The sequence below is a fragment of the Ascaphus truei genome, chromosome 20 (genome assembly GCF_040206685.1).
Source record: "Ascaphus truei isolate aAscTru1 chromosome 20, aAscTru1.hap1, whole genome shotgun sequence".
Classification (NCBI taxonomy): Eukaryota; Metazoa; Chordata; class Amphibia; order Anura; family Ascaphidae; genus Ascaphus; species Ascaphus truei.
The window spans coordinates 1625974-1698062 of record NC_134502.1 but is presented as its reverse complement, the minus strand read 5'-3'; the positions used below and the strand labels follow the sequence as shown (position 1 = coordinate 1698062).

The 72089-nt window shown below is 43.9% G+C and overlaps 1 protein-coding gene and 2 long non-coding RNA genes across 3 annotated transcripts; all 3 read right to left on the bottom strand.

Moving 5' to 3' along the window:
- Positions 1 to 12551: 12551 nt before the first annotated feature.
- Positions 12552 to 14852, bottom strand: LOC142471344 (uncharacterized). The gene is made up of 3 exons (XR_012789412.1): positions 14775 to 14852; positions 14332 to 14417; positions 12552 to 13440 (listed from the first exon to the last, which is right to left on the bottom strand). It is a non-coding gene; the product is annotated as an uncharacterized LOC142471344 (long non-coding RNA).
- Positions 14853 to 43487: 28635 nt separating this feature from the next.
- Positions 43488 to 54634, bottom strand: LOC142471441 (uncharacterized; the record flags this gene model as incomplete). The annotated part of the gene is made up of 6 exons (XM_075578244.1): positions 43488 to 44001; positions 45059 to 45135; positions 45901 to 45975; positions 48154 to 49773; positions 51197 to 51305; positions 52715 to 54634. Coding segments are annotated over 6 exons (4065 nt in total), but the record flags the coding sequence as incomplete, so codon positions are not given.
- A 21-nt stretch (positions 54635 to 54655) lies between these two features.
- LOC142471343 (uncharacterized) lies at positions 54656 to 59133 on the bottom strand. Its single transcript, XR_012789411.1, has 3 exons — positions 58999 to 59133; positions 55601 to 55621; positions 54656 to 55383 (listed from the first exon to the last, which is right to left on the bottom strand). It is a non-coding gene; the product is annotated as an uncharacterized LOC142471343 (long non-coding RNA).
- Positions 59134 to 72089: the final 12956 nt, after the last annotated feature.

The following is a 72089-nucleotide window of genomic DNA, read 5'->3' as shown; positions in this document are numbered from 1 at the left end:
AAGAACCGTTAAAACAACCTAAAATATATTACATTTGTAATTAAAATATATTATCTCTACATTACCTTTCATATTAACCGCTAATGTGGCCAAGGGATTGACTTATCCCACCTCTTTCCCCCCACACCAAGGGGGCTGCAACCCCTCCCCTGGGACATTAACCCCATCTCCCACCCTCCATTCCCCAACAAAACAACCCCGCCCCCTCCCCCTTAGTAATGAGCAATAGCCTTATTAGCCAAATGTGGCTAATGGGGGTATTGCCCATAGAAAAGCATTAAAAACAATATATGCCCAACCGTAATAAAAACAATCCTTTTTCACGTGTGTCACAGTGAAGTGCTAAGTACATGGCTACATACAGGCGCATCGGAGGAATATAGAGAGGGGACGGGGGAAGAATGTTGTTTTATACTGTTATAGTTCAATTAATATATGTAGAGAATGGTGAGAGACACTCGCATCTGTTTATCTTGTTGTTGCCTTACATAAGGACTTTCTATTCTTGTAGATTATTCCCCGCACTCGACAGCACTTCCCGTGCAACAGAGAAGTGGACTAAATATTCTGAAAAACAGTTTATTTATGAGAATAACATCAAAGAGATTCACTCACAAAAGTGTTTTTGTTTAGTGCATATAAATATTTTCCACAAGTCCTTTCCCATGTCACCATTAATCTGCAGCAGAGGACAAGTGCCGCGCTGTCCCCAACGCGTTCCAAGGCCTCTTGGTGACATCACACTCTGATCTGTATGGCAGCTACGGAAGCTTGACTGGCTCAAAACCCAATGGTGTCTCTTTTTTTAATCATTGTGTAAATGGTATATACCATCCCACTCATTTAAAACGAGTCATCATACACATACAGGCTATAAGATATCCCTGCATATAATCTGACACTATAGATAGGAACAGACACGTGACAACCCTGATTGAATCCTTCAGACAGAAATTATACAAGCTAGACAGTATCACCCAAATTATCACATCTGCACGAAAAGCCCCAGGAGAACACCTACTCCAATACAAGAAGGAAAAAAATAAACAATATGTATACCACTGGTGGTCATATACAACCCTAAGGGGAATAACCAAACAAAGATCTGCTACCCATACTGACAGAGGATGACACATTAAAATAGAACTTGCCCAAACCTCCCATCCTTGCATTCCGGCAAACGCCGAACCTCAGTAAGAAGTTTGTCAGCAGTAAACGTCATAACAAACTCAAGGACACTGAGAACGGCACAAACCCTGTCAACATCCCACGCTACAAACGTTGTACTCATATTAGCCAAGATCCCCCAGCCAGTCACAGACATCGCACACTCAATGTTAAAGGATCATTCTGCTGCATATCCAGAGATGTGATCTACATTTGTTTAATGCAACGCAAAGAAAAGAAAATGCACACACAGCGCACCACGGATCAGTATAAAAAATATATAACGATGGTAATATCTGGTCAAATGACCACACATATTCAGCGACTGAATAACGCAATTACAAAAACAACAAATAATAATAAAAAAACAATATAACAATTATATTAAATACCAGAACTCTCCCCCACGAGGATACTAAACTGGTTCTATGAAGCCTACACCATAAATCAAATGTATCTAAAAAAAACATCAATATTAGAAGTTCAGGCTAACAACAAGATTCAACAGCCGGTAGCCATGTCGCTTATGGTCAGCATCTGTCCCTCCTCATTGTGGCTTTGAATCAGGTTGTTACAGTAGGCTGAACTTCTAACATGAATGTTTTTTAGATCACTTTGATTCATGGTGTCGGCTTCATAGAAGCCCACTATTTATTACAGAGGCTCTCTGTGCCCCCCTTCTCCTCCAGTCACAATGATGTAGCAGCAGTTAATACAGTCTAACAATTGATGCTGCCCGACTAATATGTTTGTAAACCTGTGACTGAATTACTATTTGGACGTCGGAACGCTGACCCCAATTAATCAACTAGTGGGAAAGTAAATGATTTGTTTCCTTATGTGCTCTTATCTTTGCATATTTTTTCCAATACTTTAGCTGTTAATCCTCTCCGCCCCAAGGAGGGTTTTAAGTTCTCCTGATTCGGCTCCTGATACACATGGAGCAGAGAACATTTCTGTGACTTATTTCCTGTTCACCAAGGACTGACCTGGGTCAATATATTATAGCACTATAGCCAGGAGTCACTGCCACGGGAGACCAGGACTAATACCCGTGATCAATATCGCCAGACAGAACCCGAGAGTTTATAAAACTAATTTATTGGAAAAAGCATATCCACAACTATACAAAACACACAAACATCACACATACCAAACTGGGGAAACTGGGGGATACCCTGCCTAACTAGTCGCAGGGACCGACTTGCAGAGATTTCCCCTGTTCTTTCTTTGACCAGTGCCTACAGGACTGGTTTTCAGACCTGAGTCCAGCACTGGAGTGGACAAACCAGTTTCTCCCTGTGACAGTAACACCTCTGTAACTCTCTGCAGGCTCTGTCTGCTAAGGATCTCCCTCCCCGTCTGCTAAGGATCTCCCTCCCTGTCTGCTAGGGGTCGCCCTCCCTGTCTGCTATGGGTCTCCCTCCCTGTCTGCTAGGGGTCTCCATCCCCACCTTTTTTTACACTTAAAACATAATATTGCAACACTCAGAGCCAGGAGCTGCCTATATGCCCAGGCCCTGATTGGTGGGTAGGACTGCAACATAACATTTGCAACATAACAAGGATGCAGGGAAAGGTCACAGACCAAGTTGCAACAATTCTCCTGCAAACATATTAACCCCTGATTCCAGAGGTGCAAGAACCAATCAAAGACATACACATATACATTACATATAATACAGTACCAATGTATTACTGACAGGGGTATTGGCAAACTTAACCTTAATTAACGGCAGCCATATTTACCACTACCGTCACACCTCCCCCCTTAAGCAGAGAGCTCTGGGGTAGAGACCCCATCGGGTTCATCCCCAAGCGTGACACCTGAAGGTCAGAGCTAAGCCAGCCCTGGATCATCCTCCGGGAAAGTCCATCAGCATTGCCGTGCTCACTCCCTTTTTTGTGCTGTACAGTATAGTCATATTCTTGGAGGGTCAGACTCCACCACAGCAGCTTGATGTTATCCCCTGACACCCGCTGCAACCAGCTCAGGGGATTGTGGTCAGTAATGACCGTAAATGGACGGCCATACACATATGGTTGAAGCTTCCCGAGGGCCCATACTATAGCCAGACACTCTTTCTCAACCGTAGCATAAGCAGCCTCCCGATCTAATAACTTGCGGCTCGGGAACACAATTGGGTGTTCCACTCCATCGGCCCCCACCTGACTCAACACTGCACCAATGCCAAAGTTAGAGGCATCAGTTTGAATCAGGAACCACTTATCATAGTCGGGAGCTGCTAGGATCGGAACGCTTGCCAGGGAAGCTTTGAGCGCTGAGAAGGCACTCTCACACTCTGCTGACCAGGTTAACGTGCGAGTGAGCCTCTTTTTAGTCAGGTCAGTCAAGGGTTTGGCCACAGCACTGTAATTGGGTACCAATTTGCGGTAATACACGGCAGTCCCAAAAAAGGCTAGCACTTGCTCCTTAGTTCTGGGGACCGGACACCCCACAATGGATTCCACCTTGGCGGACTCAGGTTTGAGATGCCCCCTGCCTACCCTGTGCCAGAGATATACGACCTCTGCTATCCCTATCTGGCACTTAGCTGGCTTTAACGTTAGCCCGGCCTCCTGGATGCGGGCTAGGACTGCCCCTACATGAGTAATATGGTCAGCTCAGGAACTACTAAAGACTGCCTGGTCATCTAAGTACGCCATAGCATACTCCTGCATTCCGTCTAGCAGGCGGTTGACCAGACGCTGGAAGGTAGCCGGTGCATTCTTCATCCCAAATGGCATGACGGAAAACTCATACAAGCCACTTGGGGTGATGAAGGCCGACTTCTCCCGTGCCTCATGGGTCAATGGGATCTACCAGTACCCCCGGCTCAGATCCATGGTGGCTCTTGCCCCAGCGAGCTTGTCTAACAGCTCATCCATCCATGGCATGGGATAGGCATCCAACACTGTCTGGGTATTTAACTGCTGGTAGACTATGCAGAACTGGGTGGTTCCATCCTTTTTGGGAACAAGGACCACTGGCGAGGCCCATGGACTTTGTGACCTGGAGATCACTCCCATCTCCAACATCTCCTCAATCTCCTTCTCCATGCTCCGCTTTACCTCCACAGACGCTCGGTAGGGGGACTTATGAAGGGGCCTCTGATTACCAGTGTTGACCAGATGATCAGTGAGGTGAGTCCATCCCATGTCCGTGGACAGACTCCCATACCTATATGTAATAAGAGAGAAACTCCTGACGAAGCAGTAGTGAAACGCGTTGAGTCGGCGTTTTAGGAGAACCAGAGATTTGAGGAACTGGAAACCCGAGTTGAATTCTATGGCAGGACGCTCTTCCGCCCTCACCTGTGACACTGCACCGGAAGTGGCGTATGCGGAAGCAAAGGGGGCAGATGCGAGTTAGACGCACAAAAGTCCTTCCACTTATCGGCAGGTTCTCTCCAACGTGTGCTATTATATGAAAAATGTGAGTGAGATTACTCGTATTCTGTATTCTTTTAATACAAATGGTCATATAGTGTACACTATTGTGGCATTTCTCTCTTATTACATATCGACGGTATCATCATATATTGAGGGATTTCCTGAGATTTACAACATCTAGACATCCAAGGGCTCCAGTCAGAGAGAGAAGAATCTCTGACACATCTTTAACATCTGGAAGTTTTGTGTGTGCAACTATTTAAGAGCCTACAGATTGATATATTACTATCACTTACCATCTGCACTATATTTGCTCTTTTTTTGTATTTTACATATCACTGGTCACACCAGCGCTCCTCCTCTCTTAGAAAAAAAAGAAACTGTTACCATTGGGACACAGAACAGTCCCTTTTGAGGGTGTCGAGCTGCTTCACCTTGTATATATATTTTTTATTATATTTTTTATGTTTGGTTGGTGAAGGAAATGTTATTCCATTCTATTTCACAAATTGAAGTATATTCACTTTTCATTTTATTGTTATTTATATTATCACTTAAGAAGCGCCCAGTCCACCCCCCTCCTCACTTATACACCAGCGCTTCTGCCTGGTCTGAGCTCCCTTGAGGTTAGCCTGCGCTAAGCCCATCAGATCTGCCAACCGATCTCTGAGCTCCACCACATACTGGAGCACCGTCGCATCCGTCGTGGGAGTCTCCCCCTCCCATCTCTCCCGTAATAGGTCGAGCGGTCCATGGACCCAGTGCCAATATAGAAGCTCGGAGGGTGAGAAATCAGTAGACTCCTGTGGCACCTCCTTGTATGCAAGCAGTAGGGTGTGTATCCCAGTCCCCTCCTTCGGCCTCCACAAATGCCCCCAGCAACTGCTTCAGGGTGCCATTGAACCGCTCACACAGTCCGTTGGTTTCAGGGCGATAGGGGGCTGTGCAGAGAGAGGTCTCTCCGCACGTAGCCCAGAGACTTTGGAGCTGCTCACTCGTGAACTGTGCTCCCTGGTCAGTCATCATCTCACTATGAAAACCTTACATAGTAAAAATATTTTTCAGCGCCTTGGCCGCCTTCCGGGTGTCAATGAAGGAAAAAGCTACCACCTCCGGGTACCTGGTCGCAAAGTCTTCGACCGTTAAAATATATCTTTTCCCTGACTTAATAGGAATCAACAGAGGCCCGATGATGTCTACCGCTACCCGCTGAAATGGTTCCCCTATCACCGGTAGCGGCTTCAGGGAGGCTTTTGCCCGATCACCTTGCCTCCCCACTCGATGACAAAACAAACAAAGATTCCCCAATGAATGCACTCCAATAAAGTAGTGAGAAAATGTTGAATCAGTTAAAAATACTCTTTAATCAAAATATATAAATGCTAAAATATATTGTACAGAGGGATAAGGTATAAATGTCCTTGACCACTCCCTTATGACACACCAATTCCTAATCACAAAATAATGTCTTACAAAATGCCCTTAGAGGACAGAAATCTCATATACTGTATCTACAATAGCTACTATAATATCCAATTGAGTAGGACAGCTCCAAACTAGATACACAGCTTAAAAGCTATTTTACACCTCTGAAGAGCCACATACAATGTACAGACATAGAGGGCGGACAGTCATGGTAACTGTCTAACCGGGGGACATTGCGAACTACTCACAGAGAAAGACCCTACAGTACAAAATAGATGAGTATACACGATACATGCGTCCCCTGTACTGGAGATACACCACCTCTTCAGTCACTTGAATATAGATGTGAATTACTGAGGTGGACGCTCTGCATACAATTGCACATTAAATAACATGATTGCTGCAATGTGCTGATTATGTGTATAAACTCTGCCATAATTGAATAATGTTAATATTGTGTATGTATTCTAGCCTTATGTATTTGTGTTAGGCCTTAAATACAAATAGACATCTACAGGTGATCCGACGAGTATTCTAAAACTTGCCTTGGAGAATCCGGGGCTATCACCAACAAGACCCAGGTACAAGCTGGGTACATGCTGGGTACATGCTGGGTACATGCTGGGTACATGCTGCAACATTTCAGTGACATTTCTGCAGACAGACTAATGGCCCATCGGATTAACACAGCAGGGGTCCCTGGCAGTCCCATTCAGTTTGAATGTGTCTGCCAGGGACCCCCGCTGTTAATCCGATGGGCCATTAGTCTGTCTGCAGAAATGTCACTGAAATGTTGCAGCATGTACCCAGCATGTACCCAGCATGTACCCAGCATGTACCCAGCGTGTACCCAGCGTGTACCTTGATCTTGTTGGTGATAGCCCCAGATAAGTTTTAGAATACTCGTCGGCGCACCTGTAGCCCTGTAATGTTTTTAGGGATTCAACATTTCATTGTGCTCCATACCACTAATAGAAGCTGGATTATCTGCTCTTGAGTGTCGCCTAAGTGTACTGTATATCCTGGTCTATTATATATTATACATTGTATACTATGACGTGTTATGCTGACCTCATATTTCTATGAGTTTGCTGTCCAGCTCATTCAGATCCAGCAGTTAATGTCAACCCCTGGAAATTAGCACAGACATACCAGGGTAGTTACATTAGGTTTGATTGTACTGGCTATTTAAAGATAGCGATGGGAATGAGACTCCACACTCCTGACGAAGCCGACGCTATCACGTGGTGAAAACGCGTTGGGTGGGAGTCCTTCTACTACACGGAGCACTTTGGAGAAGAGCCACAGGCTGCGAGGTTGCTACCGGAGTTAAACCGGATCTGACGTCAGACGCCCAGACCCGCGGAGACGCGACGGACCAGGGGCTGGAGACAAACAGAGATCTAACGGCGGCTGCAGGACGGTGAGCTGGCGTGCTGAGCGGTCTCTCCAATACACTATTGCAGTGTGACATGACCGTTTTTTACTGATAAATTGTAAGTGCAAATTTTACATTTAGATTAAAACTTTTTTTAAACCTGGTTGATCTGTGCTATGTAGTTTTTTGCTCTCTCTCTACATTGGGGCTACATCTCCTTGAATACTGGGGTCGCTTCTCCCTCGAGTCGTGCTGAGCTGACACTCACCTTGGATAGACTGCCCAATCCTTGATTACACACTGCTGTTGAAACTCTTACAGTTTGTAAGTAGGCCTTTCACATGAGCCAAGATTGGAGCTGACATTTGTTCACACAGCACTTCTCCTGCACTTAGATTCTCTGTTCTTTTGTGTTTTTTTCCTCTCTGCTCCCCCTGGAATCTGTGAATCTACTACAACACTGAGGGTCAAGTGAAGACATATCCCACCAGTGGGTTCGAGCAGGGTGTTAAAATGTTATATTTATTTCATCACCAATTTGGTTTCCAAAATTTACACTATTTTCACAATATTTATGTGTAATATATTTTATGTGCTCCTTATATTAATTTGATTACGAGTGTTTTATTCACTTCACTGAATTTACAGTGATCACCTATTAAGTTTGTTGCGCCTATTTGTCACTTTCCATATAAATAACTAGGTATTAACAAATGTCTATGATTGACAAATGAAATTAGATGCAATTTCACAAATTGCGTATTAATTTCGATCAAAAAAGGCCATTAACACCTTGAAAAAACTAAAACAACGATTGAAAGTTTATAAGTAACAAAGAGTAGCAATGACGATGTCTATGATTGACGATAAATTATAGTAGATGTTATTTGGCCTGTTGCATATGAATGTGAAACAAAGGCCAATAACGCAGGCGTGAAATCCAAAACTGTGAATAGTCTGTGGTACAAAGAAAAAACGAGGTGTTATTATTAACTATGTCCATGATTGATTCAAATCCTATTCATGTGCAATATGACAAATTGCACCTCATTTCATTTATCATCAAAGGCCGTGAACGCAGCTTTGAAATTGAAAAGCTGCGATTAAGCTAATGTGACAAGTAAAAACTAGTGGTAATTATTAAATATGTCTTTGATTGATGATACACGAAATTAGATGCAATTTGTCATAGGGCATACTGTATGGATGTGATTTGAATCACAGGCCAGAAACGCAGCCTTCCCTTAAATTGTAAAAGTAACCATGATTAACGTAACGCAATAATTTTAATGTAACTAACTTTTTCAAAACATAACTATCATTTTTAAAACTATGATTTTAACATTTTAAATTAACTTATTTGCTTTGGCAGTAATTATTTTTTTTTTCAGATAAGAAGGTGGTGTGTAAGTAAAGACGGGCAATTTTGGGGGCTTATTTGGATCCCCCTCGAATCACCTGGTTCCTTTGGTCATCGGATTTCTGCGGATCAGTCAAAAAACCTCCAATCTGCAGATATTTCTTTTCGAGAGCAATCCGAAATCCGTGGCCGGACATGGGTTAATCCAGGGGTGCGCAAACTTCTCTTGCTGTGCCCCCTGCTCCCACTCCCGCGGTGATAGCCCCCCTTACCTTCCTGTCAGCGTCAAACGATGACGTGGGGTGACGTGACATCACGTGACCGCGTTGCCATGGCTGCAGGCATCAAATGACACCACGGCGTCATGTGACATCACCTGCCATGTCAACGCATCATGTGAAGCCGGCTGAACCTCGGTAAATTCAGTTACAGAGGCCTCACGCGATCAGACGGCATTTAATTTAAATGATCCGGGGAAGAGCACAGGGCCTCTGCCCCCCCAAACAAATCATGCCCCCCCCCCAGTTTGCATACCCCCTGATTAATCCACTGGGGGGGGATATCTCTCTCCGTGGATTAATCAGTGTCTGGAATTTGACCAATCCGACCATTGATTGTGGTGTCCGCAGGTCAGATCCAATGAAGGATGTGAATTTAGCCGCAGGGAAAAGGACGAGTCTCAGAAAGACAAAGCAGTTAATAACGTATGAGGGACAGGCTCCGCAATGTTTGCACTCATGATCTGGGGAGATGACTGAGTTAAAACGTAATCTTTATTAGGTAATACAAGAAAAAAAAGCTGTTTACTGAACGGCAGCGTATAACTTTAGCGTCAATTAACCCTTCAGCTGCTGGATTTACTGTTTAACAGCAAGGCGCCACTTCTCGGCCCTCCGCTTTTTGGCGATCCGCTGATACGGCGGTACCTGGAAGGGGTCTGCCATGTACGTGCATGCGCAGAACGGGCAGGTCCAGGGTCGTGCATGCGCAGAATGGGGTTTTTTGCCAATGTTGCGCATGCGTAGAACGGCACTTTGCGGCGGGTCCTTAGAACGGAACCCGCCGCATGACAGGGGCCCTGCTGTACTAGCAACTGACTTAGATTTCGTTCTCTGAAGGATTACCACTATGTTCCTGGTACCTAGAGTTTATATTATTCTGCTACTTCTTGCTCACCTAGTTATAGATACTAGGTTTCTGTCTATACATACTGTAGTGAATTGGCACAGCCTGAATCAATTTCAATAGACAAGAAGGACACCTGTTCTACACTATAGAGTAGCTATATAGGACTTTAAATAAAAACTGCCTTGTTTAGGCCAGGATATGGAAGAATGCGTTTTCTGAAGGGTATATCTATACCTTCATCTATTTATGCGCTTATCTACAAGCTATATATTGTAAAAACTTTGGCACACACGATCGGCCGCTGTCCTATGTCGATTTTGAACCCCCGGAGCCTCCGTACAGCCCCGATGATGCGACTTGAGTGACGTCACTCCAGGAAGTGAGTCTGCGCGGGATTCGGAGCAGGGATAGCCACGGCGCTTCAGACGGCTGAAAAATCGTAGGAACAGTGACTGAACAAGATAGAGGGCACCAGGGATTATAATACCCTACCCAAGCTGTTGGTGAACTCTCCATATCTTTGCAGTCTGGACAGATGCGGATTCGTGCTGGTAACATATGCCGAAATTCATGTATTGCCTGACTATATTGATTTTTTGTGCGTCCATATTTTACCATTTTCAATTAATCAGTTTATAATATATTGATTTCACTATGAGTTGTGCGCTGTGTTCTCTTCTTTCTGTTTACTAGCTTCAAGGGGTGCCGAGCCATCTGACTATACACAGCAGCAGACTCTTTTTGGTTAAAGGTTTTTTATATTAATTATTGATATTCACTATATTTTATCACTTGATTACTACTAGCAATCATTTTCACATTTTGGTGGGTTGTAGGTTATAATACTACATATATATTATATTTTATATTTATTTAACAATTAGTAGCGCGAATTATCACTCCTTTTTTCACTTGTTTAGGCTATATTGGATGATTGTAATTCGGTGTCACTAATTATTGTGAATAAACAGCATATTGTCTATAGCCACCATATCCAGCCTCCTGATCAATACACTGTGTGGTCCAACCCTGGATTAGTTTTAATATTTTTGTATCTAGTTCATTTTTTATTGCGTTACCTAATAAAGATGGCGTTTTAACTCAATCATCACTACAGATCATAAGCACAACATTGCGGAGCGTTTCGTTTGTTTGCCTCCGGTTGCCTAAATCCTGTATGCACCTTCATCAAACACCACCATTTTCACTTACGGTATTGCTGAGCATGAGTTGTTCTCTGCACTATAGAAAGGCAAAGTAGGCCTGAAAAAAAAATCTGAATTGGCATTCCAAAATTGCATTCAGTGTGAGGATGGAGAGGATGAAGGATCCCCACTGCCATGTACAGTACGGTAATTGAGGAGGCGCAATAAAAGGGACAGCATCTTTAACTCGCTCTGAGGCTAACTGTAAGGGAGTCAAGAAGTTAAACTCCCTTTACAGGGCAAGAGAATGAACTAGGTGTCGGGGTTTCCTGCAGGTGATGTGTAAAACTCCTGATTGAACAGGGGATAAAAGGCAGGAAGTAGCCGCTTTTCAGTGTCTCTGTTGGAGGTTCTGTGAGAGGATCACAGAGCTCCCGGCAGCAGGGATCCAGGCTTGTTGACCAGAGGGTTTTGCCTGGCAACAGTGGGGAACTCAAAGCCCCACATAGCAGAGAAGCCTGCACATATAGGGCTTTAGGACTTACTGGGAGCAGCAGAGCTTCACCGCCTGCATCTTAAAGTGCCTGGAGAAATCAGAGACGCTTGACCAGAACCACAAATAAGACTTTCTATATTGTTTCCACATTGTTCCCTGTCTTGCTAATATTGTTCATATGTTTGGGGGTTGGTAACCAGCTTAGCTGGCGACTCGGTTAGAAAGGACCGGAGAAACGTTTATTTAGTTTCCCTAAAGGGAATAGGTGTTTCTTTTATGATTTATGTTTTGCCTTAAAGGGGCAGTAGCCCCAATGTTTAAGCTGTTTTTGTGGAGAATAAAACCACTTGTGCCCCTAGCCAGGAACTGCTACACAAATCATTGTGCTCACCCACTTGCATGCATGCAGGGGTGCCCAGAGACTTTGTTTTGTTCCAAGGAGAATTGATTTTCCCCCCCATCCCAGTAAGTGTTTTATTGAGTGTATATTGTGAAGATTTGTGTGTCTGTCTGAAAAAAAAAAATTACAATTTATGTTACCCAACTTGTGTGCTCAGGGCAGCATCCCGGTATCAATTTGTCTATAAGTCTTGGTCTCCCATGACAACCCGACAGAATTCTACCCAAGAAGGTGATATATCTTGCAGAGATGGCGATGAACCTCACAGAAATGGCGACGATTAATTGGAAACAATAAAAAGGAAAAATAAGACTGCCCAAAAAAGCTCATCTGGAACAAAAACTACAACAACGGAAGATAATCAAACTGTCTCAGAAGAAATCTCGCTGCACAATACATATGAGAAAAAAAAGTTGGAGTGAAAAGATGGATGACGCAGACCCCGATATGTCGGACAATCAGACCCCGCAGCAGTCTGGATCTATTCAAGACATTGAGATGGCCGGACCATCAAATAAGAGAAATCTGCCGTCAGAGAGCCCCCCCGGGAGAAAGCGTACGGCCAAGAAGGAAAAGTGTTAATAAAAAGAAAAAAAAATGGTGATTAATACACTAAATATGCCATAGTGCCCCTCTCTGCTGAAAGTGGCAACTATTAATGTGAATAGTATGAAGACAAACAAAGACACAGACTCAAGACTTTTTTTATTCTATAGGACTTTAATGATTAGATTTTTTTTTGCAGGAAACTTACTTGACCACTTTGTGTTAATTATCGATCAGATATAAAGATTATATAACAGAGGGGAATCTGAGATGTTGGTGAGATACGTTTACATTTCTTTGGAAGGGAATCTCTATAAAATAAAATGCAACGTTTGCGATTCTCGGGATGCTTTTTTAAAAATATTTGAGCGTATTTGTAAATAATTGTATTTTCTATTTAAATAAATAAAAGATTCCCCTCACACAATGCTTAACAAATAATTAAAACAAATCAGGAATGGGATTTTTGTGTGTCAATAATTTATAATAATAAAGTTAGGAATAAATTTAATACGTTTCATACAAAGCAAATTCTATGTGACTTTTAGAAGATGTGGGTTTTAGTTTTTATGCTGATGTAGAAAGACTTTCTATCTCCCACGCCGTGTTCACAAAATGTGAAAGTCCACGGCGTCCGAGATAGTGCCTGCTGCAGTCACGCTGCTGGGGTCCCTGCTTCCGATTGAGACCCACATAGTTTACAATCTAGGTATTAGTAGAAGTAGGATATTAGCCGAGTCGTCAACAGGACGATCCTATACAGGATTTAGAGTAGAACCATGGGGTTTATTGGTGACTTTGTCCCGATTGGGAAGGTTTTGGGCGCATCTCATGCTGCTCTCTGGTTGACGAGGGTCTCCGGTTAAAGTTTTCTCCCGGCCGTGAACCCCCCTCCGGGTCATGGTGTACGTGGGGTCTTCCAGAGATGTTCCCGTCCACGTAATCGAAGTACGAAGGATAATTGTTTAGGTTGTACATTCGAGTTCTCCCACACTTCAGTACCTGCAGAGGAAAGAGCTCAGGGTTACATTTAGTTATAGGGTTAGTGGCATGGGAAATGTATTAGGGTGTATGTATTAGGGTTTATGTATTAGGTCAGTGTATGATGGATAGGGTTAGTGGTAATTAGATTAGTGTATTAAGATTGGTGTAAGAATTGTTGTTTAAGTTAGAAACCCTAAAACTAACCCTATTACAGGATTGGTCTGTTGGGTTAGAGTTAGTGTTAGGGATCATGTTTGGATAATGTACAAGGATTAGTGTAAGGGTAGTGGTAAGGTTAGGGTTAGAGTTGGTATTGTATGCTTATTGGGTTGGGTTTGAGTAAATGTTAGGGTTCCCGTTAGGCTAATTTACAAATATTAGTGTATAGGGTTTTGTTAAAGTGAGGGTTAGGTTTAGGATTAGGGATGCAATCTTATGTTTAGATTTTGGGGGTTTATTATTTTTTAAGGTTAGGGTTGGGTTTGGTATTTATTATTTGGGTGTTATATATTTAGTGTTTTTGGTACAGTATTTATTACTATTCACGCTAGGCTAATTATGTTAGGATTAGTGTAAGAGATGATGTCAAAGTTATGGTTAGTGAAGTATTAGGGCAGGTAATATAGGCTTAGTGTTGGCTTAGGGTACGTGTATTAGGATCAGTGGGCAGGTTTTTGTTAAGGATAGGGTTGTTAGATTTGGTATTATACAGTATGTGGTTGTTCTAGTTGGCAAGTATTATTTTAATAGGGTTGGGTTTGGAATAGGGTGTTATAGTCAGTTTTAAGGGCAAGATCAGGTAATTAGGGTTAATGTGTTATGGTTAGGTTATCTGTGTTGGGATATAACATGGAAGACGGAACATTCCTGTATATGGTGTTTAGTAATGTTTATAAGGCAAATACTCACTACAAAAAGCAAAAAGAGCAAACCCAGGAGTAGGGCAGCAGCAAGTGCAGCAACCAGTGCGAGAAGAATAATACCCCAGATTGGCACTGTAAGAAAGCAAGAGAGTATGTACTGCAATCTATTATGATGCTGAGTATCTCTATACACAGATAATGAACACACTGCGCTGTATAATGATGTTGAGTATCTATACACTGATAATGAACACACCACACTGTATAATGATGTTGATTATCTATACACTGAAAATAAACATGATAAACATGTCACACTGTATAATAATGCTGAGTATCTATACACTGATAAGGAACACGCTGTTCTGTATAATGTTGATGAGTATCTATACACTGATATGAACATGCTGTGCAGTATAATGATGCAGAGTATCTATACACTGATATGAACATGCTGTGCAGTATATTGATGATGAGTATCTCCCTTACCTGCTGAAATGGCAGACGATGCTTGAGTTGTGCTTGTGGTACTCTGTATCACTGTGCTGCCGCCTCCTGCTACAGATAAAACAATGATATATAATGGAATAATTTGTAATTTATTTGCATAAATTTGCATACACACAGAGAAACACAAAATACAGACGAAAAGCACACTTACTGGGGGTCTGGGGGTCGAAAACTAGACTGTTCTAGGTGCAGGGAACTCTAAATAAGAGTATATATATATATGAGTTTTACTTAGGGGCCTCTGAATGGGGCCGTATTTGTCAATCAAGTGTTTTCCTTTCCCTTACCCATCCCTTTTCTTATCAGAGACACATTACAGATAAGGGGAAGGGAAGAGGGGGAACGGGAGGAGGGATTTGCCTGTGCAAACTCTTGTTGAACTCACAGTGACATCAGACTAACAGAAACAGTCGGAGGTAATCAACCCCCCCCCCCCCTGTCTCTATTCACAATGTTTACAAATTCATTTAAACATTTTTTTTTTTAATTACTTAATTATGTCATATTTTGGTAACTAAGACATCAGTCACCCATATGTGTCCCATTAAACATATTATTGCCATTAGTACACTTTGCCCCTATGAGGGACTGACCCCTTAACCATGTCACTGCCATTAGTACATTTGCTCCTAGGAGGGACTGACCCCTTAACCATGTCACTGCCATTAGTACACTTTGCCCCTAGGAGGGACTGACCCCTTAACAATGTCACTACCATTAGTACACTTTGCTCCTAGGAGGGACTGACCCCTTAAATATGTCCTGTAATTTGCGTTAATAAAGAATTTTTGTGTTTTTACCATTCCAGGGATGCCAGCGAGCAGGGATTGCTAGGGCATGGGTTTCAAGGGGGATTTTGCAGAGGAATTGTTGTCAGAATGTGCCTAGGTAGTTGGGGTCCGGAGTTGTCGGTTCCTCTAAATGTGTACCCAGGAATCATGCCTGATTCTCGGATACAGGACATTGTTCTGGCAATATCTCCCCTTGAAAATGCTTGCACGACTCTGCGCTAGGGTTCCCTGCTTCAGCATAGCCCAGAAAGGTAAATGGAGCAAAGGAAGGAAAAGTGTCCCTGTAACTAAAGGGTCCCTAGGTTAAGGGGGATACCCCAGTTAAGGCCCATGTAGCCCAGAAACTATATTGGGGTTCATGGGTGCTCCAACCATATCTAAGGTTGTGAGTGGATTCACAGAGTCCAGTCTAAGTCTAAAGATAGTATGTGGGGAATAAGGGCTGATAGAAATAAATGAGCATCTTTCTAATCTCTTCCCCATACCCAGAGACGTAGGAAGGTTTTAAAGCATATTTTTTATTAATACTGTGATACTGCTGTGATGTACAGTACTGTGGTGCACTGTATATGAGCTGGGACTTTCGGGACCAATGACCACACAGGTTGTCAGGGCTACCAAGTTGGTGCCAGTAAGTCTGCTGGACATCGGAGTTCAACGTTGCCAGATGTGGAGGAGGTGTGAAAGCCATTTGGGTAGCAGGGAAAGGCTCAAGTACCCAAGTCTGGGGCACAATGGCAGTCATCCAGGCTGCCATTTGTTCTGCCAGACTTAGGGGAGCCTGGCCCAGTGGGTGGCATTGAATAGCCAGGGATCGAGGTGGCAAAACTTTCCCATGTCCCTTGGCAGATTCAGATTCCACCGCTAACCCGGCTTTCTGTACCGGCTTTGGTCTGATTGGCTACTGAGAAGGTTCCCACGTGCTGATTGGCTGTAGTATGTGGTGACTGAAACTCCAAATACTATAAGACACCCCTGAGACAATCAGGTTTGAGATTTCTAGTGGGAGAAGTGCGGGCAGGCTTTTCAAAGATGCTCTTTTGCAAATAGCAAGAGCGACCGGCTTCGTTTTGAAGTTGAAAAGTCTGCCCGCCAGAGACTAAGTCCCGTCTTTTTGGGACCAAGTTATCAGAATAGAATGTAGTGGTCGCGGCTGGGATTGCAAGCCAATTTTAGTTCCAGGAGTTTGGTACTAACACCTGGTCAAGAAAAAGTCCAAGTTCTCAGAAGAGAAGGGAGCGGTGACGTGTGGAACTTCATGCCGATTTGGGAACTAGGAGATTCCGGGCCATGTCCCGCACAGGGTAAAACTCTTTTTAGAGTTCCCTGCACCTAGAACAGTCTAGTTTTCAACTCCCAGTAAGTGTGCTTTTCGTCTGTATTTTGTGTTTCACTGTGTGTATGCCAATTTATGCAAATAAATGACAATTTATTTCATTATCTTGTTTTGCTCAATGAATGATCCTGGGAAAAAGGTGTAAACTGCCTGGTCTCCTGTGACAATGTTATTGCCATTAGTACACTTTGGAGGGACTGACCCCTTAAGTATGTCACTGCCATCATTTAACCTGATTGCGCTTGATTGATAGATACAGTACATTAGGGATTGGCTACTTGACAAGGCAGAGTTTGTGAATTCTGGAATAGAGGGACAACTGGCTCTCCCACACTCCCTGGGATTCCTGCCGTTCCTACAGGATAAGAATAATGCAAATAACACTCTTAATGGCATTATGTTTGAAGATACTGTAAGAGCCTGGCGTAAAGTAAGAAAATATTTTAGCTACCACTGAGAGTATCCAGTTTGTTACCGATTGTAGGGAGCTCCGAATTTACTGCATCCCAAGAGAATGCAGTGTTCAGGACTTGGGCCAGTAGAGGACTTCCAACAACTCAACCCAACCTTTCAACAACTCAGAGAAAGATATAAATTACTAAATAAATACATCTTTGCCTACTTACAGTTGAGACATTATGTGACTTCCTTGATGAGGGAACACAAAGCCTTGGAGTCCGGTCTTGAGATATCCATTCAAACGGGTTTTACATCTAAACGTATCTATACCGCCCTTATAGAGACCCGTACTGTGGGTCTCTGCAGTCTCTTATTGGTCAAGTGGCAGGCGGACTTCCCTGATCTGATAGATCAAGAGGTCCTGGTGGTTGGCTACGAGAGTGTTCGTTCCATTACTCTGGGTGCCAATTTGAGGGAACTGCAAATTAAAATATTGTACCGGTCATTCCTCACCCCAGGACAACTAAACAATTTCCAACACATTTCTTCACTTGAGTGTAAAATGTGCGGCATCTTGCCTGTGGTACTGTTGGAAAAATTTTTGGGGGGAATAAAACCTTAAGGTTTCCAAACAAGCTGCTAAAAACAAAGCTTCCCCATGACTTTAAACCAATGTTATTTGGATATATGGATGGCTGGAATACCATGACGGTCAGTTTGCCGCAGCTGGTGGTAATGATTCCCCTTTTGGCACTCAAGCTGATTCTGGTCAACTGGCTAAAACCATTCGCTCCAACAATTGGACAATTAGAATCGTATCTGTTCGCAGTTTTGATGAGGGAAAAATTTGACTCACTTGGAGACATACATTCCTGAGTAAGTGGAAACCCTTTATGGACACACCGCCTCCCGATACCTTTAAAGAGGTTATGGGCCTCCTTAGATAGATATTCAGACTGGGTGTCCACTGCACTGCTACAGTACACAGGTCTTGTAAAGGGTGCTGTGCGTGGAGGAGTCTGCGGCGAGGTGTGAGGACCTGCAGAGCGCTTCTTTCCTTTCTTCTGTCTCTTTATTTCTCTCTACCCCCTTTTCTCCCCCCCTCTTCCCCGTCGTCATTATTTTTATCATTTAAAGTTCAACATTTGTTAAAAAAATGCTGTTAATTTATGGTTGCCTGAATGTTCATCATGTTTTGTTCATTGTATGTGGTAACCGTGCTCATAGAAAATAAAGAAATGTTAACAAAAAAAAAACATGTCACTGCCATTAGTACACTTTGCCCCTAGGAGGGACTGACCCCCTAAACATGTCACTGCCATTAGTACACTTTGCACCTAGGAGGGACTGACCCCTTAATAATGTCACTGCCATTAGTACACTTTGCACCTAGGAGGGACTGACCCCTTAATAATGTCACTGCCATTAGTACACTTTGCACCTAGGAGGGACTGACCCCTTAATAATGTCACTGCCATTAGTACACTTTGCTCCTAGGAGGGACTGGTCCATTGAACATACCGCTGCCATTAGTACACTTTGTTCTTAGAAGGGACTGACCCCTTAAACATGACACTTGGGACTGACCCTTTTCAGCAGAACAAGGAATACATTTAAAAAAAAGCTTATGACTTACCGGTGGTCCCTGTAGTGGCACTTCCAGTTGTAGTGAGTGCTGCTGTAGTAGTGGGTGCTGCCGTTGTAGTGGGGGCTGCAGTAGTAGTAAGGGCTGCAGTAGTAGTTGTGGGGGCTGCAGTAGGAGTGGTGGCAATAGTAGTAGTGGGGGCTGTAGTAGTAGTGGGTGCTGGAGTAGTAATGGGTGCTTGAGTAGTAGTGGGTGCTGCAGAAGTTGTGGGGGTGACAGTAGTAGTGGTTGCTACAGTAGTAGTTGTATATGTAGTGGGTGCTGCACTAGTAGTTGGTGTTGCAGTAGTAGTGGGGGCTGCAGTAGTAGTGGTTGCTACATTAGTTGTGGGTGCTGCAGTAGTAGTGGTTGCTACAGTAGTTGTGGGGGCTGCAGTAGCTGTTGGGGCTGCAGTAGTAGTGGGTGCTGCAGTAGTAGTTGGGGATGCAGTAGTAGTGGTTGCTGCAGTAGTAGTGGTTGCTGCAGTAGTAGTGGGGGCTGCAGTAGTAGTGAGTGCTGCAGTAGTAGTTGGGGCTGCAGTAGTAGTGGTTGCTACAGTAGTTGTGGGGGCTGCAGTAGTAGTGGTTGCTGCAGTAGTAGTGGTTGCTGCAGTAGTAGTGGTTGCTACAGTAGTAGCGGGTGCTGCAGCAGTAGTTGTATCTGTAGGGGGTGCAGTGCCAGGAGTGGTATTAGTTTTTATATACAGTATATAGAGAGAGAGAGTGAGAGTGAGAGTGAGAGTGAGAGTGAGAGTGAGAGTGAGAGTGAGAGTGAGAGTGAGAGTGAGAGAGAGAGAGAGAGAGAGAGAGAGATCCAGAATGGAGAGAGAGAGAGAGAGAGAGAGAGAGATCCAGAATGGAGAGAGAGAGAGAGATCTAGAATGGAAAACAGCACATACGGTATGTAGAAAGAAAGGAGAGAATTAGAAAGAAATAGGGGAGAGAGGGAGACCCAAAATGGAGAGAAGAGACCGATAACGACATGTGAAACACAGAGGGGGGGATACTGGGGGTAGTGAATATACAACGTACCTGCTGGTGGGAGGGGGGAAGGAGGGGAAGGAGGGGAAGGGGCGGAAGGAGGGGAGAGAGGGAGCCAATACTGAGAGAAGAGACTTATAGCGACATGTAAAACACAGGGGGGGGGGGGGATACTGGGGTGTAGGTAACATACGACGTACCTGCTGTTGTACTACTCTGTGCACCTGAAACACACAGACAGATTGTGTAAGTATTAGTGTCTCCTTTGTGTCAGAATACCACATTACATACAGAAGTAACTGACATTATTAATCCCGCTGGTACATTGCAATGGGAATTACACAACGCGCCAGCAGGAGCCATTTAATAGCATTAGCTGCCACGCAGAAAGGAGACACGGCTAACGTGTCATTGTATCTGCTGGCTCCTTATCCAGGGCTATCCCAGGTATTTATTCTGCAGTGTAGAGCTCAAACTGCAATGAACACGCACTCCCTGCACGCTCTAACCCCAGAACCCATCACATTATATATATATGTGTCAAAACGAGCGCTACTGAGCGTGGCTAAATGTATACAACAATGACAAAAAATACTCAATGCTACATCCAATGTGACAAAATACATACTTTAGTTAAATACTGTACATCAATGTTTGTATTCCCATGAGTAAGGGTCATTTAGTTAAACCCTTTGGCCAAAGCGTTATAAGCCTGCAGCCACGTCACGGCATGACCAGTATACGCAGGTCCTAACACTACCTGTGAACATTCTCAATTACCTCTCCCTACAGGTTCCCCTACAATAGATATAAACCCAGGACTGTCTGACCCTGTCCCTGATACTCTGCAGTCACAAGGTCACCCTACAATAAATATAAACCCAGGACCGTCTGACCCTGTCCCTGAAATTCTGCAGTCAGGAGGCCACCCTACATTACGTGTAAACCCAGGACTGTCAGATCCTGTCCCTGATATCCTGCAGTCAGGAGGTAACCCTACATTAGGTATAAACCCAAGACTGCTTGAGCCTATCCCCATAATCTGGAGTTGGGAGGTCACTCTACATTGGATTAAAAAAGCAGGATTGTGTGAGTCTGTACTTAATAATTTATAGGTCCGAAGATCACTCTGAATTACAAAATCCATATGGGTAAATCCAATATGTAAATGTATATCTTTTACTTCCAGAAAATAATTTAAATGACCTAAAAAATGACAATGGGAGTTATGGGTGGGAGATAAGGGACTACAGTACCATGTCCTGTATGTCAAGGTTACTTACTCTAAAATGTAATTTTACTGAAAAAAATCTCCAGAGCTTGATACTAAATTACGCTCTAAATTGTATTAAAAAAATGTATATTTCTAGAGCCGCCTAGTATTTTTTTGTGTTCAAAGTAATTTATGTTTTTAACTCTATCATGATATATCCACTAATATTTCTAAAACCTACCTACGGATGAATAGTATATAGGACATAGGTGCAGAATGTAACTTAACAAAAGTTATTTTGAGTTCTGAATGGAGGATACATATCTCCATTGTGTTTTGCATAATTATCTATCTATTTTAAGATGTTCCTAACTTCTTGTTATAATTGGAAACCACAAATCACTTATATTAAATTCCTCTCTAAGCTTCAAGTTATTTTTTTTCAGAGCTACTGTATGTAATAATTCATTCTCTTAGTTTATAAATTATAAATAAAATTATAAAAAACTAAATTTCTCGAGCTTGGAATAATATTTTTTGATTGGTCAAAGTAATTTTTTATGTCTGTTCTAATGGCATGTAGATTTTTTTTTTTAAACCTACATTTGTATGGAAGAATAGTGAAGAGAAGTATATTATCGGGGGGGAAAACAGTAATGTTGAGTTCAGGATAGATGATAAGGGTCTACCTTGTCTTGTGCACAATTATCTAACTACTTCATATTCTCCTTAATCCTTTCTTAACCTCAAATCAAAATTGAGATGACTTCCAGCGATTGCGACCAAGCCGTCACTCCATCGCTCCGTCATGCCATCGTGTCGCGTTTACTATAAGCGCACGTGACGGCGGCAATGCATTTGTTTTGAAGCGACGTCACATCGCTGTCACCGTCGCTGGCACTATAAGCACAGCCTTAGCTTCAATTTTAGAGACATTTTCATTTCTAAAACTTGGCATTCAATTTGTGTTTTAGCTTCAACATAGTGATAATCCCTCACTTTCTAGACCTTTGTATTAAATTACTCTCTTACTCTAGCTTCAAATACTGGTACTCCCACTCCCCCCCTCAATTTATAGACTTTAATACTAATTTAGTATCTTTGCTACAAATTAATGAGAAAAGTTGATTTCCCAGAACTCTTGTGTAATCAATTTAATGAGAAAACTTCAGTTTACAGACCTATACAATAGTCTTGAGTTTTCACAAAGGCTAATTTTCTAGAACTCGTTATTAAAAACACTATACCCACTTTCCTCCAAAATAAAGGAGAAAATGACTTTTCTAGAACTTGTTATGTGAATGTTTATATTGGTGAAATCAAGAACTATTTCCTGAAACGTACCTGTGCAATCAAAGAACAGGACAGAGAGCAGGATAACGTTGGCCAGGAGAAGCCACTTCAAGGATCCCATTGTATCTTCTCTTGAGGTTGTTTGATCTTAGTCCTTGTAGTGTCCAAGTCAGTGATCCAGGAGCATACAGTATGCACGGTTGTAATGATGTGAATATTAATCCAGTTGGGTTTTATATGGTGGTGTAGTGGGGAAGGGAGAACCTACCATTGCTCAGAGGTGACAACCTGACATTCTGAATGTGTTTTTTCTCTGCTAGGAACATTTAGACAATTAGCTCAAATATTTTACACATGATTAAGAGATGTAATGCCAGAAAAGAGTGACCAGGAGAAACAGGTGCAGGATTCACATTTTCACGTCAACAGAGGTGACTTATGTGTTTTTTTTTGGGTGGGAGATAGCTGAGCCTGCTGAGTCAGGAGGAGCAGTTTGAGAAAAAGTCAAGTGTGTAGTGGAAGAAGGAGCAGAGTGAGAGGCAGCCGTATATAACTGGGTTTAGCTGTGTATAGCTTTGGCAAGAGGCTATGTTTTATGGAGAGGGGATCAGACAGAGATAGTTGTACATCTTGGAGAGAGAGAGAGCTTGAAGAGAGAGAGAGAGAGAGAGCTCGAAGAGAGAGGGAGAGAGAGGGAGAGAGAGGGAGAGAGAGGGAGAGAGAGGGAGAGAGAGAGAGAGAGAGAGAGAGAGAGAGAGAGAGAGAACAATAAAAAACACAGAGCGGTTCATCTTACAGAGAAAGGGAGAGGAAAAGAGTGAGAGATAGCTGTGCATCTTTCAAAGAGAGAGAGAGGAGATGAGCGTTATACAGTAGCTGTGTATTTCAAATAGAGAGATGAGCAGAGCCAGAGATTCACGTATACTATAGAGAGAGGAAATACTGCATCACTGTCTAACAGTGAAGGAGTTAATATTTCTATTCATATTGGTTAATTAAACTTCTTTGTATATCATTCAAAAATATTCACCCCCCCCCCCACCCCCCCTCATGCGCTCCTAACTAATTCTGTGTTAACCTGAAGGGAGATGAATCATCAGATTATTAACATCATCTAATGAAAAGTACATAAGTACTAACCCATGTTTACTAATCCACTACATGGTATTAATTAAATGACATCTTGTCCATACAACTCCCTTTTTAATGCACACACTAGCATATTTTAGACGTTATAACTATGCACTCCTTTTTCATCTCTCAGTAATAGAACTATACTATATGTGGTGTGTGACCGTTCATTCGCAGCAGAGGAGAAGCGCTGCGTTGTCCCCAACGCATTCCAAGGCCTCCGGGGGACCTCACACTCTGATCTGTATGGCAGCTACGGAAGCTTGACTGGCTCAAAACCCGTCTCGTTATTTTATCATTGTGTAAACTGTATGTAGCCAGGTCCCCCTTGACATGCTAGCCCCCCCTTGCGCACTCACCCCCTCCTTCTGGTATGCGAGCGCGCGTTGTTAGTTGTTGCTGAGTTGTTAGAGTGAGTTCCTGTTGCTGTGCTGCCTCTGTCAGTAAGAGGCACCTGGAGGTCTGCAACATTGTTGCGGTAGTCTGAGGCAGAGCTGTGAGTCTGGCAGCACAAAGCAGACAGAGAAAAGCAGTTGGTGACTGGAGCTGCTAGGGGAAGGAGGTAGGGTGCAGGGGTCTGTGACTCTCTGCACTAGGCCAGCAAGTCCCCTAGGCCCCAGATAGCCCTGAGTCATCCCAGCTGAGTATTGTAGGGACAGGCCCTAGGTTAGGGACCCGGCCCCATTATATATTTGCTAGGAGTGTATCACGGACATTGCTCGGATTGCTAAGAGGGAGCTGGACTATCTCCACGGAGGCCCAGCTAGCGTGACTGCGGCCTGCTGGCAGCAGACAGACCCTAACTAAGGTAGAGACGGTGCGGAGCTGTACGGTGATATTATCCGCGCTGGAATTCACCCCACGCGTAGGAGGATATCCCGGTGGACCCAACCCCAGTGATATAGCGGCACCCGTGGCTGGAGCCCGGGCAGGTAACCCACAACTCACGTGCATCAACAAGGCCTATCACCAGACATAGTGGCTGCGCAGTCACACACACACATTGGTATATGACTTGGGAGTGCGAGACATTGGGTTGGGGTTACTGGACACAGGGTGGGATCACTCTTTGGGAGGTAGCGTCCGCCGTGACGCCTAGAGGTGGTAGCGTCCGCCGTGACGCCTAGAGGTGGTAGCGTCCGCCGTGACACCTAGAGGTGGTAGTGTCCGCCGTGACGCCTAGAAGTGTTAGCGCCCTCCATGGTGCAAATTAGCGTAAGCGTCCTGCATGGCGCAGTAAGTGTCTCCTCCAGGAAGGGACACAGGTTATGCAAACTGATGTGGTTATATGTTGTGTTGCGGAATAAGTAAAGTCCCATATATATATTTTGTGTGTGAGTATTGATTGTCCTGCGAGGAACTACTCCCCCTCTGGTGGGAGCCATCGCAGGTGGAGGCGTTGCATCTTAAAACGTAAGTTGTCCACAGTAATATTACCCCAGGTTCCCCGTGGCGGAAGCTCAGCCCTCCTGTGAGCCAACAGGTTATGCACCACAATTAGTAACCATGTATGTTTCCTGCCCCCACACCGTGTGATCTGCGATTGGGTGGGGGAAACCCCGTTACATGTATATGCCATCCTACTCATAGAAAACAAACCATCATACACAGCCAGGCCATAAGATATCCCACAAGAACAGACACCTCACAGCCCTGACTGAATCATTCAGACAGAAGAGACACAAGCCAAAGAATATTACCCAAATGATCGCAACTGCACTACAAAAAGTCATGAGAAAACCAGCTCCAACACTAAAAGGAACAAATATACGAATACCACTGGTAGTCACATACAACCCTGCCCTAGGGGGAATTGAATTGAAAAAGGTTCAAAGATCTGCAACCCATACTGACAGAGGATGACAAATTAAACGAAATCATCCCCAAACCTCCCATCTTTGCAAACCTCAGACAGAAATTAGTTAACAGACAACTTCATAATGAGACTGGCATAAGACTACGCAAAAGCGCACGCTGCAAACTTTGCTCACATGTATGCCAAGTTCCCACAGCCAGCCACGAGCATAGAACATTCCATGTTAAAGGAACCATCTGCTGCATATTTTGGAATGAGGTATATATGATGATGTCACCAAGTATGCTATATTGGTAAAACCAGCCCAAAAACTCCCAACTAGAATGAATTTACACAGACACAATAACACACCATGGAGAAGTAAGATATTACACAGACACAATAACACACCATGAGAAGGAAGATACCGCACAGACACACAATAACACACCATGAAGAAGGAACATACTGCTAAGACACACAATAGCACACCACGAAGAAGGGAGATACTGCACAGACACACAATAACACTGAAACGCTCGCGCTGCCCACAAACAAGACAAGACCCCGGCACTGAGGTGGGAAGGAATAATACCACACACCCGCAGCAGTGGAGGTGTGCCTGGAAGGCAGGGCCGCCAACAGGGGGGACACAAAGGGCACTGGCGTCCCGGGCCCCGTGGGTGAGGGGGGCCCGGCCTCACGGGCGCCAGTTATTTAAAAAAAAAAAAAAAAGGCGCCTGGTCTCCCAGTTGGCAGCGCCGCAAGTAGGTTGGCTTAAGGTTCCGGCGTGCCGGTGTGATAGGGAGGTCCGGCGCGCGCGGGAAATCTAGAGACAGGTGTCTCAGCGGGCCCCCCTGAAGCCCCTGCCACATCTCCCGCAGCCCCTGCCACCTAATCCCCCCCGAAGCCATCGGGCCAAAACGGCCAGCCCTCGCTGCTGCAGCAGCAGCATTGGGGCACTGCCCCCCCCCCCCACTGCCACCACCGGGCCGTCCCACCACCCCCCCGGTCTCCCCAACCCAGCAGCACACCGGGAGCAGCAATGTGGGGTGCCTGCAGCGGGGCCGGCGGCAACTGCTGTGACCAGCCGCCGGGCCCCTGGCAGCACCGCCACCCCACAGGATCGGGCCGTCCAGCCACCCCTCTCAGCTGGCAGACAACAGCCGCAGCCGCGGGACACCCCCGTACCCCCCCCCACAGCATCGTCCCCGCAGCATCGCCCCATGCAGCATCGTGCCCCCCCCAGCAGCACGGCCACCGGCACATCGCGCGCCCCCCACCCTGCAGCCACCGGCCTGACCGACTGAGATTATCCCCAAGTTAAGTTTGAATTATATATATATGTATTGGGGGTGTTGGGGTATTTTTTACATGGATTGGGGGGCTTGGGGTATTTTTTATATGGATTGGGGGGCTTGGGGTATTTTTTATATGGATTGGGGGGCTTGGGGTATTTTTTATATGGATTGGGGGGCTTGGGGTATTTTTTATATGGATTGGGGGGCTTGGGGTATTTTTTTATATGGATTGGGGGGCTTGGGGTATTTTTTATATGGATTGGGGGCCTTGGGGTATTTTATATATGGATTGGGGGGCTTGGGGTATTTTTTATTTGGATTGGGGGGCTTGGGGTATTTTTTATTTGGATTGGGGGGCTTGGGGTATTTTTTATATGGTTTGGGGGGCTTGGGGTATTTTTTATATGGATTGGGGGGCTTGGGGTATTTTCTATATGGATTGGGGGGCTTGGGGTATTTTTTATATGGATTGGGGGGCTGGGGTATTTTTTATATGGATTGGGTGGCTTGAGGTATTTTTTATATGGATTGGGGGCCTTGGGGTATTTTTTATATGGATTGGGGGGCTTGGGGTATTTTTTATATGGATTGGGGGCCTTTGGGTATTTTTTATATGGATTGGGGGCCTTGGGGTATTTTTATATGGATTGGGGGGCTTGGGGTATTTTTTATATGGATTGGGGGGCTTGGGGTATTTTTTTACATGGATTGGGGGGCTTGGGGTATTTTTTTTATATGGATTGGGGGCTTGGGGTATTTTTTACATGGATTGGGGGGCTTGGGGTATTTTTTACATGGATTGGGGGGCTTGGGGTATCTTTTACATGGATTGGAGATATATATTTGTGTGTGTGTGTGTGTGTGTGTGTGTGTGTGTGTGTGTGTGTGTGTGTGTGTGTGTGTGTGTGTGTGTGTGTGTGTGTGTGTGTGTGTGTGTGTGTGTGTGTATGTGTGTGTGTGTGTGTGTGTGTGTGTGTGTGTATACATATCTTAATATATAAAATCGAAAGGTTAGTGCTAGATGCGGTGAATCTGATTGGTCCTCAGCCTCTGGCCAATCAGATTGTGGGCTCTGACGTCACCCAACTGCCACTCTCTTCCCCCTCGGCGCCACACACACACACACACACTCTCTCTCTCTCCTCTCCCCCCCCCCATCACACTCACCCTCACACCGCCCTGCACCGGCTCACGGACGGAGGGGAAGCGCGGCGCGGCCCTCCTGCCCCAGCTACCAATGCTCCCTTCCTTCCCTCCCCTGCGCTCACTTCCCTCCCCGGCAGGGGGACAGGCAGTGGGCAGGCAGCCTTCCTCCTGCAGCTGCCTCGCGGCGCCGAGTGGGGATAAGATGGTGGCGCCCGGAAGGACCCACTTCCTCCTGCAGCTGCCTCGCGGCGCCGAGTGGCTAAGATGGCGGCGCCCGGAAGGACCCCCTTCCTCCTGCACCTGCCTCACGGCGCTGAGTGGGTAAGATGGCGGTGCACAGCGGACAGACGGGGGGTGGTATTCAGTCAGGAGAGAGGGGGGTGATATTCAGTCAGGAGAGAGGGGGGGAGAGAGGGAGTCAGGAGAGGGAGGGGAGAGAGGGAGTCAGGAGAGGGAGGGGAGAGAGGGAGTCAGGAGACGGGGGAGAGAGGGAGTCAGGAGAGGGGGGGAGAGAGGGAGTAAGGAGAAGGGGGGAGGGAGGGAGTCAGGTGAGGGGGGGAGGGAGTCAGGCGAGGGGGGGAGGGAGTCAGAAGAGGGGGGAGGGAGGGAGTCAGGAGAGGGGGGGAGAGAGGAAGTCAGGAGAGGGGGGGAGAGAGGGAGTCAGGAGATGGGGGGAGTAAGGAGAGAGGGGGGGGAGTGAGGTTGTCAGGAGAGGGGGGGAGAGAGGGAGTCAGGAGAGGGGGGGGGGAGTCAGGAGAGAGGGGTGGGGGAGGGAGTCAGGAGAGAAGGGGGGGAGCCTGAACAGCTGTGAAGAGGGGGGGGAAGGGAGTTGAGAGGGAGGATGGGGGAGCCAGAACATTACATCACGGGCAACGCCGTGTATATCAGCTAGTATATATATATATATATATATATATATATATATATATATACACATGAAGGTCAGTCAGCACACTGCAGTAGAAAAGGTTATAATAGCAGATGCTAGTCCCATAGAAAATAAGTATGATACGAACCAATCCAAAGACCAGTAAAGAGACAGCACACCGCACGGGGTTAATCCAAAAATCTATATTCACAACATGGCTTACGTGTATTTCATGTTGTGAATATAGATTTTTGGATTAACCCCGTGCGGTGTGCTGTCTCTTTACTGGTCTTTGGATTGGTTCGTATCATATATATATATATATATATATATATATATACAGTGTGTGTGTGTGTGTGTGTGTGTGTGTGTGTGTGTGTGTGTGTATATATATATACACACGTGTATTTATGTATATATATATACAGTGTTCGACAAACCTATACATTTGCTCGCCCCGGGTGAGTGGATTTAACCCCCGGGCGAGTAAATATTGGCCCAAGCAGCACACGTTTGGTACTAGGTGGCGAGTAGATTTTTTTGGTGATTTGTCAATATATATATATATATATATAGAAACCCTGTCTTCCCATAAGAAAAGGCACAAAAGCAGCAACACTCAGATAAAGCAAAAAGACATGTATTAGCAGTTACAAAACAGCACACTATAAACCCAACGTTTCGGTCCTAGGCAGGACCTTCCTCAGGGGGGTGCTACCAGACAATGACACCCAGAGAACATATATACCCCATAGTTCACCATGTGAGGACAATTAGAGGCAGCTAATTGTACAATCCTGGAGCTCCACGAGTGCAATCAGTGTATGAGGTAGTACGGCGGCCATCTTGGAAATCAGGAGACAGAGCAATGTATGCTATCTCACATGGGCAGATGAGTACAGGTTCCCCCGGTGGACAAAAAAAAAATCCTAGCGTCCAATGTTGCTAGGAAACGCATGTGTGGCGTCATAAAGTCCTGGGAAGTCAGCTCAAAGTAAAGTTGCGCATGTGCAAGGCTCTGTGACAGCACCAGAGTGTCACGCCGATCTGGTACCCCATTCAGTGTCAATTGCATCAGTGTGGCAGCTCCCTAAAGAAAATGACAGTGAAGGAACAAGTGAATCAACACATAAGGGGAATAAAAACAATTTCCAGAGTTGAGGGTGACTGTTTAGATGGCAAGGGGAGGGAGGGCAAGGGGAGGGAAGGATAACAAGGGAAAGGAGGAGGTAGAGCAAAAACATGCATATAAATTAGGCAATTGTAAATGGCATACTGGTTAAATATTAATATTCAGTACTGTACCATTGGGGAACAATAATGCAAAGTCCCGGCAATGGAAACCTAATTATGAGCTTCTATGCATTAATGAAGAGAAAGGGACACAGAACAATAATTCAAAAGATGCAATCACAAAAAACATCCTAATTTGAAATCTTCATTTAGTCCTCGCGGAGCCATTGTGTTCAGTTCAAAAATCATGCGAGTTTCAAGTTGTAACAGCAATTTGCCCCTGTCTCCTCCACGGGGGCCAGCATGTGCTTGCATGATGGGCATGCATCGTAGCGTTGCCAAGCTATGCTTGTGATCTTTAAAATGTCTCGCTACCGGTTGCAGTTTGAGATTCTCATTATTCGTACTGTCAAGTAATGCCTTCCTGATGGAGGAGCGGTGCAAGCTCATACGCTCCTTCAACATACGTGTGGTTTTACCAATATAATACAGGTCACATGGACACCGGATGATGTATACAACGAATTTACTCTCACAGTTCATGTAATCCTTTATTTTAATGGCTTTTCCACTGTGTGGATGGACAAAGCTTTTCCCCAATATCATGTGTTGACAGTTTATACAGCCATGACATTTGTGTACACCGGGAGTTTTGGAGAGCCAATTCGTAGGGCTGGCATACTTGGATACCGGATCTGCCTGTGTCAATAGGTCACCTATGTTTCGGCCCCTGCGGTAACAGAATAATGGTGGTTTGGTGAAGGTTTTCCCAATTCTTTTGTCGTTTTCCAAGATGTGCCAGTGTTTCGTGATACTTCTACGAATAGTACATGATGAAGTACTAAAAGTGGTATTAATCCCAAAACGATCTGAAGTGCTGGTTTGGATGGTTGGTTTGAGGAGTTGATCACGGGAAAACCTTCTTGCCTTGGCTAAGGCCTCTTTGACCTCTTTGTGGTTATAACCTCTTGCAAGGAACCTGTGTGTCATACACTGTAGCGCTTCCTCACACTCGTCACTCCTACTGGTGATCCTCAAGACCCTAAGAATATATATATATATACGTTTATGTATTGGGTAGGTGGGGTTTTTGTATGCATTTGTGGGGGGGTTGTATATATTTTGGGGTGGGAAGTTTTTTGGTATATATCTTGTGGGGGGAATTGTGTGTGGGGGGGTACAGAATGAGTGAGTGTGGGGTAATTGACGGAGGGAGAGGAGAGGGGGTGAGTGAGGAAAAGAGGGAGTAAGAGTGAGAAGCAGAAGAGAGAAATGCATGCGAGGCGGGAGGGTGAGACGGAAGGGAGAGAAATACATGGGAAGAGGGGGAAAGAGAGGGGGCTCGTGAGGTGTGAAATGGGGGGTGTTGGCGGGCAATACCGCTGACACCGGAGGGGAGGGGGAGGGGTCCTGCTTAAAATGTTTGTCCCGGGCCCCACGTTTTCTGTTGGCAGCCCTGCTGGAAGTCGGATAGTTTAGCGTTGCCGGGTCTGGGTTGGAGAGTGTAGAAGATGCGGTATACTTGCCGAGAGATCTGGGATTGTAGAAGGAAGGATAGTAGAGGTCCATAAGCCATGGTCTGGGATTGGAGAGAGCAGCGTAGACCGAGTCTGTATGCCGTGTTCAAGGTTAGAAGAGATCGCCGTAGTCGAGGGTATGCCAAAGTCCAAAATCCAGAAGGGTCCACAAACAAGCCGGGTCAGTACACAAGAGGTTAACTGCAAAGGAGAGAGCACTGCACAAACGAAGTGAGCTTCACGAGGCTACTTAGGGTTATGCTGAGCAAAGCATCGTTCTTCGGCAGGCCATGTGTCATCAAGATGTTCTCTTTCGCAAGGCTGTTCTATCCAATGCAAACATTACCCCTATTAATTAAACAAAAGGATATAAATGAGTTAATTAAGGGTACTGTATACACAACTTCCTGTGAAGAGAGACATTATTAGAGCTTTCGAAACGCGTTGGAAGGTTGTTTGGCACCGTTGAGCCACCGTAGCAGAGGACAAACACTGGTGACATCATCGCGCGAGCGGATCGTGTGTATTCCAGGAAGCAATTCACGTTGGAGCACAGAACTTGATCCCCGGCAGCAGAGACGAAAACACCAACAGGCGAGCGGCGATCTCAGTGGCAAAGACCAAAAAATCAAGTGCTTATTACCTATTCACATCTGGTGAGTAGGTTTCCAATTTTAACCAGGCGGAGCAAAGAAAGAAATCTTGGACTAAGTTCCTAAGTGCAAGATGGTGGATAGTGCTTAGGCACTTGTCTATTGTTCATCCAGTGCTAGGCATATTTTTTATTTTATATTTTATATTCATTTTTATTCATTGTCATCCATGGTTATTTTAACTTAATAAATTGCTCCTTCATTGTATTTATGTTATCCCTTGGGTAATACACCATTGCAGGCTTCCTGCATTTTTTGTCTTTTTCTCCCCCTTTCCTGAGGTCACAGCTCAACAGAAGAAGTCTCAAGCATACCCTTCTATATCCTTGCCTCAGCGCCAGAAAAGGTTACATTTTTCCTTCAATCCAATTCTGGGTAGAAGATACCAGAACTATCTTTTCAAGGCAGCTCCAGGACTACCATTCGGACATTGTATCTAAGGTTTTTATATTGTTGTTTGCATAAGCGCTGATCATACACCTATTTTTTCACCTGCAAAGGAGAGAGCACTGCAAAAACGAAGTGAGCTTCACGAGGCTACTTAGGGTTATGCTGAGCAAAGCATCGTTCTTCGGCAGGCCATGCGTCATCAAGATGTTCTCTTTCGCAAGGCTGTTCTATCCAATGCAAACATTACCCCTATTAATTAAACAAAAGGATATAAATGAGTTAATTAAGAGTACTGTATAAACAACTTCCTGTGAAATAGGAAAAAAAAACAGAATTGCATTAAACAATTGCAAATGACCAAGGAAATGGAAGGAATTAATGTCCCCAACATAAGGGACTATAACCTGGCATGCTTACTAAGACACGTAGGAGACTGGATTGTAGGAAACAAATATTATTCCACTCTAGAGAGAGAGAAACAATTCTCCAGCCAGTTTTCACTAGCAGCATTTACTCCATTTAGAATGGTGGATGATACCCCAGGAACTCAAATCAAATATACTAGTTCAAGACACTATTATAACCTGGAGAGTAATGGTGCAGAAATGTATACTATCGTACTCCATCTCTAGATTTTTGCCAATACTGGGCAACCATATGTTCCCACCAGCAAAGGACCACACGATTTTCACATATGGGGTGCAAGAGGGGTTAGATGCCTTGACCATATCGTCAATAAAGAAAATAAAAAATGTATGACTTACCAAGAACTAGTCCAGAAATATGACCTCCCAAAAAAATCGAATGTGACCTTATATTGAAGTACTAGACCCGAGGTGCGCAAAGTGGGGGAGGGGAGAGCAGCTTTTACAGAGGCCACGCACTTCCCCGAAAGCATTTAAAATAAATGCCGGGGATCGTGCGAGGCCTCTGTAACTTTTTACTTACCTTCCCTTCCAGCGACGCGTATCCATGGCAACCCGGCGTCAAATGATGCCGCGGGGTCACGTGACATCACATGACCCCACAACGTCATTTGAAGCTGGAGCCGTGCAAAGAGGGCAGAGGAGACAGGGGGCACATGTAGGAAACTTTGTACACCCCTGTACTAGACTATGACAAGAAACTCCAAGATTAGAATCCATATAAAGCTCAACCCCGTTATAACTCGGTCCGTTACAACGCGAATCCTCTTATAGCGCGATGTAAGCGTGGCTCCCAACTTTCGTATTTATGAATACTTTACAACCCGATTATTGGTATCCTAAATACTTTATTGTACAACGCATACAATGGTACATTATTTCTAACGCGATCCGCTTATAACGCAGTGGGATTCTAGGGACCCCAAGCACAGCGTTATAAGGGGGTTGAGGTGTATCTTAAAAATTTACTTATTTGACAGCTATTTTTGATCAGAATGGTACAACAAAATACACATTAGCAGAACTATATAAGCTACTGTAACTAGGGACTAAGACTTCCAGGAAGTCCAGGCAATGGGGGATTTAGTTACGGGATATGTAAGAACATGCAAAATAATAGTCTTAGAACATTGGAGAAAAAAGCAATTCAAGATAACACACCGAGCATATATTCCATTTGCCAGACAAATAAAAAGCATCGAGACAGGTACAACAGAATGCCCAAAACGCCGACTAAATAAAGCTAATCTCAAGCATTGTCTCTGGTCATGCGACAAGATCTCAGAATTCTGGGACCAAGTCCTACAATATACTGCATGGCAAAGGTAACACAAGGGAAGTGGGGAAAGCGTCCACGTCCCATGTTATTCGCCAACACCGAGCCTTGGACAATAAAATTCAATCAAAACAGACCAGCGGTTCTTCCAACAGAATTCATTGTTTCAGCAGCAAGAAAAGCAATTATGATTAAGTGGCTTGAGCCAGGCACGCCAAGCATGGATTTAATTAGATCCCTGCTCATTAGGTTAATTACCAGAGACAAAATAACAAATGAACAGACGGAGGATAACTAGTATAACAACTACTATTCCAAAAGGGGGGGGGTCGATTCTAGCTTCTTTTCCAATCCAAGAGAAATTCAGATGTAAAAGGAAAGAGACTTAGGGGGCCTCTGCTATAAGGGTCGATAAGCCACTTATCAAATACTTACATAGTTACATAGTTACAGTAAATAGTAGATGAGGTTGAAAAAAGACATATCACGTTCACCTATGCTAAATTTAGATACTTTATCCTATATCTATACTTCCTTATTGATCCAGAGGATGGCAAACAAGTTCACCTATGCTAAATTCAAGTTCACCTATGCTAAATTTAGATACTTTATCCTATATCTATACTTCCTTATTGATCCAGAGGATGGCAAACAAAAAACCCCAGTGTCATATCATCCAATGATATCTCATAAGGGGAAAAATAAATTCCTTCCCGACTCCAAGAATTGGCAATCGGATTAATCCCTGGATCAACATCCTTCCCATGTTTACTTATTTGGTATATCGCTGTATACCTTTCCTTTCTAAAAAGATGTCCAATTTTTTTTTGAGCAAATCAATTGTATCTGCCATCACAGTCTCCATGTGTAATGAATTCAACATTTTAGCTGCCCTTACTGTAAAGAACCCTTTCCTTTGTTGCTGGTGAAATCTCCTTTCCTCCAAACTTAAGGGATGCCCCCGAGTCCTTTGTACTGCCCTTGGGATGAATAGTTCTTTAAAAAGCTCCCTGTACTGTCCCCGTAAATATTTGTATATAGTCTGGTCCAATTATTTTAATGCATACCAATAAATAGTGTTTTTAACTCTTTCATTACGCGATACATCCTGGATCAGTACCACTAATTTTTTTGGCTTCCCCTACTTTTGTTTATGTACTTTCCCTTATACAGATATTGAGTGCACGCTGTAGGGACTTTTCTAGTATTATCTGTATTTACTATGAGTGTCTCGCTGCTTGTCAAACTCGCACTTGCCCCCATTCTACCTCCATAACCCCTTGTTTCCTCATCTATTCTATTTAGTTTGTTATATGTTTCATTCCACTCCCCCCTCGCTCCTAGTTTAAAATCTCCTCCAACTTTTTTAGCACAGAAGATCCCTCTTCATTGAGGTGCAATCCGTCCCTAGAATATAGATGGCATTTCTCAGAAAATAAGTCCCAGTGCTCTAAAACTCAAACCCCTCCTTCCTGCACCACTTTCTTAGCCATGCATTAACCTCCCTAATCTCTGACTGTCTCCCTGCGCATGCGCATGGCACTGGCATTTCAGAAAATACCACTTTGGAGGTCCTTGCCTTAAGCTTTTGGCCTAGATCCCTGAAATATTTTTGTTAAGGACCCTCCATCTTTCTCTAACTTTGTCATTGGTGCCGACATGAACCAAGACCACCGGGTCAATCCCAGTCCCCTCCCAACAATCTGTCTACCCGATCCACAATGTGCCGAAGCCACTTATCGGCAAAAATGCCTACTGCTATTGAGTAAGCCTCAATAAGTGGGCGATAAAGGCATGAATCGCCAAAAATTTCAGCCGTCATAAAGAAAATCGCTGGGTGAGCAGCAATAAGCCACTTTTTGGCAGGTTATGAAACTCATGCAATTCTAGTAGCCGCGATTAGGTTATCCTATCATGGATTGATTGATTCTAGGGGTCTCCAGATCTGATACCCATTAATATCAGCACCGGAGACCCCCGGCATGAATCACATGCAATAAAGATGCATTTACAGGCAACTTCATTACCTTGGCGTCTAACCGCTAAGGCAATGAAGGGGCTAACCCCTCCCGCTACCCACCAAGGGCCAAATCCCCCCTTCAACCACCCCTGCTACCCACAATAAACACTAGTACCTACCTCCTCTACCCCCACATGATTGATAAAAGCAGCCGCGGTTGTCCGGGGGTCCTCAGGTGGGTCCCGTGGGTGTTCGGGGATCCACAGGTAGACCCTGTGGGTGTCTGAGTACCTTGGTTGGTCTCTGTGGGTTTCTGGGGGCCCTCAGATGGTCCCTGCAGGTCCCCGCTGGCCTGCGGTACCAATTCTGTGGTTATTTGTTTTTGCAATACATTGAAATAAATACACCCCCTGCCCCCAACACATACAGCACATTAATGGGCAAAATAACTATTATCCTGATATGGATAATAACTAATTTGCCCATTATAAAATAGAACATTTGCCAGTCACCATAAATACAGTAAATAAAACTTTCTACTTACCCCTGCCACCATGAAGGGTGTCCTCATCAGCATGCTCAAGGTCCATGTCCTCCGTTGCCAGAAAGAATACAAGACAAAATACTATCTAATGGCCCCTAACTCCTTAATCAACTTATCAGTTAATAACCATTATAGTAATTAAGGGGTTAAGCCCCATCCCCCGCTACCCACCAGGGAGGCCTAACCACCCACCCCGGGACCGCTATACCCACCCTCTACCCATTGATTGGCATAGTGGTACATCATAACCATATAATATGGGCATGATAAGCCACTATAGCAGTCAATGGTCACCCTAATAAAAAAGCATGAAGGCCAAAAATACACAATAATAAAAGATATACAGAAGCACCTAAAAACCCCAATTAAATAAATAAAAGTACTAGCCAACCAATTAAATAAATAAAAGCACTAACCAACCAATTAAATAAATAAAAGCACTAGCCAAACAATTAAATAAATAAAAGCACTATCCACCCAAGTAAATAAATAAAATCGCTAACCAACCAATTAAATAAATAAATAAAAGCACTAGCCAAACAATAAAATAAATAAATGCACTATCCAACCAATTAAATAAATAAAAGCACTAACAAACAAAACAATTAATTAATTTTAAACACTAGCCAACAAAACAATTAATGAATTTAAACCAGTTGCCAACAAAACAAATAATTAATTTAAAACTGTAACCAATCCTAAAATGTACGAAAAACAAGCCATCAAAATGCAACCAATTGAATTAAAACAATAAAAGCAAATAGAAAAAATTACAATCAATCCAAAACAAGCATTTGCCAAAAAAATGCATTGGCTGTCACTGTATTTATCTGTACCCTAAAGGGGCACAGATTAATACATTATCCGTCAAAGGCAATCCCAAACATAAAAATAAATAAATACAATGAAAATCCTGAAAAAAAGACATTTACATACATTCAATATTTCTCTTACCTTTAGAAGTCTTCACCCTCTGAATCCCGTTGTATCTGTAATCTCTCGTACCACGACATCATCATCCGCAATACAACGCCATCCACCTTGAAGACCAGAATCAGGTAAAAGAAGTCTTCTGTTTTTTATCTTCTATCACTGTCTTCTTTCTTCATCTGTCAATCCAAAACCCAATGGTAAATCCACAACAGGAAGTTGTCTCCTCGGCTTCTTGAGGTAAAATGAGATGTACAGGCCTGTGACATCACATTTTATGGTCAGAGTGTACAGCTCCAATCCAATTGGATGCTGTATCGTGTGCCCGCCTCTTTTCTTTTTTAATTAAGGGTGGGACGTCATCTCCAAAGAAGGCATGTCACATCCTTAAAACCACATGGCTATATCACATGGTATTACAGCCAATGGGATTGAAGACAATCCCATTGGTTGCTGTACCATGAGATAGGTTACATTAGTTCAAAAGGAAGTGACATCCCTTAAAGGGATGATGTTACATTATTGAACTGTATGTGATGGGGTGGGGGGAGGGGGGTGTATTTATTTCAATTTATTGGAGAAATATTTTTGCCACAGGATTGGTACCACAGGACCACCCAAGGGCCCCCAGGCACCCGCTGGGACAACCTGATGACCCCCGGACACCCACAGGGACCACCAGGGGGCCCACAGGAACCCACGGGGACCACTTGTGGACCCCCAGACACCTGCAGGGACCACCAGAGGGCCCACAGACACATGCAGCGACAACCTGAGGACACCCGGACACCCATGAGGACCACCCGAGGGCCCAAAGACACCCTCGGGGACCACCTGAGGACCCCTGTGACCTAACACAACTGATCTGAGAGTGCATGCAAATTGGGTTTCTATGCTCCCCCTACTTGTTAGGGGGCGCACCTTCTTCTTTTATATTCATATTACCATAGTGCACCCTGATCACATATAATATGAGGAGAGTGGATGATTTCTTCTTTAATTGAGCCAACATCCAGCTAGGGAGGTGAGGGGAGGCCCGCTATACTAGTGAGCTTCCCATAACAAAATATTTCATCAAGAACAACTATATTTCAGCATCTTAGACATTTTAGTAAGAGACACATGTTAATTTGTCATGCACAAAGGCCATCAGAAGAACAACAAAACTCCATTCTCATTACAACTTGGAAGTTTGGTGTCTGCAAGTGAGATAACTTAACTCATGTGTCAGGAATAACATCTAACATGACAAGCTTTATTCCCTGTTGGAGTCCTCTACGGGTAATAATTCATGTGCGTAACATAAATGTAGGTCCAGAGTCCCACAACGTTTCAGTACACTTTAAAAAGAGTCCCAATTCCTGACCCTTCTGGCCTACGTTATCTGGGGCTAGAGCAAGTTCGACCCAATTGGAGAGGTGACAATGCACTTTCTCCAAAAGAACCCTCACGGATACATCATCTTTGGACAATGCAGCCCAAATTGTCGATTTTGACATTAATGCCTTTTGGTTCAACTTTGATTATCTTTCCTTTTTCTTTTGCTCCCGTGTATTTGTTGTTTTCTCTTGTTATTTAACTAGTTGTTGTATAAAAAAAATCAAATACATCTCCTTTTTACAGACCAGATACCTTTTTTGTTGAACCATTTTTAAATAATTTGTAAACATACCTTTTTATACATAAATAAATTGTAGATAGATTGTTCTTCTTGTATGTATTTATAGTTGTGCATTTGTATTTACATATTTGATGCTTATTTATTTATTATTATAATTATCATGTGGCCTTTAGTCTTCTTCCTCTACTTAAAGTGAAAAGACCTCTGTGTGTTAATCAATTTCTGACTGGTAACAGTTGTATGGAGGTAGGTGGCACCTCCCCACAGAGCTCACTCCTCCTCACCTTTTTAACTTGGGATGTCTTTTCACTTTGCTGCAAAGAACAGGATCTACCATGGTTATTTCCCCTCATACAGAGTTAAAGGGAAGGGTTCACAGTGTAGTGTAGGACCTGCATTAATTTTGGTTATACCTTGACGTGGTATGCAGGCTTATGACGCTTTGGCCAAAGGGTTTAACTAAATAACCAAGTAAATATTATTATTATTATTATTATTATTATTATTATTGAAGTATTTAAACTTTATACTTATTACTGTATATGTTTTGTCAATTGGATGTAGCATTGGGCACCCCTGTGTTTTGTTGTATCCCACACGTTAGTAAGGGCAAACACACTACTGCACAGGCAACTGCAGATTCACCTGAGACAGAGACCCTGCATACAACTGCACCAGAAACAGAGACCCTGCATACAACTGTACCTGACACAGAGACCCTGCATACAACTGTACCTGACACAGAGACCCTGCATACAACTGTACCTGACACAGAGACCCTGCATACAACTGTACCTGACACAGAGACCCTGCATACAACTGTACCTGACACAGAGACCCTGCATACAACTGTACCTGACACAGAGACCCTGCAAACAGTTGAGGGGAGCAGACAGGTGCAGGAATTAGCAGCCACACCCAAGGCAGACACACTGCAAACAGCCCAAGCTGAGAGCCTGAATGATGCTGGCAATACACCTGAGACAGTGTAGAAAATGGAAGCAGGCACACGGTCTTATGCAGAATATATTTAATGTGCCACCAAAAGGTCCAACGTTTCGGCAGAGAAGAAGAAGTGTCTGAAATAGAAATGGCTGAAGCAGTGGAAAACGCTGAAGCAGTAGAGGCTTTTGAGGCACAAGAAATGGACATTCCTAAAATGGGAGAGAAATACATACAGGGAAAAGGGAGACCAAAAAGCGCACCAGCACAAACGGAGCAGGAAGAAAACCAGAACAAAAAAATGATTAAAAGGGCACTTTAATGTGGCAAAAGACCCATCCAATGCATTTCGAACGTCGCAGCGTTCTTTTTCCTTGAAAAAGAACGCTGCGACGTTCGAAATGCATTGGATGGGTCTTTTGCCACATTAAAGTGCCCTTTTAATCATTTTTTTGTTCTGGTTTTCTTCCTGCTCCGTTTGTGCTGGTGCGCTTTTTGGTCTCCCTTTTCCCTGTATTGCATTGAGTAGCTGCACAGCCTGCCTGCCTGCCCTACCAGGATGTGAGTATTTGCATATTTTTCAGGGGAACCTGCCAATGAGACATATGGTGAGTGGGTTGCACCACACACCACCTGTCTTCAGGAGGATAGTACCCATTATATGACACAATAGGTACTATATCAATTGTTAGTACCCTGGTACAGTGGTCTGGCTTATTATCATTTGAGATATACCTGCATTTGAGCGCTTCAGCTATTTTCCATAGAGAAATACATACAGCCTGCAGCAGCATCAAAGCCCTTGGCAGAAACAGGAGCGGCAAAGGCAAGGTCCTTAAGTGAAGCAGGAATGGCAGCAAAACTAACAGGAGCAGCTGAGCCAGCTCCCCCCTGCAGTCAGCATGGAGACGAGGCGACCAAGTACATCTTATATGTCATTTGATGATGCCAGAAAGTGCAGGAACATAGTTAAGCTGCATTATTATGGGGATATGGTTCCTATACAGGACAGATTTGTTATAGGAAAGGACTTGATCAAAGTTTCTTTTGGCTTCCAACTCAATGTGGTTTATGCTTTGTTACATGCTCCTAATAGCAGGAACTATGAAGTCAGCTTTAAGACACCAGAAGGGCTAGAACAATTCTGGCTTTGTTATAAAGAAGTGAAGGATAATCCTGAATGGGAATTTTTTTAAAGTTATCCAAGTATCTCGCCCTGTGACCGTGGAAGTGAATGTTATTTTTTTGTATAGAGACTGTAGAGGATATATATTTTTGGCTACAAAGACAGTGTGATGTTCAGACTGATCCAGTCAAAAATATGGATGCTGAAGGTTTCTGGAATGGGGGCTACAAGTTTAAAGTTAAACTCAGATTCACACACAATGTGGCATGTCACCTCCCAAACGCCATATATATTGGAAGGGATCGCGGGTGATGTTTTTATTGGGAACAGCCTAAAAAGTGTTTTAAATGAGATTCCGCCAGGCACTTAAGCTCAGCGTGTGATTGTGGTTCAATTGGTCATCACAGCTCTGAGTGTGACAAGGACATAGTCTGCAACCTGTGCTATAAATGTGGACATTCCTTTAAAGATTTCCCAGAAGCCGAACATAACCATTATGGGCAGAAGGAAATGTGTAGTGTACAGAATACAGCATCTCCTAGTGATAAAGAGAATAAAGCATTGCCAACAGAAAGTCTTCAACTTACACCTATAGAAGAGGTTTAAAAGTCTCTGGGTCTGACATATGCACCACCAGCTCAAACAGGGTCAGATGGCTAACACAGGAGCAATCTGAGTTTTGTACCAAACAGAGAGAATTCTACTCAGGAAGGCAATGTACCCCGCAGAGATGGTGGCAAACCTCACAAAGATGGCAGTGAATCCAGCAAAGATGGCGATGATGAATGGGAAACAATAAAAAAGAAAAAAATCACTGTCCAAACCAGCTCAACTGGAGATAAAGAAACTGTCCAAGAAGAGATCTCGCTGCACAATACATATGAGGTATTGGCGGGAAAAGAGTTGGGGTGAAAAGATGGATGATGCAGACCCCGATATGTCAGACAGTCAGGCCTCGCAGCAGTCTGGATATATTCCGGACATTGAGATGGCCGGACCATCAAATAAGAGAAATCTGCCGTCAGAGAGCCCCCCCGGGAGAAAGAAAATGGTCAAAAAGAAAAATGGTACTAAAAAGAAAAAAAAAGGGTGGTGATTGATTCACTAAATATGCCAAAGTGCCCCTCTCCGCTGAAAGTGGCAAGTATTAATGTGAATAGTGTTAAGACAAAAATGGCACGGACTGAAGCCTTTTCTATTGTAAAGGACTTTAAGAATTAGATTTTCTTTTTTGCAGGAAACTTGCTTGACTACTTTGTGTTATTTATCTATCAGATGTAAAGTGTATATAGCAGGGGGAACCTGAGAGGTTGGAGAGATGCGTTTAGATATCATTGAAAGGGGATCTCTCTAAGAAAATGTATTGCCTGTGATTCTCTGGAAGCTTTTCTGTAATATTATGTGTTTTTGTAAATAATTGTATTTTGTATTTAAAATAAAAAAAATATTCCCGTCACACACACTACTACACCATGACATGTATACACAGCACAGGTACAGCGCGGGCAGCGGCAGTGCCAGCCTCCCCCTCACACACACTACTACACCATGACATGTATAAACAGCACAGGTACAGCACAGGCAGCGGCAGTGCCAGCCTCCCCCTCACACACACTACTACACCATGTATACACAGCACAGGTACAGCGCGGGAAGCGGCAGTGCCATCCTCCCCCTTACACACACTACTACACCATGTATACACAGCACAGGTACAGCGCGGGCAGCGGCAGTGCCAGCCTCCCTCTCACACACACTACTACACCATGTATACACAGCACAGGTACAGCACGGGCAGTGGCAGTGCCAGCCTCCCCCTCACGCACACTCCTACACCATGTATACGCAGCACAGGTACAGCGCGGGCAGCGGCAGTGCCAGCCTCCCCCTCACACACACTACTACACCATGTATACACAACACAGGTACAGCGCGAGCATTGCCAGCCTCCCCCTCACACACACTACTACACCATGTATACACAACACAGGTACAGCACGAGCAGTGGCCGCGCTAGCCTCACCCTCACACACTACTACACCATGTATACACAGCAAAGGTACAGTGCCGACGGGGCCAGACTCCCCCATACACACTACTTAACAAATAATTAAAACAAATAAGCAATATGATTTTTCTTTGCTGCCAATAATTTATAATAATAAAGTTAGGAATAAATTAATACGTTTCATACAAAGCAATTTCTCTGTGACTTTTATAAGATGTGTGTTTTAGTTTATATGCAGATTCAGAAAGACTTTCTGTCTCCCGTGCCGTGTACACAAAATATGAAAGTCAACGGCGTCCAAGATAGTGTCTGCCGCAGTCACGCTGCTGGGGTCGAAGCTTTCGATTGTGACCCACAGAGCTTACAATCTAGGTATTAGTAGGAGTAGGATATTAGCCGAGTCATCAACAGGACAATCCTATACAGGATTTACAGTATGTCTATGGGGTTGATTGGTGTTTTTGTCCCGATTGGGAAGGTCTTGGGCGCATCTCATGCTGCTCTCTAGTTGGCGAGGGTCTCCTGTTAAAGTCATGGTGCTCTCTTGTTGACGAGGGTCTCCTGTTAAAGTCTTCTCTCGGCCGTGAACCCCCCTCGGGGTCGTGGTGTGCGTGGGGTCTTCCAGAGATGTTCCCACCCAAGTGATTGAAGTACGAAGGATAATAGGTTACGTTGTACATTCCAGTTCTCCCACACTTCAGTACCTGCAGAGGAAAGAGCTCAGAGTTACATTAAATTATAGGGTTAGTGGCACGGGAAATGTATTAGGATTAGTACTAGGGTTTATGTATTAGGTCAGTGTATGATGGATAGGATTAGTGGTAATTAGATTAGTGTATTAAGATTGGTGTAAGAATTGTTGTTTAAATTAGGGTTAGTGTTAGGGTTTCTATTACAGGATTGTTCTGTTGGGTTAGAGTTAGTGTTACGGTTCATGTTTGGCTAATGTACAAGATTAGTGTAAAGGGTTTTGTTAGGGTTAGGGTTTGTGTTCCATGTGTAGTGTGTTGAGGTAGAGTTAGTGTTAGGGATTATGTCACGGTACACGGATTATTGTAGGGTTAGCCTTAGTGTTAGGGTTAGAGTTAGGGTTAGAGTTAGGGTTAGAACTAGGGTTAGAGTTAGGGTTAGAGTTAAGGTTAGAGTTAGGGTTAGAGTTAGGGTTAGAGTTAGCGTTAAACTTAGGGTTAGAGTTAGGGTTAGAGTTAGGGTTAGAACTAGGGTTAGAGTTAGGGTTAGAGTTAAGGTTAGAGTTAGGGTTAGAGTTAGAGTTAGAGTTAGGGCTAGAACTAGGGTTAGAGTTAGGGTTAGAACTAGGGTTAGAGTTAGGGTTAGAGTTAAGGTTAGAGTTAGGGTTAGTGTTAGGGTTAGAGTTAGGGTTAGAGTTAGGGTTAGAGTTAGCGTTAAACTTAGGGTTAGAGTTAGGGTTAGAGTTAGCGTTAGAGTTAGGGTTAGAGTTAGCGTTAGAGTTAGGGTTAGAGTTAGGGTTAGAGTTAGGGTTAGAGTTAGGGTTAGAGTTAGAGTTAGGGTTTTAGTTAAGGTTAGGGTTGTTAGGTTTGGTATTATATGTGTTGGTTCTAGTTGGTTAATATTAGTGTAATAGGGTTGGGTTTGGAATAGGGTATTAGGGCCAGTTATAGGTCAAGGTCCGGTAATTAGGGTTCACGTTTTATGGTTAGGTTATCTGTGTTGGGATATAAAGTGGAAGATTATACAATCCTGTATATGATGTTTAGTAATGTTTATAGGGCAAATACTCACTGCAAAAAGCACACCCAGGAGTAGGGCAGCAGAAAGTGCAGCAACCAGTGCGAGAAGAATAATACCCCAGATTGGCACTGTAAGAAAGCAAGAGAGTATATACTGCACTCTATAATAATACTGAGTATCACTATACACTGTTAATGAACAAGCTACGCACTATAATGATGATGAGTATCTATACACTGAAAATAAACATGTCACACTGTATAAAGATGCTGAGTACCTATACGCTGATAATGAACACGCTGCACAATGGTGGTGAGTATCTATACACTGATAATGAACACGCTGCATTGTATAATGGTGTTGAGTATCTATACACTGATAATGAACACACCGCGCTGTATAATGATGCAGAGTATCTATACACTGATAATGAACACGCTGCACTGTATAATGATGATGAGTATCTATGCACTAATAGTAAACATGTCACGATGTATAAAGATGCTGAGTATCTATACACTGATAATGAACACGCTGTGCTGTATAATGATGGTGAGTATCTATGCACTAATAGTAAACATGTCACGATGTATAAAGATGCTGAGTATCTATACACTGATAATGAACGCGCTGCACTGTATAATGATGCTGGGTATCTCTATACACTGGTAATAAACACGATGCGCTGTATAATGATGTATCTACATACTAATATTGAACATGGTGCACTGTATAATGATAATGAGTATCTATACACTGATAATGAACACGCCGTTCTGTATATTGATGATTAGTATCTATACGCTGATAATGAACACTGCACTTGATACAGAGGCTAATAACCTGATAATGAACATACTGCAGTGTATATTGATGATGAGTATCTCTCTTACCTGCAGAATTGGCAGACAATGCTTGAGTTGTGCTTGTGGTACTCTGTATCACTGTGCTGCCGCCTCCTGCTGCAGCTGCAGATAAAACAATGACATAGATTTATATCTCTATCTATTTATCTATCTATCTATCTCATATCTATCTATCTATTTATCTATCTATCTATCTATCTATCTATCTATCTATCTATCTATCTATCTATCTATCTATCTATCTATCTATCTCATCTCTATCTATCTCATACCTATATATATATATATCTATCTATCTATCTCATCTCTATCTATCTATCTATCTATCTATCTATCTATCTATCTATCTAATCTCTATCTATCTATCTATCTATCTATCTATCTATCTATCTATCTATCTATCTATCTATCTATCTATCTATCTATCTATCTATCTATCTATCTATCTATCTATCTATTTATCTATCTATCTATCTATCTATCTATCTATCTATCTATCTGTCTATCTGTCTATCTGTCTGTCTGTCTGTCTGTCTGTCTGTCTGTCTGTCTGTCTGTCTGTCTGTCTGTCTGTCTGTCTGTCTGTCTGTCTGTCTGTCTGTCTGTCTCATATCTATCTATCCATACATGAGTTTGCTAATAGCCAATATTTGTCTGTTTTTGTTTCCTTCTAAATATATTACACATTGCATTACTTAGGCCAGGTCCTCAGTGGCCGCTGCGGCGAGCGCTACGGAATGCGCACCACACACCACAGCCCTCTAGGGGGCAGGCTCCAGTGTGTGTGGGCGGGCAAAGCGCAGTGACGCGTACGCTGCCAGGGAAGACAATATTTTTTGGCAGCCAATGGAAGGGCAGATATACCCCATCATGGCTGTGCTCGCCATGCATCTCATAGCTCCCCTACAGACATCATATCGCGGCCGTAACCTGCGCGCACACCGCCAGGTCACAGGGCGCGCATGCAGAAGCACATACTGGGGCCGTAGGCTTAGGGGTCGCAGGCTTATTTGGATTCCAACGTTGCAATGCTTGCTGTTATATATATATTATTATTATTATTATTATATTATTTTTGCGTGCATATGTGTGATATTGCATTACTTAGGGGCCTCTGAATGGGGCCGTATTTGTCAATCAAGTGTTTTCCTTATCCTTACCCATCCCTTTTCTTATCAGAGATCCCTTACAGATAAGGGGAAGGGAAGAGGGAGAGCGGGGGTGGGGGGGTGTTTGCCTGTGCAAACTCTTGTTGAACTCACAGTGACATCGGATAAAAAGGAGCGGCCGGGGCAAATCAAACTGACCCCGAGTCTCAGCTCCCAATGTTTACAAATCAACTAAAAGATTGTTTTAAAAAAAGTAATTATGTCAGATTTTTGTAACTAGGGCATCAATCACCCATATGTGACCCCTTAACCCTGTCACTGCCATTAGTACACTTTGCCCTTAGGTGGGACTGTCCCTTAACCATGTCACTGCCATTAGTACACTTTGCCCCTATGAGGGACTAACCCCTTAACCCTGTCACTGCCATTAGTACACTTTGCCCCTAGGAGAGACTGACCCCTTAGCCATGTCACTGCCATTAGTACACTTTGCCTCTAGGAGGTACTGACCCCTTTAAACATGTCACTGCCATTAGTACACTTTGCCCCTAGGAGGGACTGACCCATTAACCCTGTCACTGCCATTAGTGCACTTTGCCCCTAGGAGGGACTGACCCCTTAACCATGTCACTGCCATTAGTACACTTTGCTCCTAGGAGGGACTGACCCCTTAACCACGTCACTGCCATTAGTACACTTTGCTCCTAGGAGGGACTGACCCCTTAACCATGTCACTGCCATTAGTGCACTTTGCCCCTAGGAGGGACTGACCCCTTAACCATGTCACTGCCATTAGTACACTTTGCTCCTAGGAGGGACTGACCCCTTAACCACGTCACTGCCATTAGTACACTTTGCTCCTAGGAGGGACTGACCCCTTAACCCTGTCACTGCCATTAGTACACTTTGCCCCTAGGAGGGACTGACCCCATATACATACCATTAGTACCCTTTGGTACTGGGGGTGGGGTGGGGGGGAGAATGTCCCCTTAACCATGTCACTAAACATTAGTACAGTTTAGTACCGTTTGGTCATAAGGGAGGCTTACCCCTTAAATATGTCACTGTGATTAGTACATTTGGGTGATAGGCCAGACTGACACTTAAGAAGGAATATTAATTAAGAAGAATCCCAAGGAATATATGAAAAAAAGAAAAGCTTATGACTTACTGGTGGTCTCTGTAGTGGCACTTCCACTTGCGGTGGTTCCTGTAGTGGCACTTCCACTTGCGGTGGTTCCTGTAGTGGCACTTCCACTTGCGGTGGTTCCTGTATTGGTACTTCCAATTGAAGTGGTTCCTGTTGTGGCACTTCCATTTGCGGTGGTTCCTGTAGCGGCACTTCCACTTGCGGTGGTTCCTGTTGTGGCACTTCCACTTGAAGTGGTTCCTGTAGTGGTGCTTCCACTTGCGGTGGTTCCTGTAGTGGCACTTCCACTTGCTGTGGTTCCTGTAGCGGCACTTCCACTTGAAGTGGTTCCTGTAGTGGTGCTTCCACTTGCGGTGGTTCCTGTAGTGGCACTTACACTTGAAGTGGTTCCTGTAGTGACACTTCCACTTGTGCTAGTTCCTGTAGTGGTGCTTCCACTTGCAGTGGTTCCTGTAGTGGCACTTCCACTTGAAGTGGTTCCTGTAGTGACACTTCCACTTGTGCTAGTTCCTGTAGTGGTGCTTCCACTTGCAGTGGTTCCTGTAGTGGCACTTCCACTTGCAGTGGTTCCTGTAGTGGCACTTCCACTTGTGCTGGTTCCTGTAGTGGCACTTCCACTTGAGGTGGGTCCTGTAGTGGCACTTCCACTTGTGGTTCCTGTACTGTCAATTCCATTTGTAATTACAGGTTGTGTCCCAGTTGTGATTCGAGTAGTGGACTCAGTGGTGGCCACAGGTGTGGATGCTGTAGTTGTAGTGGATACTGCAGTAGTAGTTGATGCGGCACTAGTAGAGAGTGCTGCAGTAGTAGTGGGTGCAGTAGTAGTGGTTGCTGCAGTAGTAGTGGGTGCAGTAGTAGTAGTGGTTGCTACAGTAGTAGTGGGTGCAGTAGTAGTGGTTGCTGCAGTAGTAGTGGGTGCAGTAGTAGTAGTGGTTGCTACAGTAGTAGTGGGTGCAGTAGTAGTAGTGGTTGCTGCAGTAGTAGTGGGTGCAGTAGTAGTAGTGGTTGCTGCAGTAGTAGTGGGTGCAGTAGTAGTGGTTGCTGCAGTAGTAGTGGGTGCAGTAGTAGTAGTGGTTGCTACAGTAGTAGTGGGTGCAGTAGTAGTGGTTGCTGCAGTAGTAGTGGGTGCAGTAGTAGTGGTTGCAGTAGTAGTGGTTGCTGCAGTAGTAGTAGTGGGTGCAGTAGTAGTGGTTGCAGCAGTAGTAGTGGTTGCTACAGTAGTAGTGGATGCAGTAGTAGTGGTTGCTGCAGTAGTAGTGGGTGCAGTAGTAGTAGTGGGTGCAGTAGTAGTGGTTGCTACAGTAGTAGTGGGTGCAGTAGTAGTAGTGGGTGCAGTAGTAGTAGTGGTTGCTACAGTTGTAGTGGGTGCAGTAGTAGTGGTTGCAGCAGTAGTAGTGGTTGCTACAGTAGTAGTGGTTGCTACAGTAGTAGTGGATGCTGCAGTACTAGTGGTTGCTAAAGTAGTAGTTGTATCTGTAGTGGGTGCTGCTGTAGTAGTGGTTGCTAAACTAGTAGTGGGTGCAGTAGTAGTGGTTGCTGCAGTAGTAGTGGGTGCAGTAGTAGTAGTGGTTGCTACAGTAGTAGTGGGTGCAGTAGTAGTAGTGGTTGCTACAGTAGTAGTGGGTGCAGTAGTAGTGGTTGCTGCAGTAGTAGTGGGTGCAGTAGTAGTGGTTGCTGCAGTAGTAGTGGGTGCAGTAGTAGTGGGTGCAGTAGTAGTGGTTGCAGCAGTAGTAGTGGTTGCTACAGTAGTAGTGGGTGCAGTAGTAGTGGTTGCTGCAGTAGTAGTGAGTGCAGTAGTAGTGGGTGCAGTAGTAGTAGTGGTTGCTACAGTAGTAGTGGGTGCAGTAGTAGTGGTTGCTGCAGTAGTAGTGGTTGCTGCAGTAGTAGTGGGTGCACTAGTAGTAGTGGTTGCTGCAGTAGTAGTGGGTGCAGTAGTAGTGGTTGCTGCAGTAGTAGTGGGTGCAGTAGTAGTAGTGGTTGCTACAGTAGTAGTGGGTGCAGTAGTAGTAGTGGTTGCTGCAGTAGTAGTGGGTGAAGTAGTAGTAGTGGTTGCTGCAGTAGTAGTGGGTGCAGTAGTAGTGGTTGCTGCAGTAGTAGTGGGTGCAGTAGTAGTAGTGGTTGCTACAGTAGTAGTGGGTGCAGTAGTAGTGGTTGCTGCAGTAGTAGTGGGTGCAGTAGTAGTGGTTGCAGTAGTAGTGGTTGCTGCAGTAGTAGTAGTGGGTGCAGTAGTAGTGGTTGCAGCAGTAGTAGTGGTTGCTACAGTAGTAGTGGATGCAGTAGTAGTGGTTGCTGCAGTAGTTATGGGTGCAGTAGTAGTAGTGGGTGCAGTAGTAGTGGTTGCTACAGTAGTAGTGGGTGCAGTAGTAGTAGTGGGTGCAGTAGTAGTAGTGGTTGCTACAGTTGTAGTGGGTGCAGTAGTAGTGGTTGCAGCAGTAGTAGTGGTTGCTAAAGTAGTAGTGGTTGCTACAGTAGTAGTGGATGCTGCAGTACTAGTGGTTGCTAAAGTAGTAGTTGTATCTGTAGTGGGTGCTGCTGTAGTAGTGGTTGCTAAACTAGTAGTGGGTGCAGTAGTAGTGGTTGCTGCAGTAGTAGTGGGTGCAGTAGTAGTAGTGGTTGCTACAGTAGTAGTGGGTGCAGTAGTAGTAGTGGTTGCTACAGTAGTAGTGGGTGCAGTAGTAGTGGTTGCTGCAGTAGTAGTGGGTGCAGTAGTAGTGGTTGCTGCAGTAGTAGTGGGTGCAGTAGTAGTGGGTGCAGTAGTAGTGGTTGCAGCAGTAGTAGTGGTTGCTACAGTAGTAGTGGGTGCAGTAGTAGTGGTTGCTGCAGTAGTAGTGAGTGCAGTAGTAGTGGGTGCAGTAGTAGTAGTGGTTGCTACAGTAGTAGTGGGTGCAGTAGTAGTGGTTGCTGCAGTAGTAGTGGTTGCTGCAGTAGTAGTGGGTGCAGTAGTAGTAGTGGTTGCTGCAGTAGTAGTGGGTGCAGTAGTAGTAGTGGTTGCTACAGTAGTAGTGGGTGCAGTAGTAGTGGTTGCTGCAGTAGTAGTGGGTGCAGTAGTAGTAGTGATTGCTACAGTTGTAGTGGGTGCAGTAGTAGTGGTTGCAGCAGTAGTTGTGGCTGCTACAGTAGTAGTGGTTGCTACAGTAGTAGTGGGTGCTGCAGTAGTAGTGGATGCTGGAGTACTAGTGGTAGCTAAATTAGTAGTTGTATCTGTAGTGGGTGCTGCTGTAGTAGTGGTTGCTACACTAGTAGTGGGTGCAGTAGTAGTGGGTGCAGTAGTAGTAGTGGTTGCTACAGTAGTAGTGGGTGCAGTAGTAGTAGTGGTTGCTACAGTAGTAGTGGGTGCAGTAGTAGTGGTTGCTGCAGTAGTAGTGGGTGCAGTAGTAGTAGTGGGTGCAGTAGTAGTGGTTGCAGCAGTAGTAGTGGTTGCTACAGTAGTAGTGGGTGCAGTAGTAGTGGTTGCTACAGTTGTAGTGGGTGCAGTAGTAGTAGTGGGTGCAGTAGTAGTGGTTGCAGCAGTAGTAGTGGTTGCTGCAGTAGTAGTGGGTGCAGTAGTAGTAGTGGGTGCAGTAGTAGTGGTTGCAGCAGTAGTAGTGGTTGCTACAGTAGTAGTGGGTGCAGTAGTAGTGGTTGCTACAGTAGTAGTGGGTGCAGTAGTAGTGGTTGCTGCAGTAGTAGTGGGTGTAGTAGTAGTAGTGGGTGCAGTAGTAGTGGTTGCAGCAGTAGAAGTGGTTGCTTCAGTAGTAGTGGGTGCAGTTGTAGTGGTTGCTGCAGTAGTAGTGAGTGCAGTAGCAGTAGTAGTGGTTGCTACAGTAGTAGTGGGTGCAGTAGTAGTGGTTGCTGCAGTAGTAGTGGGTGTAGTAGTAGTAGTGGTTGCTAAAGTAGTAGTGGGTGCAGTAGTAGTGGTTGCTACAGTAGTAGTGGTTGCTACAATAGTAGTGGGTGCTGCAGTAGTTGTGGATGCTGCAGTACTCGTGGTTGCTAAAGTAGTAGTTGTATCTGTATTGGGTGCTGCTGTAGTAGTGGTTGCTACACTAGTAGTGGGTGCAGTAGTAGTGGTTGCTGCAGTAGTAGTGGGTGCAGTAGTAGTAGTGGGTGCAGTAGTAGTGGGTGCAGTAGTTGTAGTGGGTGCAGTAGTAGTGGTTGCTGCAGTAGTAGTGGGTGCAATAGTAGTAGTGGGTGCAGTAGTAGTGCTTGCTGCAGTAGTAGTGGGTGCAGTAGTAGTAGTGGGTGCAGTAGTAGTGGGTGCAGTAGTAGCAGTGGTTGCTACAGTAGTAATGGGTGCAGTAGTAGTGGTTGCTACAGTAGTAGTGGTTGCTGCAGTAGTAGTGGATGCTGCAGTACTAGTGGTTGCTAAAGTAGTAGTTGTATCTGTAGTTGTGGTTGCTACAGTAGTAGTGGGTGCAGTAGTAGTGGTTGCTACAGTAGTAGTGGGTGCAGTAGTAGTGGTTGATGCAGTAGTAGTGGGTGCAGTAGTAGTAGTGGTTGCTACAGTAGTAGTGGGTGCAGTAGTAGTGGTTGCAGCAGTAGTAGTGGTTGCTACAGTAGTAGTGGTTGCAGTAGTAGTGGGTGCAGTAGTAGTGGTTGCTACAGTAGTAGTGGGTGCAGTAGTAGTGGTTGCTGCAGTAGTAGTGGATGCAGTAGTAGTAGTGGTTGCTACAGTAGTAGTGGGTGCAGTAGTAGTGGTTGCTGCAGTAGTAGTGGGTGCAGTAGTAGTAGTGGGTGCTGCAGTAGTGGGTGCAGTAGTAGTGGTTGCTACAGTAGTAGTGGGGGCAGTAGTAGTAGTGGTTGCTACAGTTGTTGTGGGTGCTGCAGTAGTAGTTGATGCTGCAGTAGTAGTGGGTGCTGCTGTAGTAGTTGTTTCTACAGTAGTAATGGCTGCAGTACTAGTGGTTGCTAAAGTAGTAGTTGTATCCGTAGTGGGTGCTGCTGCAGTTGTGGTTGCTGCAGTAGTAGTGGGTGCAGTAGTAGTAGTGGTTGCTGCAGTAGTAGTGGGTGCAGTAGTAGTAGTAGTGGTTGCTACAGTAGTAGTGGTTGCTACAGTAGTAGTGGGTGCTGCAGTAGTAGTTGTTGCTAAAGTAGTAGTTGTATCTGTAGTGGGTGCTGCTGTAGTAGTGGTTGCTACAGTAGTAGTGGGTGCAGTAGTAGTGGTTGCTACAGTAGTTGTGGGTGCTGCAGTAGTAGTTGATGCTGCAGTAGTAGTGGGTGCTGCTGTAGTAGTGGTTTCTACAGTAGTAGTGGGTGCTGCAGTACTAGTGGTTGCTAAAGTAGTAGTTGTATCCGTAGTGGGTGCTGCTGCAGTTGTGGTTGCTGCAGTAGTAGTGGGTGCAGTAATAGTAGTTGTTGCTACAGTAGTAGTGGGTGCAACAGTAGTGGTTGCTGCAGTAGTAGTGGGAGCAGTAGTAGTAGTGGGTGCAGTAGTAGTGGTTGCAGCAGTAGTAGTGGTTGCTACAGTAGTAGTGGTGGGTGCAGTAGTAGTGGTTGCTGCAGTAGTAGTGGGTGCAGTAGTAGTGGTTGCTACAATAGTTGTGGGTGCAGTAGTAGTGGTTGCTGCAGTAGTAGTGGGTGCAGTAGTAGTAGTGGTTGCTACAGTAGTAGTGAGTGCAGTAGTAGTGGTTGCAGCATTAGTAGTGGTTGCTACAGTAGTAGTGGTTGCTACAGTAGTAGTGGGTGCTGCAGTAGTAGTTGTTGCTAAAGTAGTAGTTGTATCTGTAGTGGGGGCTGCTGTTGTAGTGGTTGCTACAGTTGTAGTGGGTGCAGTAGTAGTAGTTGCTACAGTAGTAGTGGGGGCAGTAGTAGTAGTGGTTGCTACAGTAGTTGTGGGTGCTGCAGTAGTAGTTGATGCTGCAGTAGTAGTGGGTGCTGCTGTAGTAGTGGTTTCTACAGTAGTAGTGGGTGCTGCAGTACTAGTGGTTGCTAAAGTAGTAGTTGTATCCGTAGTGGGTGCTGCTGCAGTTGTGGTTGCTGCAGTAGTAGTGGGTGCAGTAGTAGTGGTTGCTACAATAGTAGTGGGTGCAGTAGTAGTGGTTGCTGCAGTAGTAGTGGGTGCAGTAGTAGTAGTGGTTGCTACAGTAGTAGTGGGTGCAGTAGTAGTGGTTGCAGCAGTAGTAGTGGTTGCTACAGTAGTAGTGGTTGCTACAGTAGTAGAGGGTGCTGCAGTAGTAGTTGTTGCTAAAGTAGTAGTTGTATCTGTAGTGGGGGCTGCTGTAGTAGTGGTTGCTACAGTTGTAGTGGGTGCAGTAGTAGTGGTTGCTACAGTAGTAGTGGGGGCAGTAGTAGTAGTGGTTGCTACAGTAGTTGTGGGTGCTGCAGTAGTAGTTGATGCTGCAGTAGTAGTGGGTGCTGCTGTAGTAGTGGTTTCTACAGTAGTAGTGGGTGCTGCAGTACTAGTGGTTGCTAAAGTAGTAGTTGTATCCGTAGTGGGTGCTGCTGCAGTTGTGGTTGCAGCAGTAATAGTGGTTGCTACAGTAGTTGTGGGTGCAGTAGTAGTGGCTGCAGTAGTAGTGGCTGCAGTAGTAGTAGTGGGTGCAGTAGTAGTGGTTGCTACAGTAGTAGTGGGTGCAGTAGTTGTGGTTGCTGCAGTAGTGGTGGGTGCAGTAGTAGTAGTGGTTGCTGCAGTAGTAGTGGGTGCCGTAGTAGTGGGTGCTGCAGTACTAGTGGTTGCTAAAGTAGTAGTTGTATCTGTAGTTGGTGCTGCTGTAGTAATGGTTGCTACTGTAGTAGTGGGTGCTGCAGTAGTAGTTGTATCTGTTGTGGCTGCTACAGTAGTAGTGGGTGCTGCTGTTGTGGTTGCTACAGTAGTAGTGGGTGCTGCTGTTGTAGTGGATGCTACAGTAGTAGTTGTATCTGTAGTGGGTGCTGCAGTAGTAGTGGGGGCTGCTGTAGTAGTTGGTGCTGCAGTAGTAGTGGGTGCTTCTGTAGTAGTTACTATAGTAGTAGTGGGTGCAGAAGTAGTAGTGGTTGCTACAGTAGTAGTGGGTGCTGCAGTAGTAGTGGGTGCTGCAGTAGTAGTGGGTGCTGCAGTAGTAGTATCTGTAGTTGGTGCTGCCGTAGTAATGGTTGCTAGGGTAGTAGTGGGTGCTGCAGTAGTAGTGGGTGCTGCAGTAGTAGTATCTGTAGTTGGTGCTGCCGTAGTAATGGTTGCTAGAGTAGTAGTGGGTGCTGCAGTAGTAGTGGGTGCTGCAGTAGTAGTATCTGTAGTTGGTGCTGCCGTAGTAATGGTTGCTAGGGTAGTAGTGGGTGCAGCAGCAGTAGTTGTATCTGTAGGGGGTGCATCACCAGTTATGGTATTAGTATTTTGCCGGGAGGGAGAAGGGGAGGGGAAAGGGAGGGGGAGGGGGAGAGGTGGAGGGGGAAGGGAGAGGTTGGGGGAGAGGTGGAAGGGGAGGGGGAGAGACCCAATATTGAGAGATGAGACCGATAACGACATGTGAAACACAGGGGGGGGATACTGGGGTGTAGGTAATATACAACGTACCTGCTGGTGTAGTCTGTGCACCTGAAACACACAGACAGATTGTGTAAGTATTTGTGTCTCCTTTGTGTCAGAATACCACATTACATACAGAAGTAACAGACATTATTACTCCCGCTGGTACATTGCAATGGGAATTACACAACGCACCAGCAGGAGCCATTTAATAGCATTAACCGCCACGCAGAAAGGAGACACGGCTAACGTGTCATTGTATCTGCCGGTCCTAACCCACAGCAATCATGGGCTCACGTTACAATAGCTATAAACACAGGGCTGTAGTACAAGGTGGATCCGAAAAAGAACCTCCACAATTGACCTCACATACCCAACTGCCACACTCTCAGAAAATAACCTCAGTGCAGATTCATCCATTGCGGATTACTCACCACCTGAGGTAACGTGCGCTGGCAAGAGCCACCCCCGCCCCCCCCAATATCACCCCACCGCCGGCTCCCCCCCCATCACCCCCCTTCACCCGCAGCTCACCTCCCCACCGGCTCCCCCCCATCACTCCCCCTCTCACCCGCAGCTCAGCTCCCCGCCGGTTAGCCCCCCCATCACCCCCCTTCACCCGCAGCTCACCCCCCCATCACTCCCCCTCTCACCCGCAGCTCAGCTCCCCGCCGGTTAGCCCCCCCATCACCCCACCTCACCTGCAGCTCACCTCCCCACCGGCTCAACCCCCCCCCCATCACTCCCCCTCACCTGCAGCTCACCTCCCCACCGGCTCCCCCCATCACTCCCCCTCTCACCCGCAGCTCAGCTCCCCGCCGGTTAGCCCCCCCATCACCCCACCTCACCTGCAGATCAACTCCCCACCGGCTCCCCCCCCCCATCACTCCCCCTCACCTGCAGCTCACCTCCCCGCCGGCTCCCCCCCCTCACCAACAGCTCTCACCACCCACGGGCCCTGTTCTCTCTCCCCTCAGAGAGGACCGCCGGGTATAGGTGAAGAGGGGGGGGGGGGACACGTGCAGGGGGCACGGGGGCCGCTCAAGGTATGTCACCCACCCACTGTTTCCCCTCACCCACTATCTCCCTCCACCTACTCACCCACACACTGTCTTCCCCACCCACCCAATAACCCACCCACCCAGTCAGTCAGTAAAGTCAGTCAGTAACCCACCCAGTCAGTCAACCAACCAACCACCCACCCAGTCAGTAACCCACCCACCCTGTCAGTAACATCAGTAACCCACCCACCCACCCAGTCAGTTAAGTCAGTAACCCAAGTAACCCACCCACCCAGTAAGTAAAGTGTCAGTAACCCACCCACCCAGTCAGTAACCCACCCAGTAAAACATTCACACCCCCACCCAAATATATGGGAAGGAACTCAAACATGTAATAAGTGTTTGTGAACAAATACATATATATTAAATAATGTCTCCAGTGAATACCAACCACCCTAGTGTAGGATATATGATCAAATGTAAGTATCTAAGTATAGTGCACTTAGGTGACTCAAATAGGTGCCAAAATAGTGCACTCTGCAATTTAATTCATCAAGGCTCAATATCAAACAAGAGATACTGTAAGGTAGAGCTATTATATTGTGGATGTAAAAGGTACAGTATACAGTAGATGTAGAGTCTTTGTAAACAGGTACATACGAATAGATATGCATACAGTACAGGTATAAATAGATCAAACAGTATCCCAATGGAATGCTTCAATAGGTATATATATATATATGACTGTCTGATCCTGTCCCTGATATTCGGCAGTTAAGAGCTCACCCTCTATTAGGTTAAAACAAACAGGACTGTTTGATCCTGTTTCCTCCTGTCCTGATAATCTGCAGTCAGAAGGTCACCCAACATTAGGTATAAACCCAGGACTGCGTGAGACTATCCCTCATAATCTGCAGTTGGGAGGTCACTCTAAATTGGATTAAAGAAGCAGGATTGTGTGAGTCTGTACTGAATAATTTAGAGGTCAGAAGTTCACTCAGAATTACAAAATCCATATTTGTAAATCTCATACAGTACGTAAATATTTTCGAAACCTTTTACTTCTAGAAAAGATCTTACGTTAGATAAAAAATAGCAATGTGGGTTGGAGATAAGGGACCACCTTGTCTTGTTGTCAGGCTCTAACATACTCATAATCTTTTTAACTCCCAGAAATAACTCTAAGGTTCAATTTTATTACTAACTCTAAAATATAATTTTACAGAAATAAGTCTCCGGAGCTTGATACTAAATTGCTCTCTCAGTTTTATTTTAAAATTACGTACATTTCTAGAGCCTCCTACAATTTTTTTGTGTGGTCAAAGTAATTTATCTTTTTAAGTTTATTGTGACATTTCCTCTAATATTTCTAAAATCTACCTACGAAAGAATAGAAGAAAGGACATAAATACAGTATATAACTTTAAAAAAGCTACTTTGAGTTCTGAATGGAGGATACATATCTACCTTGTGTTTTGCATAATTATCTATCTATTTTAAGATGTACCTAACATCTTGTTATAATTGGACACCTCAAGCCACTTGTATTAAATAACTCTCTAAGCTTACAGTAACTTAATGTTTTCAGATCTATGCAATAAATCACTCTCTTGTTTTAGAAATTATAAATGAAATTATAAAAACTAAATTTTTAGAACTTGGTATAATAATTTTGACTGGTAAAAGTTATTTTTTTAAGCCTGTCCTAATGGTACTGTATATATATATATATATATATATTTTTTTAACCTACATTTGCTATGAAATAATAGCGAAGAAAAGTATATTATCACGAAAAAAAACAGTAATGTTGAGTTCAGGATAGATGATAAGTGTCCACCTTGTCTTGTGCACAATTATCTACCTACTTCAGATTCTCCTTAGTCCTTCCTTAACCTCTTGTTATAATTTGACACCACAAGACACTTACTGTATATTAAATGTGTCTCTAAGTTAATGGAACTTTATATGAAATTACTCTTACTGTAGCTTCAATTCAAGAGACATTTTAATTTCTACAACTTGGCATTCAATTTGTGTTTAAGCTTCAACATAGTGGTAATTCTTCACTTTTTAGCCCATTGTATTAAATTACTCTCTTACTGTAGCTTCAAATACTGGTACCTCCCCCCCCCCCCCCCCTTAAATTTATAGTCAATTATACTAATTTAGTATCTTTGCTTCAAAATAATGAGTAAGTTGATTTTCCAGAACGTGGTATTACATTACTCTCTTGTATTCAAATTAATGAGAAAACTTCCATTTCTAGACTTTGGTATTAAAGTACAGTACGCTCTTATTTTCCAAAAGCTTATTTTATAGAACTCTCTATTAAAAAAACTATACACACTTTCCTCCAAATTAATGAAGAAAATAACTTTTCTAGAACTTGTTATGTTATGAATGTTAAAATTGGTCAGATCCAGAACTATTTCCAAAACGTACCTGAGCTATCAAAGAACAAGGTAGAGAGCAGAAGAACATTGCCCAGGAGAAGCCACTTCAAGGATCCCATTGTATATTCTCTTTAGGTCCTTTGATCTTAGTCCTTGAAGTTTCCAAGTTAGTGATCCAGAAGCACACGCAAGGTTGTAATAATGGGAATATTAATTCAGTGGGGTTTTATATGGTGGTGTCGTGGAGAAGGGAGAGCCAGCCCTGTTATTGCTCAGAGGTGACACCCTATGACATTCTGAATACAGTAAGTGTTTTTTCCCTGCCAGGAACATTTAGACAATTAGCTCAAATATTTTACACATGATTAAGAGATGTAATGCCAGAAAAGAGTGACCAGGAGAAACAGGTGCAGGATTCACGTTTTCACGTCAACAGAGGTGACCGATGAGGATTTTTTTAGGTGGGAAATAGCTGTGTTTGTTGAGTCAAAAAGACCAGTTTGAGATATAGCCATGTGTGTAGTGGAAGAAGGAGCAGAGTGAGAGACAGCTGTATATAACTGGGTATAGCTGTGTGTAGCATAGCTGTGTATAGCTCTGGCAGGAGGCTATGTTTTAAGGAGAGAGGAGCAGACAGAGATAGTTGTACATCTTTGTCTCAGTGGAGAATAGTGAGAGACAGCTGGGCATCTTTCAAAGAGAGAGAGGAGTTGAGTGTTACAGCGGTGCATTTCAAATGGAGAGATGAGCAGAGCGAGAGATTCACTGCATATTATAGAGAGAGGATATATTGCATCACCCTCTAACCGTGAAGGAGTTAAAAAAAAATTCAGATTGGCTAATTAAACTTCTTTATATATCATTCAAAAATATTATCCCTCCATCTGAGTTTTCCCCACTCATGCGCTCCTAGCTAATTCTGTGATAACCTGAAGGGAGATGAATCATCGGATTCTTAACATCATCTAATTAAAAGTACATACGTACTAACCCATGTTTACCAATCCTCTATATGGTATTAATTAAATGACATCTTGTCCACACAACTCCCTTGTTAAGGAACACGCTAGAATATTTTAGGATCTTCTTAATAAACACCCCGTTTTCAGTTCTCAGTAATAGAACTATATTTGCTGTGTGACTTGGTCCACAGCAGAGGAGAGGTGCCGCGTCATCCCCATGGCAGCTACGGAAGCCTAACTGGCTCAAAACCCCAATTATGTCTCTTTGATTTTATTATTGTGTAAACTGTATAGTCCATCCCATTCATACAAAACGAGCCACCATACACAGCCAGGCCATAAGATATCACTGCATAGGCTCTGACACAAGAACAGACACCTCACAACCCTGACTGAATCATTCAGACAGAAGGGATGCTGTACAAGCCAAAGAATATTACCAAAACTATCAAAACTACACTAAAAAAAAAAACAATATAAAAAGGAACAACTACACAAATACCACTGGTGGTCACATACAACCCTGCCCTTGGGGGAATTGAAAAATAATTAAAGATCGGCAACCCATACTGACATATAGTAGGATGACGGTGACAATGTGAATTCAGTATCACAGCCTTATGCCTGACGGACCCATGTATAGGTCTGCAGTCCAGCAGTGATCTGGTTAAATTCCAGCTTGGAAAAGGCTTTGTTAATTAACCGGGTCCCAGCTGCTTCGTTAAGGGGCTTTAAAAACCCCGACTTGTAACGTGGGCCTGGTTCTGTCCAAACCATGGAGACACGCGCTGGAACTCTGGAAGGAACGCAGCTTGACTCCAGGTCCGTGTCTTTGGGAGATTTATGTTTGCGTTGGGTTTATATTCTGGACTTCGAACCGCCCTTGCCGGGAAAAAAGGGCAAAGCCTCGCTCAGGACTTATCCTTCTGTTTGTTTATATCTGCTGACGAAAAGCTGTGTTATACTGAAGCTAAATAAACAAGCCAACTCAGAAAACCCACGTGTCATCGCGGTGTCCCCGCGACATTATTTGTGTGGGCGACACCGTCCAAAAGATTCACCGAGACAAATATATTACCAATTCTTGTGTATATATCATGTTTATAAAATGTATAGTCTCTTTGTTTCTTATTCTTTATACGCCAAGCGTCCTCAAGTGAGAAGTCCTTTGTTAGTTTCTTAAAATATTTTGCTTTGCTAAATACCTCGTTCGCAATCTTGTGCCGTGGTGAAGTGGATCTATCCAACTTTAAAGTCATATTAAAGTCTCCTCCTAAAATTATTCTCCTGAGGGAGAGCCCCCAGTTTCTTCTAGAATTGATTTGAGGAAATCAATTTGTTGATCGTTCGGAGCATATACATTAACTAGAGTTAGCCTAACCCCTGCCGGGATACCTCTCACCTATACCATCTACCCTCCTTATCTCTTTTAATCTCTTCCATTTGAAATGGGATATCATATTTTAACAAAAGTGGCTACTCCTCTCTTTTTTTTTTTGGAAAAAGAGGAATAGTAAGCTAGCGGGTAAGTACCTCCGAAAGTATTAGGGGGATCCTGAGTATTAAAATGGGTTTCCTGAAGAAATAAAATATCTGCCTGCATCTTTATAAATTCTCTCGGGGCTAATCTCCTTTTATTATTTGAATTTAGTCTCTTTACATTTAAAGAGACTTTTTTAATGGGCAGTTGAGTAGTCATAGATAACGAACTAAGGCTCGCTCTTTAGTAATCGTGACGTGTAGAATAGAGTGTAGAAGTGGAGGCTTCTTTACCTGGGCATGTAGACTTACTACGTTCCGCTTTGAAGGAGAAAGAACATGTCCTTCTTGATAGTCTGTGGTGGTACTGAAGGGGGAACACCTTGGGAAGGGGAGAAAATTTAAGAAAACAAACACAAAATAAATGGGGGAGGGGGGGTCATCCTAACACTTTTTAACTTTTGGTCTTTATATATATACCAAAATAAAGGGCTACACAAGCGATGAGGGATCCAGATCCCTCTGAACTCCGCCGAGGACACCTGCATACCAATACCTCTAAGCCTCTAAACTGAACCCCTTTCATAATGCCTGCCTAAAATAAAAAGAGGGGGAGGGGGGGGAATAACTGGGAGTATTACAAAAAACCTGAAATGGAAAAACATTTCAAACATTTAAGATATTATCGAGGGTAACATTAAAACTGAAAAAAAATAATCTGTACAGTATCTCAACCTTCTTAGTCTCCCCTTAGATCTAATGGGGGCCAGGGGGGGAGAAACCTCTAGAATGTCAAACCATGCCGGGGAGAAAAGTTCATTGTGGGTCATTTAATCTGCCGCCATCCTCGTCTACCTCATCTATCGAGGCAAGAAAAAAAAGAAAGAAAATCTTTCTCCCAATCAGGTCTGACGAGCGGAGTCCGGGGTCTCTGGACGGGCCTCGCTTTCACTCCTCCGAGACGTTTCCGATGGACTCTTGTGCTTCGGAGACAGTTGCGACTTTGCCGACTGCTGGCTGTGTACACCCAAGGCTATTAGGAAATTCTCCGCCTCTTCTGAGAATCTTATGGAGTGTTGCTTCCCATCTTTTTTCACAACTAAGCGACATGGGAAAGCCCATCTGTAGCAGATCTCATTATCTCTCAGAGCCGCTGTGACTGGGCGGAGGCCTCTCCTTCAAGAAATTGTAGATCTAGAAAGGTTTTGGAAAATCTGGATCTTGGACCCATCGAAATGGACAAATTCTTGGGTCCTGCAGCCTCTTGTTATTCTCTATTTGATGGTATAATAGTTTAGTTTAACTATTACATCCCTGCATCTCCATGAGTCTGCAAATTTTGGACCTAAGGCTTGGTGTGCTCTGTCCATAAGTAAATCACTTGATAGAAGCGATGAGTCTATTTGAGTGAATAAGTTCGCCAGGTATGGTTGTAACTCACCCGGTTCAACTGTTTCGGGGATGTTTCTGACTCTGAGGTTTGGCCTCCTTTCCTGGTTCTCCAAGTCATCCACGGTGTCGTTCGGGTTCCTGATCTCATCGTTAAGTCGGAACAGTTCTTCCTCCATTGAGCCCTGACTCTGTAAGGATTCGTCAAGCTTGTTTTCTAGCTGCATTGTTCTTTCTGCCAGGGAGGTCAAACCTGCTTTAAATTCAGCCACAGCTTAATCCAGAGCCACTTGAAACACCCCCTACATCTCTTTGAATAATTATTTTAAAGCTTTTGGGGGTGATCTGGGTAGTTTCTTCTGTGTCTTGTTCGTCCTCTTTGTCTGTAAAGCTTTCCTCTTGTTGTTGTGATTCCCTCTGTGTCTGTGTGCGCTCGTGCACGCGTGCTATCTTGGGATCCAGGGACCGGAGAGGGAGCTTTCTGCAGGTAGCATGAGACAGAGGGAGTTGTTCCCTTACGGTCCATGCGGGGCAGGGGCATCCTCGGAGGTTCCGACGACAGGGAAAGTTATTTTCTTCCAGGTCGTGGTGGTGTTGAGGGCTAATTGATCTGAGAACTCAGCGGAGTTCACGGAGCCACTCAGAGGGCGTCCATTCACCCTGATGCTGCATGAGTGCCCCCCTTTATGTGTATATTTTTTGTGTGTATATGCTTAGTTTGAGGTTGTTATAAATAGGATCGCCTTGTTTCAGTATTTTTCATTGCCACTACCATCTGACAAGTTGTTTTTAGCCAGTTCCATTGACACATTACCTGTACAGAGCACTTGCTTTTTTACTCTAGTTGGCATGACGCAGAATGTTCCGTGCACCATGACGTCATCAACGTTATTTGCGCGATGACGTCTCACCACCCCCTGGCACCAGCAGGAGCTACAAAAAGAAGAGTGAGACACACAAGGATACAAAGTTAACCCCTGAGGAAGCGCTAGTGGAGCGAAATGCGTAGGGTGAGCATACAGCTTGTCTGAAGACCACCAAGGTGCTTGGTAGACATGTTTGAGGAACCTGGGCCACGATTTGGTTCTCTCTTCCCTGGACTTTGTCATTTTCTCTTGTGGACGGCCGTCACAGCTGGAGCATCAGTGAAGGAAGGAGTGCTTCTGGTTTCCTCCACTGTCTGACCCTGGTTTGTCTGACTGCCTGTATATACAGCTTATTTGTAAGTGTATTACTTTTATTGCATCATTTATTAAGCAATCTTCACTATCCTTGTGTCCTCACTATTCTTCACATATGGGAATCCTACCCATTCTACCAATCTGGTTCTGAGGGACGTCATCCTGAGAATACTTGGAGAGTCACCTGAGAGTTGGTTACTCATCATAACCGCATGCCTTTAATAATCACCGCAATTGTGAGTGAGGTACCTATGAATTTACACTCTTCACTTATGGTTTAAACAACATTGCACTATATGTTATTTATGGTTTCTTACATAATCCTGGATGTATTTGCGCTCCTGATTTTCTGCCTGTGTGTGGACTTGAATTGAGTCAGATCTGGAACCGCACACACATTTCCAGTTGTATACATTTGTTTTAGTCTCACTAGTGTGTTCACTGGGTATAATATTTAAATGGTATTTGCACTTGAATTTTCTTCTGCCAATACCAAAGATCTGTATAAAATGTATTGCATATGTCGATGACGAATCCGTTCTAATAACATCAAGAAGAACTTATGAATGTCTACATTCTGAATTTCAAAAATACTCTGACATCTCAGATTGACTAAATAAAAGTAAGTCAATTGCATTTTGGAAAGAAAAAAAAGAAAATAGATGATGAGCTTCCTCAAGGTATAAAGTATAAGTCTGAAAATATTTGTATTTTGGTTATCAAATGTAATAGTCTAGACTCTAGTGAACAAAATTGGGAGGAAAAACGTGACATTTGCAAAGCCAAATTTACCAGGTGGAAACATTGGACATTTTCTTTTGAGAGCAGAATCAGAATTGTTAAAACTTTTTTGCTGCCTATTTTTATCTATTCAAGTTTCATATTTCCCCCGCCTGACAAAGTTGTAGTTTCTTTAAATAATTAGTTTTTTTTCGGATGTTGTGGGGAAACAGACTGAATTTAGTGAGCAGGCACATCACTTGCAGGTCTAGAAATAGGGGAGGTCTTAATATGGTCAACCTGGAGTTATTTTGAAATGTAGTATTTGTATATTTAAATTTTCGGGGGATTTTTCTCACAAAAAAAGTATATGGTGAAATTATTTTAAAGAGTGGGTGGGGTGGTATCAAAAGAATGACTCAAAATATGGTATATTTACCACCATATATTATTTGGATGGTTAAAGTTTTAGAAAGTTATAAATAACCAGAACTGAAATTGAACAGCTATAATGGAAGCAGCTCTATAAAATAATTCTAGAGAGAACACCCCCAAAAAGCCTTGATCTTAGACAATGCCCTGAGGCCAGGCATGATGTGGTATTGAAGTTGCAATTCAGGCAATATCCTGCATGTGTGTTTTTTTTAAATAAATCAGTTCTGTAGTAAGAAAAAATACTTTTAGCATTTTCTGTTTTAAAAAAAACAACTTTGAAAGACCAATTTTCTTGTATTCTATTTTAACAAGCATGCTTGTTCCTATAGCAACGATTTACATTCCCCATATTTAAAGATGTCGCCAAACTTTGCCGATCAATAGACGGAGAACGAATTGACCGGCAGCTATGCAGTTCTTTAGGTAATTAGAGATTGCCCATATGAAACTATTGAAGTGAAAAAATTAATTAAAAAAAAAAAAGACTGAACTGCAGCTTTAAAACAACTTGTTGATCCCATATTACCACAGAAAATGAGCGATATCTTGTTGTTATTTCATAGTAAAATGTACAGTGAACAAAGAATCACCCGGCGCTCTTGTGGTAGTGATTAGTGAAATTAGAATGCCAAATGGCATTCAATAACAGAAATATAGTGCAATATTGTGACAAATCATTGCGATAGGAATAATATACATCTGATAAATAAACAAATGTAAATGTTTAACCGATAAACTGCTGCGTCAACCCACGATGAACCTTCCTCTTTGGCTCTTAGTAGTGATGATGATGATGATGATGATGATGATGATGGTGGTGGTGATGATGATGATGATGATGATGATGATGATGATGATGATGATGATGATGATGATGATGATGATGATGATGATGATGATGATGATGCAAGTGCAAATAGAAACTCACATGTGGACCCAGAGTACAGACATTGTATGATAACAGCTAGATGAGTCTCCGGCAATTGGAGTCACGAGTGTGGTGGTCAAACGGAGGTTCCCGCATGGTGGCAGGTGCTCATACAGCTCCCGGCGGTCCTTCCACTTCCGCGTTCCACTACTGCGTTCCAAACGCTCGAGGTCGGCGTCTACACGTGATGATGTCACCTTCCGGGTCCCACTAAGCTGGCTACCAAGTCTCGACGCGTTTTGCAAGTCAGCTTCGTCAGGAGTCAGTAGTTGCATGACACTGAGTGATAGTTTCTAAATACTATCCACTGACCAATCAGGGCTGTGCTTGAAAAAATATCCCATTTGAGTCTGTCAAAATCTTCAATGCCCTAATTAAACATATAAATCTAAATTTTAATTGAACAAATGATGATAATAAACAAAACACATACTTAGCAAATACAATCAAAGACACAGGGGGCGATGCACTAAGCAGTGAGCTTTTGTGTCCGATTAGGAATTTTTGACTCGCCCGTTATAAAGTAAAGCCAAACGCGGGATTTACTAACAAGTGAAGCGCATTGTGGTCCGTATGGCCATTAATATGCCTGATCGCGAGAGCTGTTTCCCCCCCCCCCCGCTATAACTTGTAAAGTGCGATAGCAGCCTGTAAGATCTGCATAGCGATGCTGCGTCTTCATGCACGGCTCTTACAGGCGATCGTACTGTATAAAAATTCATTTTAATACGCGTACATGGGCAAGGGGGGTCTCCTGAGCTGAAACGCATTGGTTTGAGCCTCGGGGACCCCCTACTTCCCGAGTTACAGGCCCAGACATGGGGTGCCGGTATCTCCTCCCTTATTTACATGTCGCACGTCACGCGACGTGGACGCTTTAAAAATGGCGGCGACACTGGCATCCGATGCCCTATAGAAGAAAAGGACTTTGGATTTTTTTTTTACTTGTGGCCTGTTCCTATTTGGGTTCGTGGATTGGTTCGAGAGCATGCGGTGTCCCCGGGAATCGGTGGGTAAAGACATCTAAAGGTAAGGAAAAACATGGAATGTATGTTATTTTTATTTTACAGGTTGTTTTGAATTTTTTTTATTGTGATTGCATTTTGTTTTATGCCCATTCATTGCCACTGTATTTATGTATGTCTTGTTATGGATATACATACAGTACATACAGGGGACAAGCAATGGTTGTTTTTTCAAATGCTTGCTTTTATGTATTTTAAATGTATTTTGCTCCTTTGTTTACAAATATTTGGCCAATTTAATTTTTAGTTTTATTTAGTAAGATTTCATTTTTAGTGTTGTTTGAAATAGTTTCTTTCAGGGAGGGGTGCTTACTTTTTAAAAGTGGCTTCTTTTTGGTAATTAGATTTTGTCTGATTGAGTTTACTTTGAGCTTTCATTGATTTATTAATGGTTTTGTTTTGGTGTTTTAATTGTTAATTGTGGTATTTATTTTGGATTGGATTAATTAATGGGTAGTAATTTAGTTCTGTTTACTTCTTTATTTGCTTTTAGTATCTCATTGTTTTGCATTGGATCTTGTTTGTAATTGTTTTTTTAGGTTGACCATTCACTGGCATATTGTTAAATGATTCCCATATTATATGGGCATGATGTGCCCACTGTGCCATTTAATTGTTTTATTGCCATTTGTTATCTATTTAATTGGCTATGTGATGTGTTTTATTTTGATATGGTATGTGTTTTATTTTGCTATGTGGTGTGTTTTATTTTGTATGTGCTGTGTTTTATTTAGCTATGTAATGTTTTTTATTTGGGCCTGTGTTTTTATTCCTTCATCATTTCTTGATATAGTGGTAAATGATACCCATATTATATGGGCATGATGTACCCACTGTACCAATGAATGGATGAAGAGTGGGGGTAGTTGCCTGGGGAGGGTGGTTAGGCCTCCTGGGTGGGTAGTGGCAGAGGGTGGGTTAACCCCTTAATTACTATAGTGATTACTAAACACTAAGCTGATTAAGGGGTTAGGGGCCATTAGATTGTATTTATTATGTAAACTTTCTGGCAACAGAGGTTGCAGACGAGAACACCCTTCATATTGCCAGGGGTAAGTAGAACGGTTTTTATTTACTTTAATTATGCTTCATGGCTAATGTTTTGTTTAATAATGGGCAAATAATCTATTATCCATATCTGGATAATAGTTATTTTGCCCATTACTGTACTTTATGTATTTGGTGGTGGGGGAGGGAGGGATATGTATTTATTGAAATGTAGGCCATGTTTAAATTTTTTTCAAATACATGAATGGTACCGCTGCCCAGCAGGGAACAACGGGGACAACCCGAGGTCCCCCGGATGCCCACAGGGACCACCCAAGGAACCCTGGACACCTGCAGGGATGAATCAGGGGCCCCACAGCTTTCGGGGCCCCAGGGACCCGTGGAAACCACCCGAAGGCCCCCAGACACTCGTGGGGATGACCCAAGGACCCCCAGAATCCCACTGGGACCAACCGTGGACACCGTTGGGGCATATGGACACCCACGGGAACAACCTGGAGGCCCATGGAGCTTATCAAGGACCACACAAGAGCCCCCAGAAAGCCATGGGCACCCCCCGGGGTGCACTATTGGGCCTGCGGACACCCGTAGGGACCCCTGCCGGCCTGTGGTATTAATCCTGTGTATATAAAAATAAATCATGGTTTAATGTGTGGGCACAGGGTAAGTGGGTTGTGTTATTCTTGCTTATTAAATATTGTAATGGTAATTGGGGGCCTAGTGGGTGGGTAGTATTTATTTATTTATAAAATGTTTTACCAGGAAGTAATACTGTGAGAGTTACCGCTCGTTCTCAGGTATGTCCTGGGCACAGAGTTAAGATGACAAATAATACATGGTACAAATACAGTCACATAAGTGAACGGGGTATACATTATATACAAGACATTGCATGCACAGTTAAAGATAATATATATTATGGGCGTATGTAACAGTTACGGACAAGATTAAAATGTGAGACAGCTTTAGTTTTGAAATAACTTAAACTGGTGGTGGCAGAGAGAGTCTCCGGTCGGTTGTTCCAGTTTTGGGGTGCACAGTAAGAGAAGGAGGAGCGGCCGGATACTTTGTTGAACCTTGGGACCATGAACAGTCTTTTGGAGTCAGATCTCAGAGGATAAGTGCTGCATGTGGTAAGGGTGAGGAGCTTGTTCAGACAGACGGGTAGCTTGCCCAGAAAGTATTTGAAGGCAAGACAGGAAAGATAAACTTTGCGCTTTGACTCAAGTGATGACCAATCTAGTTCTTTGAGCATTTCACAGTGATGTGTGTTGTAGTTGCATTAGAGAACAAAATGGCATATAGAATTGTAGAGGGTGTCAAGTTTGCTAAGGTGGGTTTGGGGTGCCCTGCCATATACTATGTCTCCATAGTCGATAATTAGCATTAGCATCTGCTGTGCAATACGCTTTCTGACCAGGAGACTTAGGGAGGATTTGTTCATTTAAAGTACACCTAGTTTGGCAAAGGTTTTGGATGTCAGGGTATCAATGTGCATTCCGAATGTTAAGTGGGAGTCAAACCATTTGCCCAGGTATTTAAAACTAGTAACAGGAGTTAGGGTGGTGTTAGCGTTGGTTCTGATCTGGAGTTCAGTCACTGGAAGCTTTAAAAATGTAATCTTGGTCCCAAATACCATTGTTACAGTCTTGTCAGTGTTTAAAAACAGTTTGTTTTGGGAAATCTAATTTTCGAGTCTCAAAAAGTGAGACTGAAGTATGTGTTGAAGGTCAGAGCGGCTATGGCTGTGTGCATATAAGATTGTGTCATCTGCATTCATGTGTATTGAAGCTCCCTTACAAGCTGTAGGCAGATCATTGATGAACACTGAGAAGAGTAGGGGCCCCAGAACAGAGCCTTGTGGGACACCACAGGTGATATCCAAGGGGTTGGAGTTAGAGCCTGAGATGGACATATGTTGGGATCTACCTGATAGATAGGAATGAAACCAGTTTAAAGCATGTTTCCCTATTCCAGAGCACTGGAGTTTGTTAAGCAGGATAACATGATCAACAGTAACAAAAGCCTTTGCAAAATCTAGGAATATTGCACCAGTGAGTTGTCCCCGTTCCATTCCACACTGGATTTCATTGCAAACTTTTAGCAGGGTAGTTACGGTGGTGTGTTTGGGGCAAAAGCCAGCTTAGAATTGGCTAGGGAAATTTATCTTGCTATAGTAATCGCTTAATTGGGAGTGGACACATTTTTCCATGACTTCGGATAGTATTGGGAGAAGAGAGTGGCCTGTAGTTTGAGACAGTATTTTTGTCCCCACTTTTGAAGATTGGGATAACTCTGGCAGTTTTCCAGGTCTTAAGGATATGGCCTGCAGACAGGATAGAGTTGACTATGGAAGCAACTGGTTTGGCAATGGCTGAGGCACCAAGTCTTAGGAACTTAGATTGCAGTAAGTCAGGTCCACATTGGCTGCTTAGTTTTAATTTGAGGAGCGTTTGTGTAATCTCCTCTTCAGATACTGGAACAAATTGAAAATTGTGGGCAGTTTTGGGAGGGGGTGGAGCTATAGAGGTACTCCCAGGATGAGATTCAGGTTTGTGGTTTGGGTTGCGTTCGGTAATGTTAGTAGCACCCCACAAAGTAATCATTGAATGCATTTGCAATGTCAGTGGGGTTTGTCAGAGTTATATCCCCCGTAGTGATATTATTTGGTTGTTGATGGTTAGAGGGCTGGAATATGTTGTTGATAACCTTCCAGAAGTTAGCTGGGTTTGATGTATTCTGGAGGAGATTGTCAGAGTAATATTGTGCTTTTGCATGCCTTGTTTGCCTTGTGCACGTTCCGCAGGCATCTGTAGTGATTGAGATCCTTGGTAGCGCCAGTTACTTTGTAGCTTTTCCACAAGACATCCCTGAACTGGTAGAGTGCTATAAGGTCAGGTGTAACCCATGGAAGGTGGGCCCCCCGTACCCTTATTCTGTGTAGTGGAGCATGGGTATCACAGAGTTTTAAGAACTCGGATTGGAAATAGTCGAGCGCAAAATCAGGGTCGGAATTGAAGTCGATTCTGTGCCAAGGGCAGTTGGTAAGGTCATCCAGAAACTGTTGTGGGTTAAAGTTTTTAAATGTTCTAGTGAGAACTTTAGGGCTTGATTGGGGTGGATTTATTTTCCTTACACAGTACACTATTGCATGGTCACTGAAAATGTCAGGAGGGATGCCAGAGGATTGGATTCTGCTGGGGTTTGAGGAGAGAATCCAGTCTAGCAAGGAATGGTTATGCGATTTCAGGTTTATCCGTGTGGGTTGGGAAATGAGTTGCGTTAGGTTAAGTGAAATGTATTGTAACTGATTTTGTGGTTTTTAGGGTCGAGCCAAGTGTACTTGAAATCCCCAAGAACTAGCTGTTGTATTTTTTTTTATTGTGGGCAGCGGGGGTGAGTGAAAAGGGTATTATCCCCAAGGATGGGTGTTTAGGCTTACTGGGTGGGTAGTAAGGGAGGGTGGGTTAATCCCTTAATTACTATAGCGGTTAATACCCGCTAAGGTGATTAAGGGGTTAGGGGACATTACATTGTCTTTTTTTTCTTGTTCTGTATTGTTTGTGGCAACGGAGGACATGGACGGTGATGAGGATGGCCTTCATCGTGGCAGCCTGGGAGGGGTGAGTGCAAGATTTATTTACTTTATTTATGCTGCTTAATGTTGTATTTTAAATGGGCAAATGGGCTATTTTCCATATGTGGATAATAGTAATTTTGACCATTAGTGTAATGAATGCGTGCGGGGGATGGGGGGGGGGGGCACACGATTGGTACCGCAGGCGAGGAGATGGAAGAGGGAACGTCCAACCATAAAAGTAATAAGATGCTGAATCCAAAATCTTCCTTAGTAGTCAAAAAAAATAAAAATAAAAATTCTGACTTGCGAAACGCGTAGAGTCTTGGTAGCCAGCTTAGTGGGACCCGGAAGATGACATCATCACAAGTAGATGCCTCGAGCGTTTGGAACGCAGTAGTGGAATGCGGCAGTGGAAGGACCGCCGGGAGCTGTA